This window comes from Pinus tabuliformis, chromosome 4_1 (genome assembly GCF_031772625.1).
Source record: "Pinus tabuliformis cultivar Carrire ecotype Pingquan chromosome 4_1, CPIR1, whole genome shotgun sequence".
In the NCBI taxonomy this organism is placed as follows: Eukaryota; Viridiplantae; Streptophyta; class Pinopsida; order Pinales; family Pinaceae; genus Pinus; species Pinus tabuliformis.
Genome location: NC_142303.1, coordinates 174,130,711 through 174,202,799, shown reverse-complemented (window position 1 = coordinate 174,202,799; position 72,089 = coordinate 174,130,711).

Below are 72,089 nucleotides of genomic sequence, written 5' to 3'. Positions count from 1 at the left end.
TCCATGCAATTCATCCAGTAATTCATCAATAACAGGAATGGGGAACTTATCTTTAATAGTGAGCTTGTTGAGCTCCCTATAATCCGGACACATGCGCCATGATCCATCCTTCTTGTGCACCAATACTACTGGAGCTGAGAAAGAACTTTGACTCGGTTGAATTATACCAGCCTCTAGCATTTCTGCAACCATACGTTCAATTTCACTTTTTTGGACATAGGGATATCTGTACGGCCTGATGTTTGGAGGAACACTTCCTGGAATCAGATGAATAGCATGATCATGATCACGCATAGGTGGGAGACCTTTGGGAGTCTCAAATACCTTGGAATGATTGTCCAGGACTTTTTGGAGATCTGGAGAAATAGATGATTCCAATGTGGAAACATCTAGCGAACATAATTGTGCAATTACACCTCTTTGCTCCTTTTTTAGAAGCTTTGTCATACCATTAGAGCTGATTATCTTTCCTGGTTTCCCTGCAATACCCCTTAATTCAACTTCCTTTCCTTCCATAGAAAATTTGATGAAAAGTTCTTGAAAATTAAAAGCTATTGTACCCAAGGATTGTAGCCATTGGACTCCTAGTACAACATCAGCACCTCCCATTGGAATGGAAAGCATTGGGCTAGTCAATACATATTCTCCCATGGATAGCTTGATATTATGGCACTTTCCAGAGCAATTTATTGTTCCTCCATTTGCAATCATCACTTGACACTCTGGTGCTGGATATAGGAAGCAATTCAATTCTTTTGCTACCCTACAATGAATAAAATTGTGGGTGCTTCCTGAATCAATCAACACTATTACCTTTTTCTTCTTGATTTGTCCTTCTATCTTGATGGTTTGAGGAGTGGTAATTCCCGCCAATGCATTACAAGATATGGTCGGATTTATTTGTTCTTCATCTAGGCTTTGTTCCTGGAGTATATCTTCTTCTTTTGACCTTTCTTGCTCCTTTTCTTCTTCCTCTTCACAATCTATGTAGAATAATTTCTTCTCAGCACACTTATGACCTTTAGTGTATTTGCTATCACAACTGTAACAAAGCCCTTTTGCTCTTTTTTCTTCCAATTGTTGTGGTGTCAACCTTATAGGTTGTGGAAGACTAGGGGCAACAACACTTCCGTCTTTATAGTTGTGAGTGGTATGCTTCCTGGTTGCCATAATTTTGCTTTCCATTTTTCTTGCTAACCTGAATGCCTTCTCTAATGAATCAGGTTCCCAAAGGCGAACATCATGTTGGATATTATCCTTTAAAGACCCTATGAACACATCAATCCTATGCTCCTCTGGAATATCTTTTACCCTTATGTTCAATTTTTGGAACTCCTCAATGTGCTCCATTACTGAACCCTTTTGTTTGAGACTTATCAATTGGCTAAAAAAAGTGTTGCTTTTTGTATCTTCATAATGTGCTATCAATTCTTCCGTAAAAATTGCCCAAGTGATAAATTGTTTACGAGAGCAAAGCCATTGATACCATACAAACTGATTTGGTTCCAAATATACAATTGCCATACGTACCTTTTGTGCGTTTTGCACATTATTGAGATCGAAGAATTGCTCCATCTGTAATATCCATGTGGCGGGATCCTTGCCATCAAACTTCCTCATATCGATTTTTGGAATATGGTGATTCTTCGATCCAACATTAGCATCTATGGAATCATGATTAACATTTCTTTTTTTCTCATCATGAGTTTCCTTTACTACCTTTTCACCATTAGTGACCCTTTCTTGTAGCAACTTCTTCAATTCTTCCATGTCTATCTTCAAATCTATCTTCAAATCTGCCATGTCTCTCTTCAAATCTATCTTCGAATCATCCATCTTAGCTTCCATGCCCTTTATCTTAGATTCCACGCCATTTATCTTAGATTCCACGCCACTTATCTTAGCTTCTGTTAGCTTTTGTGAGCGTGACAATTGTTGCACTTGTTCTTGTAATTTTGATATATCATGTAGCATTTCTTCCTCTTCTTCATGAGTCATGCTAGAGCTTTCAGGTTCCTTACTAGGTGTTTGCATTTTCTTTCCTCGGGGCATCAGTTACCGATAATAATGCTTTACTATGCCCTTTGAATTCCGTTAAACCAAGCTTACACAAAAATTAAAAAAAAAAACACACTTTTTTCACTTTATAGAAGCCTGATATTGAATCTGATGTATCTCTGTAATTTCGGATCATCCAGTTCTGAAATTGATACCTTTAGTAGCCTTCTATGTCCTCTTTCCAATGCCACAAGTCTGAGCCAAATTGGATTCTCCAAGGAAGAGTTATGTGAAATCTCCCACAGTGACTTGCTTTTAGACTGGTTCAGTAGAGCAAACTTGTACGACGTGCCACGAGTCACTGTTTCAACCTTTGAATCTGAAACACACACAAAAGAAACTAAAGTCCGTCCTCTTTCTGTACCTTCTTACGAAATTTCAATCTGATCCCCAGAGAGAAAGTTATGACGATTTTCCCCAGGTCACCTGTTTTGAATGTAATTCAGGAGTCTGCAAAAAGACCAACTTCCTCAGATCATATCTCCGCAAATATCATGCGAAAAGCTCTGAAATTCGGACCCAAGGTTCAGCGCAATTTCTTCTCAAATGGGTTTTTTTGTGACTTCTGAAACGTCACAGAAAAAAAGTTATAGCGAAAATGCCACGATGACCTATTTGGAGCAGCGAAACCCTAGAATCCAAAGCTCTGATACCAAATGTTATGAAACCAGCTCAAGAAAAGATAGAAAAGATAGATCAACGCCTTAGAATTCAGCCTCTTCGAGGGGGCAACCTCCTTTACATTACATAAATGAACAATTCTTGGATGATACAAATGACAAAACCTCCTTTCTATATATAGGAGTCTAAGGAGTCACAATATAATCCAGCCGACCTAACAATAATAATATAAAGCCACAAAAATAACAATAGAGGGATTCTATGGGGTACAGAAATAACAATATGGGGGTAATAGGGGCACAACAATATAAATAAGGGGTATAACTACAATAGTAATGGGGTAATCACTAGTATTATAGGGACCCAATAGGTACAGGTGCAGATTTTATGTAATGTCTTTTCAAGTTGAAGTTCAAGTGTCGATAGTTGAATGTAATAGTCATAGCGTAGTTGAAGAGTCATGAAGATAGATGAATGGTCACAAAGGGGAGTGTCAAGGATCACCCCACCCTTTGCTATAAATAGAACTTCATAACTCATTGTATAGGATTCTGGTCAACCAAGCTTCTAATAAGAGTATCTTATAGAGAGCTTGGATAGTATTGTAATGAGCCTTGTCTTCTCCACTGCGCAGAGCTAGTATATCTCTTTGGAGGAGCAGGCAATTGTGATTGTAATGTTTAGCTGTTGGAACTAGTGGTTGGACATGGATGTATTTTATGACTAGAACTTATAAGTTTCAATATAACAGAGTTAGTACGTTTCATGCATATGTCGTATTGTATTCTATCTATCTTGTTTACTCTAAATGATATATGTATCTGTTTTCTTACGCATGCATGTATGGACTATTATGTATAAGTATGTATGAATCTTACTGAAATGTGCTGATTGGTTTAACCATCACTTTGGATTGTTAGCTAACTTTCTTTCTAGTTTATGATGCATATTTTCTCGTGTGTTCCCTTCTAAGACACATACTATCATAGGTTTCCAAGGGGCTCACTCACCCCATTCTCCATGTGTTAGAACCATTCATGCATCTTCCTTGTCTTACTGCAGCTGTCACACCCTTGCTACCAATAGGGACATCTTACTTGCCTCTGTGCGACACCATGGTCAAGGTGATACCACTACTGGGAATCCTACACCAAATGGTTTGAGGTCTAATTGGGACTTCTTACCGAGGAGATCCCCTGACATGTTGGCGGGTCCAACACCGTCAACATTTCTAGTGCTAGAAGGAGGGCCAGATGACAAGCTGTGTCCTCTCATCCTATTTTGAACCTTTGCACATATGTCATGGAGTCTTGCACACTCAACCCTGTCCACATCACGAGGGAGTTTTTTGATCTCTTGTCTACATACATGTATTATGGTGAAGGCGAAGTGGCCAAGCCTGTGTTATTACATGACTTCCTTGCCATGCTTGACAAGGAAGATGGATGTTTTGACGAACAGGCCAGTTTGCTGCTTACATACACACTTCGTGAATCCCCAAATCGGTGGTTGTGCAGCCTACCAGCTGATAGTGTGCACTCACTTGAGCACTTTTGTGATCTTATTGAAGACACTTTCCATGATTTTGATCTAGAACATCTTGACCACAAACTATTACAACAAGGAAAGGCTCCACATGCATCACTTGATGATTTTTGGCAGCACTTCCTTGTTTTGTAGTTTCAAGCTCCGAGAAGCTAGATGAAGTTTCAATATCTGATTGAAAAATTCGAGTATTGCCTTATCAAATCTGTCAATCCCAAGAACAAATATGAACCTAAGCCTTGCTCAACATACTTCAATGATGGAGTTGCGCAATCACAGACAGATACGGTCACTGTCACAAGTGACTGTCCATCATTGTTATAGACATTTTTGGGCACTGCAACCCCAAGCATGAAATGTCCATAAACCAAGGGCTCCTAAGTCCCTAAAAGTGTTGTTCTAACCCCTAAAGGAACAAATTCAACTGATTACAGCTTCTCCCAGAAGTTCTCCATAAAAAACTGCTCAAAACTGGTCAAAACAGGATCATTTCAGCTGCTCCATAGGCAAAGTGCGTTGCATCTCACCTAAGTACACTCTGTGGGTGCATTGCATTTCAAAAAGCCCTTCTATGGGGTGCGATGGGCGAGAGGTGACAAATGGCAGTGTCATTCCGCGAGGTGGAGAGGCATGGAATCTTCCAGAAACTTCTCCTGTGACACTTGCCTCTCTGAATTCGACCAAGGATGAGTAAGAGATCATCAATCTCCAAGTGGAAGCAAGAACTATCAGAGGGAAGACAATAATCAAATCACAAGCTGACTCATCTCCCTTACAAATATCTATATATGGATCCCTCATCCCAGAGATCCAGAGGCTGGAATTTTGCATATTGTAAGGAATTGCTGTTGGTTTCTTGAGACAACATCATAGTGTTGGGTGATCTAAGCTTTGTATGAGGTGAAGAAGGGCTTACTTGCTGAGAGGATGATGCTGGGTCAGAACAACTGGTTGTAACTGCATTGGCTCTTTCTTGTTTATCAATAAAAGCTATTTAAGTTTTCCTCCATACTCTTGTGTCATTTATGTTTTATGCATTTGTATGGTCAATTTACATCTGATCCTAGATTGTTTATGATTATAGATCCATGTTCTTGTATAGTGTCATGCTACTGTGATCTTACAGGTACTTTGTGAAGCTGGGCGTACAAGGGAGCAAGTAGCGAAAGACTATCAAGAGAGAGAGGAATCGAATTAGGAGATTAGCGTAAGACAGAGGTTAGTCTTCTTTGTTCTTCTCTCATCTATATTTCATAAAGGAAAAACGAAAGTAGCTTTACTTTGTTTGTTTCTAAGGTAGCTACCACACCTTAGTGGGATAAGCAGTTCTGTGTAGACACTTTTCCCTGTAACAAAATGGCAACTACGCTAGGGACGAATTAGTTTGTTTGTTTATCTTCCTTGTTGCTTATTTTATAAACTTACAGACGGAGCCTGAAGTCGAGCCAGGTAGCTTTCGAACTGCATTTTCTATGCAAATTCAAAGTAGATAAATGCCGCTTCAGTCAATCTCCGGGATTTGTTTATAAATTAAACAACTGATTTACAAACTCTTTGATTGCCCCTTGTGGTAGCTCTAGTAACCTCCTTAGATCTACCCCTGATTGTTGCTTTACTGATTATCATTTGCTCGGCCAAAACCCATGAACTGAACTACAAACTATGACTCGGAACCCAATCAAAGTCTCGTCTCTGGCCCAACGCAAGTACTGTTCTGTGAATCTGAAACTCAGTGCACTTCCCGAGTGTAGTAGGTGGGCTACATTTTAAATTCCCTGTGTTACAGGTGCGCTGATCAGACTAGGCATTGTTCAGTTTTAGTTTATGTGATTCATTCTTTTCAGTTCTATTCATGAATTTTGCTGCCTGTAATCAGTATATCTCTGTTTGAAACCCCTTTTCCTTACTGTTATTCCGCCTCCATTGTGCAAAAGAACTGTAAATGTTATGTATTTGTTGAGTCATTTTCAGTTCTCCTTTGCAAAAAGTAACGTAATTGTACTGTCGTCCTTTGATTTGAAAGTGTCGTTTTCAGTCATAGGAAAGAGTTTGGTTGCTATTGATAGTCGATTACCCTGTTACTATTGTATTTGGTCTGAATTTGTAGTTTTTCTAGTGTCGAAAGCAGTTATCCATTTTTGATTTTGAAAAGAAACTTGTTAGTAATTGTCGCTTGAAAAGTAATTCAGATTTGTGCATTAGCTTTCTTTTTACCATTCATCTACTAAGAAAGCTGAAAACAAATACATGCATGTAGACTGTTTGATTGGTTTGATTTAGGACAGTGCATTTAGAGTGTGCTCTTTGCTCTTTGTGAAAGAATACTGTCTCTCTTTCCTTAGTAGCTAGGATTTTCATTGTACAAAGAAGATAAAAGACTGTTTATCATCTTAGATTGCATTTTAGGAATTGTATATCTACATCTCGCGGTGAACCTGAAAGGCAAATTTCTTAAGCAAGATCAACTATAAAATAAATTTAAGGAATCTAACAACGCTTTGGAACCTAACGCATAACATCTAAAAGTCTAGGCTAGAGACGTATTCCGGCGTCGTAAAGCCTGGTAACTGTTGTTCTCACTGATGGTTGGGTGATTCCTCCACTTTGAGACGATAAGTGCCAGTACGGACTTGTGCTCCCACGTACTGTAGAGTATATTTTGGGAGACCACAATAGGCTTAATCCTTTATCCATAGGAAGCCGTGTCTGCCGCCCTATCGATCGCAATGCACTGAACACAGCATTCGGGAAGATTGACTGCCGTACCATAAAAAGTATTTTGCAGTTTTGTGATTGGTTTGGTAATCCCTCTACCTAGATTTCCAGAGCAGACCCTTTCATTCCTTTTCAGACTCCTTAACGGAAAAGGTCCATCTGAGCACTTGTCACTTTAGGTTCATTAAAAATCGAAGTCGACTAGAGTCATCTTTTGTTTTTTCTCAACTCTTAAAAATTGAAAAACAAGTTGTGTCAAAGCATCTAAAATTCATCTAATTCCGAAACATACTTCCCCTTGATTTTTAGTTGATCGAGTAATCCGCAATCGTGGAAGAAAGTCAATTGAAACCCCATCGTTTGCGGAGGCTTACAAGTCAACCGTCTTTGTCTCCGGAATCGAAGCTATTACGGACAAAGCGAGCTCATTTAATCGGTTCCAAATCTCCTGGTAAAGTTAGAACAAGAGTTCCATCAACATCAGAGACTCCGGTTACTCCAAACATTTCTGGTATCCCTTCCTTTACAGAAGAAGTTCAGCAGCCACCGAAGGACGACAGTAGTACTGATCCTAGTCTGAGGGTAAACACTTGTATCACTGAACCAGTTCCATCTACAACCGGTTCGGAGAGTGTTGTTCCCCAAACATCTGTCGCTGTAGAATCTATACCTTCTTCGGCACTAGAAATATTCTACGGACCTGACGGTCTACCCCTTCCACCTGGTCTGATTGCTATAGAAGAGATTGTGGAAGATCCTCCATCTACTACTCCATTGCAATTTGGAGTCGGGATCACTCTGTATCCTTCTTCATCAGAAATTAGTCTACCGCCAGCGGAAGCTCCATTAGAATCGCTAGGTAATCTTTTGGATAGACTAGAAATGTCTGAACAACCGTCAACATCTAGGACTGTGTTGTCTGACACAGCGACGACAGAACTTCCTGCTATCACTCCAACAATGTTCGCCAGTATACCATCTGTCCCAACTAGTTCTCAATCGCTAGAAGGAGCCCACTCAGGGGCTATTTCGACGGTATGGTCTGTTCCTGTTTGTTCATCCGGAATAATATCCGGAAACTCTTATGTTGAGTCTCAACAAATTGATCCATTTGGAGGTCAATTTGGGCAGTCCGGCCCTCAAGGGCAAACCATTCCCTTAAGTACCGGATTACCGCCGTATGGGGGGCAGTATACCCTTTCATTGTCCCCTCCGGGAGGATAGCCATACGGGAGTTCACAAAAAAATTCGAGTTATGCTGGAATTACGTCAAGTGGTTGGGTACTGATACTACCTCAACAACCAAGAGTTGTATATTCGATGCAACAATGCTTACCTATGTCAAGTATACCAACTACGCCAACTATTGTGACGGTGTTGCAAGTTCAAGCGCTGCCTGTTGTATGCCAACCTCAGATTTCTCAGGTTGTAATGCAACAGCCCCTTGACCCTGAAACTCAACCACAATCACCGACTGGTGGAATGATACAGGTTCAAACGGGTACAATCACCCCTCATCTTGGTCAAACAGTTAGTATCGGGCAACAACACATGGCTTCACAACCATGGCTAGTGCAATACCAACAACCGCAGTTCCAACAAGTATACCAAGGTTCTGAGCAACAAATCTTTGCGAATAGTGGGCAACCGTATATTCAAAACGGTCAAAATCAACCATTCTACAATCGTCATGCCCACCAACCTTACCAGAGTTACCAGCATCAAATTAATTATGTTGGTATGCAAAGAACAACTGCTCAGGCAATCCCATCTTATCCTGGGTATGCTTCACCTAACCTGAATCAATAGTTACCCTGCGTGGCGACTTTAGAGTTACCTGATTTAAATCGGTTAACAAACGATCCAATCGCTTACGCCTCTTGGTGGCCAGCGAATCCGCATAAACTTCCATCAGATATTCCTAAATTTAATGGAAATCCGAGTGAAGATCCGTCGAATCATGTGATGACCTTTCATCTGTGGTGTTCATCAAACACCCTAAACGATGATTCGATTAGGCTTCGCCTTTTTCAGAGGACGTTAACTGGTCCGGCAGCAAAATGGTATATCGAATTGTCTAGAGCTTCATTTGACAACTTTAGTACCCTAGCCACAACCTTTTTAACCCATTTTTAGTTACCGACAAGGTACGAAATGGGAACGGAACTTCTTACCAATTTCAAACAATCAACGACCACTCACATATCTGATCATATACATGAGTGGCGATGTCGTCGTAGAATGGTAAAAACGTATGTTCCCGATCATCTTTTAGCTGAATGGTTTATTAAGTCATTATTGCCTTCCATCATGGAAGATGTGGCAAAAGGGGGAGTCATCACCAAAGAGCAGGTTATCGCTCGTGTGCAATATTTGGACTTGATTTACACTCAGTTTGGCACACTCTACGATAAAATACCGGACGCTCCTAGACCAGAATTCTCAGTCCCTCCTCCTCCTAAATCAAACAATGACTCTCATGCCGACGATGGTGTGATTGGTGCAACAGACACGAAATCGACAAAGGCTACATCTAAAAAGGCCCATAAGATTTCCGGTCAAAATGAAAAAGAGGAACTTCTTGCCTCGTAAGTAAATGCCGTATCGATAGATAAGGGCAAAGAAACCAAGCAACCAGGGGTCAAGAAGAAAGGCAAAGGGAAGAAGAAGAAACAGGAAGAATCATCACCTGAAAAATCTTCTGCGAACCCTTCTAGAAATAAGAAACAAAATCATCCATGCTTTATATGCGATGAGGATCATTGGACATCAGATTGTCTGTATAAAGCTGAGCTTAAAAAATTCTTCAAGAATACAAAGACCTCAGCAGTATTAACTGATCCATTTCCGAATCTAGGAACAAATCTGGTTGACAGTGGAAATGCTTCCTCGTCTCAAGTGCTAATGTTGTCGGTTTCAAAACAGCAAAATGATGCTTTGATATTGACAAGGAACAAAGATTATGGGAATCCACAGCTGTCGAACAACAAGGATAAAGATCAACCTAGTAGTTCGAAAACAACTTCGACAGAAGTTGGGCCGCCCATCATTTCTGAACTGACAATAAAGCTGCCGAAGGGAGTAGTACACAAGTCGACATTTAATCCTCGTGCTAGAGCGGCACAACATTATAATATAGTGGAAGATTTGGCCCAATTGCCATCCACTATGTCGACTCTTGAGGTACTACAAAATTGCCCATCCCAAAAGCAAGCTTTATTATCAGCCATCGGTGGGATAGACCCAAAGGATTCCAATCTTGTATCCTTCGATCATAAAGGATACGATACTCAGTTACCAGCTCAACTAGCTTTCCTTGTTCAAGTGAAAGCCCTCAACAAAACTGTTCATCGAACGATTATTGATGAGGGGGCATCTACATGTATTATGTCGATGAGTTGCTGGAAAACTTTAGGATCTCCAACCTTGTCGCGATCTTCAACGACATTAAAAGCATTTGACGGACGAACATATAACCCATATGGTATTCTAAGTAACTTGAAGGTTGAACTAGGAGGAAAAACAGTAGAAATAGATGTTGAGGTAATCGACGGAAATCTCGATTACAACATCCTACTGGGAAGACCATGGATATATGCTATGGCTGCTGTTGTGTCGACCTATTTTAGGATGATTGCATTTCCTTTTCAAGGAGGGATTACAATCGTTGATCAACAAAACTTCCTCCCCAATGGTTCTCAAGTTACAGGAAGCATTCCAATGATCCATGGGAGCCCCCATTCGCTTCAAAATATCGAAGTAGGCCTACTAAAAGATCCTATATTAATGGGAACTTTCGCCCTTCCACCTCCAATCAATTTGGCGGAAGTAGCGTCGGTAGGAACCTGCAATGTGATATCTTCAAAAAATATCTCAGAAAACGATATCGACATGGATCATGCGCAGGTTTTGCCTCCAAGCCCAATAGAAATATTGTAGCAATCAATGTTCCTAGCATGGGAGGCAAACCCAAATCAACGCTCATCAAGCGTTTGGATAGATAGGTCTAAGGAATATGGCACCCCTTCAGATCCTTGGTCGAGAGTGCATGTCACCAACGAAGGAATTGTTCAATCAATGGTAATTGAAGGGGCACCATGGGATGATTACCACCATCGTCCCCTTCTTCCCGATTATGAAGAAAATACTCTTGATGACCTTTATCATCCTTCAGTTTTTGATTTTCTATCAAATACTGTAAACACGGTGGATTCCGAGTGAAACTTGTCCAACATTGAAGAGACTATCTCCATAAATATCTCAACCAAAACAGATGTTGTATAGAATATTTATGTTGGCAAATGTTGTTCTCCTTCGGAACTGGAAATATATAACGCTCTTTTTCGCGAATTGAGAGATGTCTTTGCTTGGTCATATAATGAAATGCAAGGCATTGACTCGAGTATCGTTGAACACGAAATCAAGATGTATCCAGATGTCAAACTAGTACGACAATGGCTAAGGCAGGTGCACCCCAAGAAAGCCGCTGCCATTAAGGCAGAAGTTGAAAAACTTCTCCATGCTGGTTTCATTTACCTGGTTCCTCTAACTGATTGGGTATCGAATATTGTCCCTGTTATGAAAAAACAAGGAACAATTATTGTGTGCGTCGATTATAGGGATGTAAATCAAGCTTGTCCAAAAGACAACTACCCTACACCCTTCATCGACCAGATAATTGATGAATGCGCCGGATGTGAAATATTTTCATTTATGGATGGATTCTCTGGGCATAATCAAATAAATATCCGCCCACAGGACTAGTCAAAGACTACATTTATTTGTTCGTGGGGCACATTCTCATATCGAAAATTACCCTTTGGTTTAAAGAACGCAGGGGAAACATTTCAGAGGGCAATGAATTATGCCTTCCATGACATCAAAAACATCGTTCAACCATACCTCGATGACCTTCTGGCTCATTCGTGAAAGCGGACTGATCATCCGCAGCATTTAAGAGCGATATTTCTATGTTGCCGACACTACAAGATACGACTCAATCCACACAAATGTGTATTTTGTGTCAGTTCAGGTCATTTACTTGGCTTCGTAGTCTCGAAAGACGGGATTCGTCTCAACCCATGTAATGTTCAGGCAATCATAAATTTGCCTCCACCTTCAAATTTGCTTCAGATTCAGAAACTCCAAGGGAAAGAAAACTTTCTGAGGAGGTTCATTCCAAATTACGCCAAACTTGCTAAAGGTTATATGCGTCTTTTGAAAAAGGAAGTACCCTTTGTCTGGGATCAGGTTGCGCAAGCTTCCTTTGATGCTCTAAAAGAATCCCTAATGAAGCATCATTAATGTACGCTCCTGATTATCAAAAAGATTTTAACCTGTATCTGGCTGCAGCGGATACAACCATCGCAATGGTTTTAGTTCAAGAAGACAACGGAATTGAACATCCTATATATTATTTAAGTAAGAACTTAAATGATACAGAAAGCAAATATTCTTATGTTGAAAAGCTAGCGCTCGCAGCTATTCAAGCGATACAGAGATTTCGACACTATGTCCTTTTTCAAAAAACTACCATTCTGTCAGATTGCAACCCCATGACTTATATATTGTCGCGACAGTTGCCGGGGGGCAAATATTCAAAATGGATAGCAATTCTACAAGAATTTGATCTGGAATTTGTAAAATCCAAGTCAAAGAAAGCTCTGGTTTTCGCAAAATTATTATGCGATCTCCCATTGTCGTCCAACGATGAAACATCCGAAGAAACGATCGTGGACGAAAATATGTTTCTGATATCTTCAAGCAATCTGTGGTATGGGGATATCATAATTTATCTCCAAACCCAAAAATATAGGCCAAATACCTCTCACTCCGAACAAAAACATATTCGATACCAAGCAAAAGACTACATGATCGTCGGTGATACACTTTACTGTCGTGGTATCAATACAATTCTGAGAAGGTGCCTAACCCATGAGGAGGCCGAAAAGGTCTTGAATGATTGCCATTCAGGCGCGTGTGGAGGGCATCAATCCGGGTATGCTACAGTGCAAAAATTTTTACGAGCAGGATACTTCTGGCCAACAATGTTCAAAGATTGCATAACCGCAGTCAGAAGTTGCCATGCTTGTCAAATTTTCGATAGCAAAACCAGAAGACCACCCGCACCTCTGCAGCCAATAGTTGCTGTCGGGCCATTCACCAAATGGGGCATCGATTTCATGACATGTAACCCCACCTCGACCAAGGGGCATGGGTATATCATAGTCGCAGTTGACTATTTTACCAAATGGGCCGAGGCGATGCCTACATTAGATAATACTGGTGAAACAACTGCCCTCTTCTTTTTCAATCATGTAGTCGCCAGATTCGGTGTCCCACAGGCTATAGTCACAGATCATGGATCGCATTTTCGCAATCACATGATGGTCGAATTAGCTGCCAAATTAGGGTTGTCTCATGACAGCTCTACTCCATATTACCCGCAAGCCAATGGACAAGTCGAAGCGATCAACAAAGTCCTGAAGCGCATGCTACAAAGGATGATTGGAGTTCACAAAAGAAGTTGGCACCTAATCCTGTACTCAGCCTTGTGGGCTTACCGAACATCGGTAAGGAATGCAACCATGTTTACACCTTTCCAACTGGTATATGGCCTTGAAGCAGTCTTACCAATCCAGTGTGAAATCTCGTTCCTCAAACTCGCAATTGACCTTCTCCCGGGTACTTCAGAAGAGGAGGCTCGTTTCTTGGAACTAATCCAATTGGATGAAACCCGTCGTGATGCCACTTTGGCTAATGAAGCCCATAAGAAATGAGTCAAGGCACAGTTCGACAAGAATGTCAAACCCCGTGTCTTCTCAGAAGGTGACTTGGTCTTGCTTTACGACCAAGAATCCGATAAATTGGGGGCAGGTAAATTCAAGTCTTTATGGATGGGCCCCTATATTGTTAAGCGAGTCTTAGAAAAAGGAGCCTACGAGTTAATGGATTATGATGGGATTCCACTGGCACAACCTCGTAACGGGTTGTACCTCAAGTGTTACAATGCGTGATTCAGTATAGTAACCTATATGCATTTGTTATTTTTTTGTTTTCGCTAAAGTATTTGTTTGGTCAAGTAATCCAATTTTACATTTATTGCAGATGTCATACCTATTGGAGTCATGTGTTGGATATACCGACGGAGCGAGTCGTAGTTCGTGGAACCTATCTTCCGCGGCCTGGGCCATTTTTGATCCAAGCGGCGAGTTAGTAAGTTTCAGAGGGGTATGTATTGGTCGATCAACGAATAACATCACTGAATATAGCGCGTTGATAGAACTTCTCTCTGATGCCATCACACATGGTATACGCCCACTGATTGTTAGGCTAGACTCACAACTCGTCATACTACAACTCACTGGTATCTACTCTGTCCGAAATCCAGCTATTTATCGCATGTTCCTAAGGGTTAAGATTCTAGAAAGGCAATTTGATTTTATTCAATATCAGCATATTTCCAGAACCTTAAACACATTAACTGACTCATTGGCAAATTATGTGTTAGATAGACATTTGCAACATTTATAAAAAGAAGCATACCATCAATATTTTCATTTGGATCATGTAACTTAACCAAAATAAAACTTCGAAAATCAAAATATATATATATATCTGTTTATGGTTTACACATAATGTTCTGTAACCAGGACAAAATTGGTCAAATGACCCAAAAGTCAAAACGCTAGGGGGCACCCTAGTCTAATGATGCTCGTGATAGCAAGTCACAGCCTGTGCAATCATGCGTAAGAGGCGAGTCCATCGTCTTGGCACACCAGTAGTATGCCGCTACAACCTCAGGGGCAGCTCGTCAGTCCTCACATCTAGAATACCGAGAGTGAGACCCTCAACCTGGTCCTGCAATGCTGTGAGAGTCTCGGCCACATCGAGATAGCGAAGGATAGCCCTTCCAACAGCCTCTCCTGTTGGGACAGCAGTTGGCATTGTCAGGCGTACTACTGGGCAAACGGGACCGACATCTGCATGAACGGATGAGTTTGATTAAGTCTTGATAGAATAAAGCACAAGGACATTATAAAAGAAAAACGATAAACAAGAATATGATCAAAGAATTTACCAATGGCACCCCACTGTTCGCCAACTGGAAGTACTAAATCTGGGTCACCCCGGAAGTCCATACCAGCATATGGATACTCGGAATAAACCATCTCCTGTTGATCGAACCACCTGAAGAAGGTATCAGAGAAAGAAATATGAGACTAACCAGCATGCCTAGACATATGGTTGACCCATCTTTGCATACGTGGTTCAGTCGGTGAAGGTAAATTGAGTGCAATATACTGCGGCTGCATCAGTGGTATCTTTTCCAAGGCAAAGGCGGTCAAAATAGAACCATACCCAAAGTTCTTCAACCTCCCACTCTTCACCTTGGTCAACTGTTCTTTCATCACAAGAAGTACTGCGTCGCACCAGTCGAACGCCTTCGGTTGGAGACATTCCAAGGCATACTGCATATAAGATCAGTTGGCTACATGAAGAGTCGCACCACCAGCCATCCTACCAAAAGTGAAAAAAATAGTCCTGAGGGACCTGTCAGTGACATCACGGATGATGATCTTGCCATCTTTACTCGGCTGAGATCCCTCTCTGCAATACCGGCGAACATAATCTCTCACAGATTCACCTCCTTGGGCCGAACCTGATAAAGAGATGGGGGCACCTCGCCTCGACAAGCCAGTCAAGAAATAGATGTCCACTACAGTCAAGGGGATGGATTTGCCCCTAATCTAGAACACCTAGTTGGTAGGATCCCAAGCATCGAGCAAATACTGCAGCAAGTTGATTTGTTGTCTCATGCTAGAAATGCGGAAAAACTTCAGCAAGCCACAGTTCCGCAGTGCGTTTACTGTAACCGAATCATGTAAAGTAAGCATTTCCTCTTCTTCATGCTCACGTTCTCGCCATGTAATAGTCATCTTGCTCCAAAAATCTCTGAAAACAAACAAGAGAAGAGTTAGATCTTGATTTTGGTGAGAAACAGGCAAAATTTCCATCAAAAAATGTGCATAAAGTTCCTTCCTTGCACCCATCGCACCTACAGTAGTGCTCTGGGTGCATTGCATGTCAGATGGCTAGTGACAGGCCAACATCCAACGCACCTTTTGATACATAAGGGGTGCGCTGAAGCCAGGGTGAGTTTTTCAAACCCCAAAGGCTCAGAAAAACCAGGAATCAAGCTCAAAATGCAAAATGGAAAGCATGAAATGAAAGAGCTCAAGTTTAGCTCCTACCTGGTCCAAACGGCGCCGAGAATCGTCCACAGAATCTCCCGGAATTAGCTGATGAAAATCAAAGGGGAAAAGCACCTCCAAAGCTCCAACAAACTAAAGTTCAAATGAAATGGTAAAATGAGAGGTAAAAGCACTTTTACATTACTTTTTACGTAATTCGAGTAAAATATTAGTGTTCTAACTCATTTTTCAAAAATATATTGTTCATTTCTAACTAGTTTGATGAAGCAATTGAAAATGCAGTACAATCTCTAAAAGAAAAAAGTTATTTATGGTAAAGTCAAGAAATGATCGTTGTATCGAGCAGTTTTAGCGCATAGTTCAAGCTCGTTAAAAAATAAACATAAGCCATGAGTAAATGTTTCACCCCACGTTTAATCTCATTAAAAAATGAACTATTTTCCGGTAAATAACCATCGTGAATGTAGTACTTCAGCCTTTAAAGCCCTGGTCGTATTCTCATCATCACCTCCACTCTGTATTGGCCGATCATTCACCTCCATTTGATTGTTTACCCCTTTTGAGGAACAGCTGCGAAGAGTGATCTCACCAGCCATCCTTGTAACACTGCCGTGATTGGAAAATTCCAAACCTTACCTGGGATCAGCTACTACCCAATTTTATGACTCGTTCCTCAAAAGACGAGTCTCCTTTAAGCTCTTTTCAACTGAATCGTAAAATATAAAAATATTGCCGAGCTATTAGCCTCTCCAGCTCGTTAAAGGGACCGGAAGTGCTATCCCTCCTTTAGATTTTAATCTTTTTGGACCTGAGGGATTATTACACAAAAAGATCGAGCGCTTGTTTTGTTCGGCTCGTTAAAGTATCGAAAATTCATCCCTTCTGTATTGTTTTATACTTTTTCGGACTTAAGGGATTAGATGACGAAAAAGGAATTTTGGAGTTTCCTTTACGTTCCTTTTCAAACTCTCTAAAATTGAAAAGGACTGAGTTATCTTTGTCGTTAAACTCGTTAAAACTTAATAGCGACAAACTTGTCCATAGCAGACAAGAACGAGTTTCACTATCGCTAGGCTCGTTAAAACATAGCGATGGGTTTGCCCGAAGGGAAAATTATAGAACAAGCATATGTTATCCTCCTCAAGCTTGACAAAAATAAAGAGGTACTGGTCAGCAATGACTGGGGAAAAATTGGGAAGAATACTTGAAGAAACGTTTTTGGTAGCAAGTTGCTCTTGAACATGACACTTTCACTCCGCATCCAAGTCGGGTTGGGTTGTTTCATTCACCGATCACATCACCATGGTCCCATCACACCATACACATTTGGGGTTAATGCTACCAATCCATCATGTCAGTGTCGCCGATATGTTCAAGAGAAGTAATTCAGAGAATTCACCTGTGTCTCACCCACTACAATAAATTTACACTCCATTCTTTCATGAATTCCACCCTTAACCTTATGTCATCAGATCTTTTTCACCTCCATTAAAATCATTTGCTCCGTTTCGTGTTATTGATGTGGGATTCATTGAGGCCCTCCTGTGACGAATCGCTTCTTGTCGACATCAGCTCATTATCCAAGAAGTCGATCTAGGAACACCCCGTTTAGTACTTTGAAGCTTGCATGCCTCAATGGCAAGTTTCTCTCTTCCAGCGACGGGTTTACATCAATGACCTTCGACCGAAAGATTTTGCATGGTGTTCGACGCCAAGTCCTTTATTCACACCACGTGAATTGTACTGTAGTACCTTGAGGGTCATTATCATTATCGGTGATTCCTCTCGCGCCTGTTAACAACTTACATCATTGGCTGGTAATCAGGCGATGTCTTTCCATGTTCGACTCCAGAACATCTATCACATGGATAGATTTGTAATTCGAGTGAAGATCGGATGAGATTGAAGACCCCGGATCTAGTTTCATCCATCCGAGCTGTGATATATATTCAGGGAAATAAAGACATCAAATGTACATTATTGCTGCACAGATAATCATCCAATCAAAGGGATGATGACTCTACTAGAATCATCAGTCTACACTCAGACGATTGTCTATCCTATGTACATGAAAATGAATTTATAAAATTGAGCATGGGAATGCCCGCCTCAGCTAGATCATGAAAATATTATGAAGATAATGTGTTGTATTGTATCTTATTACAGGTCTCCTCCCAGCTTGAAAGAACTTCGGATCCTCATAATAAAGCATTTCACCCGACATCAAAAGATTAACGACCTCATGCTTTAGGGGGCAACTGTTATAGACATTTTTGGGCACTACAACCCCAAGCATGAAATGTACATAAACCAAGGGATCCTGAGTCCCTAAAAGTGTTGTTCTAACCCCTAAAGGAACAAAGTCAACTGATTACAGCTTCTCCCAAAAGTTCTCCATGAAAAACTGCTCAAAACTGGTCAAAACAGGATCATTTCAGCTGCTCCATAGGCAAAGTGCGTTGCATCTCACCTAAGTACACTCTGTGGGTGCGTTGCATTTCAAAACGCCCTTCTATGGGGTGCGATGGGCGAGAGATGACAAATGGTAGTGTCATTCCGTGAGGTGGAGAGGCATGGAATCTTCCAGAAACTTCTCCTGTGACACTTGCCTCTCTGAATTCGACCAAGGATGAGTAAGAGATCATCCATCTCCAAGTGGAAGCAAGAACTATCAGAGGGAAGACACTAATCAAATCAAAAGCTGACTCATCTCCCTTACAGATATCTATATATGGATCCCTCATCCCAGATATCCAGAGGCTGGAATTTTGCATATTGTAAGGAATTGCTATTGGTTTCTTGAGACAACATCATAGTGTTGGGTGATCTAAGCTTTGTATGAGGTGAAGAAGGGCTTACTTGCTAGAGGATGATGCTGGGTCAGAAAAATTGGTTGTAACTCCCTTGGCTCTTTCTTGTTTATCAATAAAAGCTATTCAAGTTTTCCTCCATACTCTTGTGTCATTTATGTTTTATGCATTTGCATGGTCAATTTACATCTGATCCTAGATTGTTTATGATTATAGATCCATGTTATTGTATAGTGTCATGCTACTGTGATCTTACAGGTACTCTGTGAAGCTGGGTGTACAAGGGAGCAAGTAGCGAAAGACTATCAAGAGAGAGAGGAATCAAATTAGGAGATTAGCGCAAGACAGAGGTTAGTCTTCTTTGTTCTTCTCTCATCTATATTTCATAAAGGAAAAACGAAAGTATCTTTACTTTGTTTGTTTCTAAGGTAGCTACCACACCTTAGTGGGATAAGCAGTTATGTGTAGACACTTTTCCCTGTAGCAATCATCCCCTCATCAAATGGCTCCACCACTATAGAGTGATGCGGGAGATTAGGCACACACATTAGTTCAACTGTCACATCTTCCTAGCATCACTTCGCTGAATTTTTGTGCAGATTTGGTTGTGATTCCGTCGAGTTGTTATATGCATTTTGTATTACAACCTCCATATTCGTACTTAGATGATCCTCTAGATGATACTGTCTTGTGTTCTTCCATTTCAGACTCTACAGTTGTTGTGAATGAGGATCAGGCCACTGATGGAGTCGGTGTTGCACACCAACATGTGTTTTCATTCATGAAGGGTATGACTAAGAGCTTGAGTATCAACACTTGGTGAAGGATTAATCCCTTCTGTCTAAGCCCCCTCCATTATTTCCTGACATCTTTGGTGAACCTGCCATCCATAATTTTGCATGTGTACCTTCATCTACAGATGCACCCATTGTTGATCACTCATAGGACACACTGGATGTGGTTCCATCATCTGACAATGGAGAGGATAAATTGTTCATTGAAAATCCACTTGACTTTTCAGCTGCCTTTTCCGGAAACATAGAGGATGAATTTTTCTGCTTCTCATCTACCCCTCTGTTCGATTTATCAGATCATGAGGATTTCGATGAAATCGTTGATTTTTCTGATCTTAGCTGTAATGATCCATTTACTCCCGTATTCGATCATGATGATAGTTCTATCACAATTGATTTTTCAAAGCCACCTGTTTATGATGATCTATCTGATGAAGAAGTAGAAACCCCACAGACTGTCGAGGCACTTTAGCCTGAGCTTATGGTTATGTTAGGACCTCACTGTCCTAAGGTTGGTTTCAATTCTGATCAGGAAATTTTTGAATCACACGAGACTCCCCATTACTCATTTGTATGCATTGAAGATCAATCTCACAGATAGATCATGCATCCTCCACTCGAACTGCATGATCTCATCGCTCATGCATTAGAGGAATCTTACATTGCAAGCACACGTGCATGACACAAGCTGTCTTTGTGTCTTTCATTTGCTTACGTGTCACAGTCAAGAGTATGCATATGATTCACAACTGGACACAGTGTCGCACATCATCGTGAAAAGTCCATGGACCACATGCCATGTACTTTCACTCACTTATGTCCTATGGACACTTTTAGACATGAAGTGTGTTTGTCTTCATTGTTATATCTTTCTTGTTTGCTAGTTCACATAACCAGTTTGCTCGCAGACCAAGCATTTACCAACATGGGTCAACCAATGCACCAGTGGCTGCATTGGAAATATCACTTCACATGATTAGGCCCATATACTGTTAGCTTAGGAGTAAGAGTAGTGCTTGCTTTCAGTTTGTTTTCTTCCATGCCTGTCTTTTTTCTTGCTTTGCATGTTTGTCTGTTTTCTTGCTTGTTTTCTTACTCACTTTGCTTTCACATTTACTTCTGCTTCTACTCTGATTTGTTGTTTATTTGCTTGTTTTTGTTCGTAGGTTAGTTTCGAATCAAACCGTGCGCAGCTCTTGAAACAAGTTGGGTAAAGTACAAGAGGCCTTGTGCAACTATCACGACTTGGTTATATGTCATCCTTCCTCTGTATGAAGAACCTTTTACTTTTGGTCCATTATACGTTGAAGGAAAATATGTACTATTTGAAGTGAACCTTGGTGAAAACACAACGCTTGCATGCTAACTAGTGTCACCTATTCTAGTTTGTTGTTTTTGGGTTAACCCTTGGTAGCCCAGTCTAGTAGAGTAAGGTGAGGGGGAAAACCTTAACAAGCATGTCATAGGTATATAATAAACTACTTCTCTAAAGGAACAACCTCTTCTACTCTCAATAAGTCAGGATCCCTCTTCCACCTCTGAAATGAAGAAGTGTTATGCACAATTATGAAAATGAAAATTAAAATGAAAAAATGAAAAATGAAAAAGGAAAAAGAAGAGAAGGGCTTCCTGTGCAGAGAGGTGATGCAAGTAACTCCGTCGGGGCACTGACTAGGTTCGCGGAGCAATTCTTGTGTTCTTGCATGACTCCACCAGGGTACTGTCTAGGCCTGCTAGCAATGGAGTAACACCATAGATGAAACTAAGACTCTGATGATGATACTGCTTGTGCACCAATATACCCCTCAACACCAATCGAAACAACTGTGTTGACTTGGCATGGAATGTGTGTCGATCAACCAAGAGATTGGCAGATGCTACATCTTACAATAAAGCAAGGGTGGAAACCAAGACAAACTGAGAACTAAACAATACTTTCGGAGGTGTTAGACTTGCTTTTCACAAAAAAGGTCCATTCAGAGAGCTGGATTTCTTCCAGTGTGTTGCCAAGTGTTCTAGCGGCTACAACCACCCTTCAAAATTTTTCCTTAGCTTCGTTTTGGAGCCTCCCTACCAACCATCCTCAACAACATGTCTTGCCTTGTCAAGTACAAAAGCTTCAGTGGTTTTCCAGTAGTTTGCTAGCCTGTGCATGATAGCTTGTTGCATTCCCCTCACAAGCTATTTCTCTGGACTTGGTCCAGCTACAAGTTGAGCAGCTCCCTCAAGAAATTGCGCAATTATGGAGGGGAACCAACCTTCCCTCCATAAATTGTGCAATCCTATATGGAAGCTTGCTGGGCTCCAGAATTACGCAAATCTACTTGTCACCCTTCACCGGAAAAACTACACAATCTCTTCGAGCAGGGCTGCTCAGCCCAAAAATTGCATAATTCTGGGGAGAAGTCAGCTACTCAGCCCAAAAATTGTGCAATCCTAATGGGTAGGTAGCCCATCTCCCTCCCAGAAATGCACAAACTTTCCCCTCAGCTGAGGAGGCTGTTGCATATGCCATTGGGTTGACCGATTCCACCCGGGACCGAGAAAAACTGATTAGCATGCAAAGGCATCCCTTGATTCATGGATCTATTTTTAGCATCTGGGGGTTACATTCAAGGATAATTTCAGAAACCTCCTGCTAAGTGTCGATTTTCCAAGATTTGTGGCATGCGCGTCACAACCACGATTTTATTAAAACTCATCAACGAGACGATGCAGAGATCATTCCTGACATTGGACTTGTAGCTCTGACATCCCACATTGCATCTAGGATTCATTGGCACATTCAGCTCAACTATTTTGGGGTAAGCCCGCCTTTCATGTCTTATGTTGTGTTTCTGTCACTTTTTGTGTTTCACTTCGTGTGAGTGCTTTCTGCCTGATTTCAATGAGCTTTTGCTGTCATTTTGATATATGTTAGCTTGTAGAAGCATTGTTTCAGTTTTCATTCACATCTCACTACTATCGCATGCATGCCACTGTTTTTCACGGACGGTCATCATTGCTGCAACTTGCTTCACACACATGCATGCTTTCCCATTTTCTGAATCCTGCACTTGTTGTTCGCATGTATGATCATTCACTCTTGTTTGCACTCATCTCACCATGCATTCAAACTTCTCATGTTGTTAGTGGCCCGTCGACTGGTTTGGGTTGCATTGGCCCGGACCGTGCCTTGCCTGGGTAGCACTGCACATTTCCGGAAGCGAAGGCTCTGCCTTCCCTCCTAAAATTGCGCAAGCCTAAATAAGCACTCACCTCTAGGCTTGGTTTGTGCAATTCTTGGAGGCAGTGTCCTTCTGGCCCCAGAAACTCTGTAATGTAGTTTGCTGGTTACATGTCCCTGTTGACTGAAATTGTGCATAACGTAGTTTCAGTCCTCAACATGCTAGGATAGATTGCGAATTTCATAGTTCCAACAATCAATCAACCTCTTGGAATCTCGGACTGTGCCTTGTGTAATTTTGGCAGTCAGTCTCCTAATCTCCCGGTGGAAATTGCTCAACCTTCACGATCAATCACACAGGTATGTTGCAAGTCACTCCTCAAGTTTGTTTTGGCTTTTTACTGAAAAATTGCTTGCCATGGGTGTTGCTATGTCTCCAGGCATCACAGGTGTTTGTCTGTCTCTCAGAAAGACAAGTAAAATGGGATTCAGGAGAGCAAAGTCAAAGGACACCATTGAGAGCACAATGGGGTTTGCAGCCGAGAGAATGTCTATGAGCTTTCCTACCTATGAAGACATCAAGTTGTTAGTAGACAAGGACATCAAGATGATATGACGAAAACATCACAACAAGAAGCACCATCAACAACAACAAAAGGCATCACACCCACACGAGCTGAATGGAAGAGGAAGGTTTTTGACAACATAGAGGTAGAGCAAAGCTTCAAGTTCAAACTAGATCCACTCATGATGAAAGGAGCTTTGGAGATTGACGCTGTGAGGTGATGGCATGACATGAAGATCACATGAAGGCAGAGAACGGAACAGAGAAGGAGTTGCATGTGCTAAAGCAACATCTCAAGGAAGAACATGAGTTGCATAGACTAGAGAATGAGTTGCAACAAGAACAGGTATAACAGGGGGAAAAACATGCATAGACAGATGAAACTGTGGCCGTACAAGTTATAGATCCATCGCAGCAGCTGACACGAAGTAGACAAGGTGAGAAATGTTGTTGATCACATGCAAGGGAATTCAACAACATGCATGTCATTGTGTACACGCATGCGATCCCACCCATTTGGCACACACACAGAGGTGAAGACAAGAAGCAAGTCTGACTGGAGCTAAACATGTACTTCGACAAGTTGATGTGCATGGTCACAAGCACACACTTGGAGATCATCATAGACACTATGCATGAGTATGTTGCTGGTTTAGCCATGTTTAAGACGATGATGCACATGCTATCAAATGAGTGGGATAGAGGGGCCATATCAGTGTACCCGGATGCAACAGAGGCAAGAGTTTTCTTTCAGCAGGTGTCACCATTGAGCACACGAACACCATATGGATGACCAAGTATGGCATCAGTTCACCACCATCGACCATCACAAGGATGTCAAAGAGTTGGTCTCATCACAACGGTTCGAGTGTTAGTGATGTCTTGCATGGCTTGCTCAAGCCATTTTGTCTGATATGGGTACATATGCAGATTGTATGTAATGTCTTGTCAAGTGGAAGTTCAAGTGTCGATAGTTGAATGTAACAGTCATATAGTAGTTGAAGACTCATGAAGATAGACGAACGGTGACAAAGGGGAATGTCAAGGGTCACCCCACCCTTTGCTATAAATAGAACCTTATAACTCATTGTATAGGCTTTTGGTCAACCAAGCTTCTGATAGGAGTATCTTAGATAGAGCTTGGAAAATATTGTAATGAGCCTTGGCTTCTCCACTACGTAGAGCTAGTATATCTCTTTAGAGGAGCAGGCATTTGTGACTGTAACGTTTCGCTATCGGAACTAGTGGTTGGACATGGATGTATTGTATACTTACAATTCTTAATATAACAGAGCCAAAACTTTTCATGCATATGTCATATTTTATTCCATCTATCTTGTTTACTCTAAATTATATATGTATTTGTTTGCTTACGCATGCATTTATGGACTATTCTATATAAGTATGTATGAATCTTACAAAAATGTGTTGATTATTTTAGCAATCAGTTTGGATTGTTAGCTAACTTTCTTTCTAGTTTGTGATGCATCTTTGCTGTGTGCTATCACAGGTTTCTAAGCCGTGTGCTATCACAGGTTTCCAAGTGGCGCAGTCACCCCATTCTCTGTGCGTTAGAATTGTTCATGCACCTTCCTTGTCTTGCCCTAGTGGTCACACCCTTGCTACCAACAGGGACATCTTACTTGCCTTTATGCGAAACCGCGATCAAGGCAATACCCTATGACCTACTGTTGGGACTCCTACACCAAATGGTCTGAGGTCTAATTTGGACTTCTTATTGGGGAGATCCGATGACATGTTGGCAGGTCTAGCACCATCAACAAGGACCTAATAGACAAGTGCTCCAATAAGGAAAAGACTATTTCAGAGCAGCGCATGATTAGAAAATCTGTAAGCATAAGGCGTGAACAGGACAAGAGATGTGGTTAACAGTGCAGATAGGTGAGTATGAAATGGACTAGGTTATTTTGGATTTTTGGTCCAATGCGAATGTCCTACTGAAATAGACATGGGAAAGGATGGGGAGACCTTCACTGCAGTGGTCTTCGATTTAGATCAGGATGGCGGATCAACAGAAAATCATTCCCATGGGATGCTCATATGGAGTAATGGCTGATATTGAAGGTGCGAGTGCAGTAGCGGACTTTGAAGTTATAGAAATTGTCGATGACAACAATCCCTACCCTGCGCTCCTGGGAATCGATTGGGCTATTGACATGAATGGGGTCATTAATTTGAAAAAGAGGACAATGTCATTTGAAAGAAAGTCGCTTAGGGTTATAGTGCCACTGGATCCTGCAGAAGGGGCACACTATACTGAACCAGTCCGCAATTATGTGGAAAGTGACGATGAGATGGACCAAATCTACAAGATAACAACACGAGATCAGGATTGGATCAATCCAACGACAGATGGATGGATTGCATGGGACTGGGAAAGTTCCTGCACTTTTGATTTAGACGAGGAATTAGAGCATTGGTAGAATCATTTACATGAAGTTTCTACATTGCGATGTAATATGATGACGAAGTCACTGCGCTGTGTTTCGTCAGAGGTGAGAAAGTTATCTTATTATGATGAGTTGACTAACGTAGATATATTTTTAGAAGAATTTGAGCATGAAGTCCCTGAGGACCACTACTTTCAAGCCTTGGAGTTGGCAATGCATGCTGCGCCCACAGGATGGTGGGGTACGCATAAGGATAGTTTTTCTGGATGGCGAGAGTACATGAGAATGATGAAGCTACGATTTGGGCATGCTAATACCAGAATGACTGAGAAGTACAATGGAAGGGATGATCCACATGGTCACCTGGCAAAGTGGACTCAGGCATGGGGACAAAACCACAGCTAGAATGAGTACATATATTTTGTCATACCTTGGATACGATCCCCATGAACTGGTACCTTGAAAAAAAGCTCCCCCACGGCATTGTGGAATAGGATGTATTGAAGGAAGGTTTCTTATTGACTTTTAGCTTCAAAGATGGCTTTGCAACCATCGGTGGAGCGCTTCAAGAAATTAAAGTGGTTATCTTTATAACACTGAAGGAACCAATGGAATGGACTCAACTGGATTGGAGCACCCAAGTGTGCTATGCCTTGTAATGTTATAATGCAACCACTGAAGAGGAGGAAGAAGACTTGAGGAATATGAATATTCTGGAGAAAGAAGGGCATCGTGAAGTTGCAGGCCCACAAGTAGAGAACCGAGACATCTCCACACCTATGAAAATGAAGCAAGTAAACATTGGCATTGAAGAAGAACCAAAGTTCGCGAAGATTGGAGACTATTGGGACGATGCTACAGTAGACAAAGTTGTTGAATTACTTCACGAATTCCAAGATCTCTTCCCCACTAATTTTTTCGACTTAAAGGGCATACTTGGTGATTTGGGAATTATGAAGATCACATTGAAGATGGACGCGAAGCCTATTAAACATAGGCCTTATCAGCTTAACCCTAAGTGTAAGAAAAAGTTTCGCCAAGAGATAGATAAAATGTTGGAGGCAGGCATTATAGAACCTATTGAAGAGTCTGATTGGGTGAGCCTGATGGTGGTCCAAGAGAAGAAAAAAAAGGGTGAAATAAGGATTTGCGTAGATCTGCGGAAGCTCAATGATGCATGTGTTCATGATCCATTTCCGACGCCATTTACAAATGAAGTGTTAGACAATGTCGGAGGGTAGGAGGCCTATTCCTTTACTGACAGGTTTTCTGGGTATCATCAAATTAAGATTGCCCTAGAGGATAGAAGCAAAACCACCTTCATGATAAAGTGGGGTTGCTTTCAGTATACTATTATGTCGTTTGGATTGAAGAACACACTTGCAATATTTTCCTGCATAGTCATAGCAGCATTCAAAGAATTCATTCATAAGTTCGTGGAAGTGTACTTTGATGACTGGGCAGTCTTTGTTTTGGTGAAGCGCCATGTGGCAAGCTTGCACCTTATGTTGGATACATGTCAAAGATACCAGATAGCACTGAATTTGAAAAAATGTATATTTTGTGTTCCTTTTGGGATCTTGTTGGGTCATGTTGTGTGCAAGCAAGGATTGATGGTGGACCCTGCAAAGATTGTTGTGATTGTGAACTTGGAGGCCCCTAGGAACATCAAGCAGCTATGTCTGATGCTGGGACACATGTGATACTATAGAAAATTCATCAAATCTTATGCTCAAATTACTGCGCCCATGGAAAAACTGCTAAAGAAGGATGTGACATACTGTTGGAGTGAAGAATGTCAACACAGTTTAGATGTGTTGAAATAAAATATGGTAACTGCGCCAATCTTGGTATTTCCCGTTTGGAAAAAGAAGTTTCATGTACAATTTGATGCTTCTTGCATTGCACTGGGTGCAGTACTCACACAGGCAGGCAAAGGAAAACTAGACCATCCCATAGCCTTCGCAAGTAAGAAGTTATCCGAGGCTGAGAAAAATTATTCAACAACAGAGCATGATGGGTTTTCCATGGTCTACGCACTGCAAAAATTCAAGCATTATCTATTAGGGGGACATTTCAAGATGTATACAAACCATTTTGCCTTAAAATACTTGGTCAACAAAACTGTGTTGGGGGAAATATTTGCAAATGGTTGTTATTATTTTAGGACTATGATTTTGAAGTAATTGTGAAGCCAGGCAAGTTGAATGTGAGACCTGACCATCTGTCGAGAATTGAAACAGGCAAAGAATCCAGTAATTTGGAGGAAGGGTGTCCATATGTGTAGCTCTTTGTGGTACACTTAGCTGATGACCATTTTGCAGACATTATTCACTTCTTAATTACAGGGATGGCGCCTGAAGGATATACAAATCAACAAAAGAAAGAATTAGTAGCGTGTGCAGCCAATTTTTCAGTCATTGTAGGATATTTGTACAAAATGGGGGCAGATGAAATATTACGAAGATATGTGCCAGACTTTGAGCGTGATACTATTCTCGCTGAAGCTCATGGGGGAGCTGTAGGAGGCCATTATGTAGGAACAGAAACCATGTAGAAGATTTTACGTGCAGGAAAGATCATGTGAAAGTGCCGCGCAGATGATGTTTCGATGCTGGTTGTATCACTTGCTGCATAGTGCACGAAGAGCGTGCAATATAATTGGTCAAGATATCTCTGCGAGGAGTTCCTCGCGTACTATTGAGAAGCTCAAGAAGAAAGAAAGCCATTTCATTACGCTTGGCTTCTACTGCCAATTGTATTAGTTGCATGGAGGTTACCAGAGGATAGCCAATTTCCTCCGCACATAGACCACAAAGGATGTGACACGCATTAATGAAACAAATATTTTCTGGGTCCTAATGGAGATGGACCTTCAGATGTTAATAAATCAACAATAAAGCTTGTCCCCAACCTTGTTTGGGAAATTAACAGCCTATGCAGAGTTCAAGGGTAACTTTCACAACGTCTCAATCCGTGCGCGGAAGGACCTAGAAGGAATGTGGCATGTACTGCCTTATAGCAGGAAGTTGTAGGGTATTAGCTGCCAAAGTGGCGTAAACCTACAATGCTGAAGGTGGGAACTAGTAAAGGCGTAGAGATCTCTACTGCACAGAAGCGGAAGGAAGCTGCTCAAAAAGTTATGCACACATTGGCTGAGCAAAAGAAGAATCAGGCTGCTAAGGAAGTTGCCGAGAAGGCACGAATAGAGGAAGAGCGCGCTGCTAAAGAGCAGGCAGAGAAAGAATAGAATGATGCTAAGGAGAGTGAGAAGTCTTCTACACACTACATTGATGAACAAGAACTTTCAGAGCAGGGAGGAGGGGGCGGTGAGAAGGAGAGCACTCCGTTCATTATGAAGAAACATGAACATGAAAAGATGGGTGGCCAATGGAAGAAGAATAATTCTGACAAGTAGACATAGCTGGATCCCATGGTGCTGAATGAAGGTGACCTTGATGAGATCACTAACAAGATATGGGACACAACAAAAGAGGTGTTGCAACAATTTGAGCAGCAATACATGAGAGACTAGGGAGCGTCCAAAAGGATATGTGCGAGCTGCAGATCCAGATGAATAGGATTTAAGTGGATGTTAGCAACGCAGTAGGCATGCAAGCAAGCCTAACGCAAGGAAGTAGTGCCATCATAGAGATTGAACGAACTCTAGATCTCAGAGTCTTTCCTTTGCTAGAGGGGTCGGTCCGTTTGGAATTGGACGAGGATCGCGCGGTGCTCAACACAATGAAATACATGGGATTGAACCTTACCATGCTCCCGCTCTAGACCCTTCATGTGCTACATCAGGGGGTCTCCGATGAGTTGACGATTAGAGAAAAATGCGTGCTCACTGTCGTTAGTGATTTTAAAGTCAACAACGAGCAACTTTTTGCAGAAAAAATTTAGGCACTGAAGGAACAAGAGGAGTTGTGGACACAGTGCCAGGAACCTAGTAACGTCAATTGAGTAGGCTTGCAAGTCTGTGCCTGAGGTGAATATACCCAAAGATGCAGAGGCTCAGCTAAAGTGAGGAAATTGGCTACTGCAGTGTGCGCTTCAAAGGAAAAAGTTGATAAGGTGACTTTCGATCTTCAGGAGCAAATAATTGAGCTGCAGTTTAAGTTGCAACTGACCACACCACCAGAAGTTTGGGAACAAAGAGGTGTGACGATAAAAGAATCCATGGATCAACTAAATGTCGCAGTTCAAGTTTGTGACCGACTCTTCACTCAGGCAATGGGCCTATGGGATACACTGCAGGAGGATCCTATTAGGTCATCAATTTATTAATTAATTCATATTTATCAATTAATTTATCAATTAATTAATTAATTAATTAAGTTATTAATTGATTAAATAACAATTAATTAATCAATAAAATAAATTAATCAAATAAATTAGCTAATTAATCAAACAAAGCATTGAAACTTTTAAGCAAATTAATTTTACATAAAATTATTAATAAAAAAATTAATTAAATCAATAAATAATAAAAAAAATTCAATTAATTTATCCCTTTACCTCATTAATTAATTAATTAATCAAACTAATAAATTAATAATTAATAAACAGATTAATAAATAATAAATAATAAAAGTAATTAATTAATCTATTCTTTTATCTAGTTAATGAGATAAATTAATTAATCATCTAAACAAATTAATGAATTAACTAAACAAATTATTTAAATAATTAATTTTATATAAAATTAATAAACATAATAATTAATCCAATAGAGAATAAAATTAATTAATTAATTTATCCCTTTAATCTTATTAATTAACTAATTAATTAAACAAATTAATAAATTAATTAAATAATAATAATAATAATAAATGAAAAATTAATAAGATAATGGCCGACTAAATTTCATATATCTTTCCTTTAAAAACCTATATATACCCTAAATTGAGCTCTTGGATAAATCATTAAAATCTAGTGAATATCTATTGACGCATCCCCTGATGATGGACTCACTTGGTAGTCCGAAACGTTGGGTTCAAAAAACTCTATAATAGGTCATTCCTCATTCCTCATCTATAAAAGGAGGATCCTATGCTGCAATAGTTGAACACATAAATTAGGGAAGCGCGGCAACAGTATGATGAGATAAGTACAAAGGTGCAGATTTTGGTGCCAGTCTAGCGCTTCACATGCTTGCAGGAAGGAAAGGCCAAGCTAATAAAAATTCATGAATTGCAAAAAATTCAGGCTTTTCTAAGAGACCGGCTTCAGCCTTGGACAGAAGAAGCCAACCAACTTTCATAGAACATCCATGAGAAGCTGAAGGCCATGCAACAGACACAGAGGACTATGTAACTAGTAGTAGAGGGGCCAACCACAGAGAAACTGGTCCAGGAGGTATAACAAGTAGTGAAATAGAGTACTGTGGAGCTCTAGGCCTTGACCAAGGCATTCAACAAACTCTACCAGAAAGTGGAACAACCAACTCAGTGACTCGAGGGCGAGTCATGATATTTGTGTTGGGGACCTATTGGGATGGGGTCCCCAGGGGTAGAATTGAATTAAACTTAGTAATTTTTGTAAAGAATTTTGTAAAAGATGTAAAGTCTCTGCAAAATGTGGACGCGGAGTGCACAAATAGATAGAGTCAAAGGGGTCTTAGCCCCTTGTTTTTGGTCGATTTTGAAGACTTCCCCATGAGTCGGGGGCCATGGTATTGTATTAGGAAAGCTATAAATAGTTGAGTCTTAGCGAGTCTTAGAGGTAAGTTTGGATATAAAACTAGGTGCATTGAAGAGTTTCGTCGTCTTGGGAAAGAGGTAGGGCAGGAAGGCTTTGCTTCCTTTGCTTAGGTAGAGAAGGGAAGGCTCCTACAGTTGAGTGCGTAGGAGGCCTGGGTAGAGTCCGCAGCTAAGTGTGTGAACCACTGCAGCTATGTGCGCAGGGTAGGAGAGTCTCTAATTAGTGACATGAAGATCAATAAAGCTAGTCTTTCGAGGAATTACTAAGTATTTCCGTTATATCTGTTTACGTATATACTTCTGATTAATTATATGCTTTGTGAATTAATGATGGAATGCTACGTGAATTTACTGTATTTGTCTTAATAATGTATGAAATGAATGCTTAGCCACTTTTGTGAAGTTACAGGCCATTTATCTTATGTTTTCTAATGAATTAAGTAGATATATGTGAACTCCGATCTAGGTTTTCTTGTTGATGTGCGAAAGTAGGTAAATCATCTGTTTAAGGTCTGCAAGAACTAATCGTGGACCTTCGCAAAGGTCCGAGGGCCTCTTTAACTTAGTTACAATAATGATCCCTAGAAGTCTATCGATCTGCGTGGAGGAATCTCTAAGGTGCTGAAAGACATCACACTAGTCTCTGGATGCGGAAACTTGGTGGGTTGTTGTTGAAAGGGCCAGTAGTGTAGGGTTTTGTTGGTTGGCATAACTAACTATGAACTTGGATCAGGACCCCTGAAGCCAACACAATTCAAGCATACTTGGAATTAAGACAATGAACTCTATGAATTGACACTTGTTTAGGGAGATTCCAAGAACTTTCATTTTTTATCCTATTTTTTCTCATCTCTAGGTCACCTGTCAGCCTAAACCTCCTAGCTCATTTAATGCTCAGGTTCTCCTATCTTTTTTCTATCCACCAGATACATTGAAAACCCATTAGGATGTGTAAGAATTATGATATCTCTGTGTAATTGACCTTCCAGTGTCATGGTGGAGAAACTTGACCATCAATCGCTCCTTTGTTCTTAGCCTTCAATTATGTAGGGAAGAGAATCATGATAAAAGAAGAAATAATTTTGGTAATAGTTAGTACGGAGCTCAACAATCAAGTGTTTGTGGCAAGAGAGCTAGGGCTAGGGGTGCCTAGATTCATGGCCACATTGTTGGACATTATAGAGCTCATAGTTGTGGTGCATAGGATCGTGTACCTCACCGCCAAAGCTATGACCGTGGTAGGGACATTTGTGGATGATGTTTCTCATGGATGATGCTTTGCACGTCATTGGGAGGCTTGTGAATCATGGCTAAGGGAAATCTCAACCCTTAGTTTAGTTCATCTCTTGCTCCTCTTGCACATTACTATTTGTCTTGTTCAATTGATTGTAACCTTGGGATATCTATTTATGTTTTAAAGCATATGAATTTTTTAAACCCTAGTAGTTTTACTTTTGTAATTTTTCATGTCAATCACTAGTCATAAAAGCTAATGTACTGTAGAATCTCCTTCATTTTTTCTGATAGTATAGTCAAGCGAGGTTTCTATAACCTCAAGATCATCTACTTGGCCTACTTGTCTGGTCTCTCTATGGGCAGACCAAAAGGGTAACAAATTCTCTCATGTAATATCTCTTTGAATTAATGATAAGTCGAGCCTTCAAATAAAAAAAATTACATTAATAAATTATTCTTAAAAAATAAGAATTAGAGTTGAAAGATTGGAGCTCAAGTAGTAGGGGCACATATTTTGTTTCTGGACATGGGGGGTTCAAATCTCTAGAGACATGCTCTACTTGGTAAAAATTGTGAAAAAAGTCATATAAACTAGTTCTATTGGGACTCCCATAACGATTTTGTTGAAAAAAAATAAGAATTTAAAGAAAAAAAAAACTATATTAATTATAATAATGGAATGTTGTAAAGAAGATATAAAATAGGCTTCTTTCCCATGAGAATTATTTTTAATGTTCCTAATAGGGACTAGTGCTTAAAAGCCTAAATACATGTATTTGAGAAAAATCTCTTAGAAAATAACAAACTTTCTAATACATTAAGAAATCAAAGGGAAGAGGTTGGGTTACTTATGCAAGGGTGTTTTCCTTTTGGAGTCAACTAACAACTCATCTTTAGAGTAGGTTTGTGGTGTCAAGATTCCATTGCTATGTTGGGTCTTGTTCTCCCCTAACATTGGTTTGAAGTTTACCTTGAGAAGGACATACAAAATAGATATGGAGGTTGGGGAGGTCAGAGGATAGAAATCCAAGAGTCATCATTATGTTGGGCCTTGTTCTCCCCTAACACTAGTTCCAAATTTACCTTGAGAAGGATGCACATAGTGGAAATGGGGATTGGGGACATCAGAGGGTAGAAATTCAAGAGGAGATACTAGCCTTATAAAGTTGGATGACATGAACCTTCTTCTCCAACATTGAAATCTTATGTGTCAAAAATATTAAGTAACTCATGACAACTTCATTTGTTATGAGTATCATCTTCTAAGAATTAATTTGATTGTCTTGTACATAAATATTTTCATCACAACTCCTTAAGTATTGCTTCAAATCATTTATTTTTGCCTCATGGCTCTCCAACTCCCTCGTTCTTTAGAGCTATGCATAGTCCATTGCTGAGCACTAGTAGAATTACTTGTCTCTCTTAGGCACTGCTACAAGAATCTAAAGGTACATGGAGTTTAAGTGTGAAGATAGAAAACATGTGGAGAGGGGAGAAGATAGTGAACTTGTTAAGAGGGAAATTTGGATCAGGAACACATGGAAATGACTGAATAATTCATAGGGGTGGTGAAATGGAAAAATTACAAAAATTGAAAAGTAGAAGGGTCTTTGAAGGTGGCTAGCCAAGATTACTAGAGAAATTCAACATGGAGAATTGAGCATTCAACATCGTTAGAGAATTTAATGCACCAAGAAAGGAGACTTTGAATTGAAATGGGGCTGCATCAAGGTGGGTTTCACTAGAAGCAAGACGGTATTGCAGATAATGAACCGAGGTATGAGCCATACAAATTATCCCAAATTCATCGCACGAAGGCACAAACTAGGTATGACAATAGAAGGTGGTTAGAGTATTCAGCATGTGAAGGAGGTGAGGGAGCTTGTCAGTTGTCTCCCTTCAATGAATCAATATAATGTCACCACATGGGCATTAATTTTTGTTATGGTGTATTCATAAGTAAGGTCGTGGATGGACTAAGGGCGGGTTGAACATAAACTTTAACATTGATGATAAACGCCCACATTTTCATTTTTTTTTGCGAAATTGACTAAATGATTTGTTCTTATTTCCAAATTAGTTAAGTTATTTTGTTCCTAATTTTTATACTAAGGGATGTGAAAGAAAAATATATTTTCCAATTTTTCTTTTTCAAGTCTAATCCAATCAATGATAAATGCTAGTTAGTGTTTTTATGGAGCTTTATTTTTTAGGATAAGGTTCATGATGATATATGAATCTCCAAACATTATAAATTTGGGAGCATTAATGTTATTGACTAACTTAAGTCTTTGAAGCAATGTATAAAATTTTGTTGCATTATTTGAAGCTACTTCAAATCTCCATATGTATGAGTATACTATTGTCCTAAAATTAATGAAAACTCCTCCAACATATACCACCCCTAACTATTTATAAGTTAATCATATACCAACCCTAATTATAATAACAATTCTTTATACTCATCTTTTTACACACAAATGTTAAATTAAAATAAAAGATAAAGGATAAAATAAATAAAATAATATTACATCTATATCGATTCATTTAAATAAATAAAAATTACAACATCCAAAAACTATAATCCTATGAAGATTCAATATCTTATTAAAAAAATTCCACTCCATGAGCTTAAGTCAAATGTTGTCGACTTATGTCTAATAATACGAATTTAAACTTGTATAATGTCATAAAGCGATTTATGTATGTGTGCTTATCTAGATATTTAATCCCTATAGTATGTTGGGTTTATTAATTCCTTTTGTTTATAATATTAATCTCTTAGGTTTATAATACTAATCCCTAGAGTTTATAATATTCATCCCTTTGGTTTATTGATCTCTTGGGTTTATAATATTAATCAACCAGGTTTATAATATTGATCCCTTTATGAATAATGAAATCTATTTGATTTATAACTTGGGTTTATAATTCCCTTCGGTTTACAATATTAATATCATGGGTTTATAATGTTACTCGGGTTTATAATATTAATGTCTTGGGCTTATTAATTGGTTGGGTTTAAAATATCTGGTTTAACATTTGGTTTTAAAGCTGTGAAGTTTGAATGATGTACAAATCTATCCAATATTGCATTGTGACAAACATTATCACAATGTGACGAGCAATATGACAAACAATGTTGGAACCTTACACTGCATTGAATTTTTTTTGAATGACACATTCTAACAATACAACAACGCTTTTTATAGTGATGTTTGAATGTTACAAAAGATCAATTCAATGTTGTATTTTGACAAACATTGTCGTAAGATGATAATTGATCTGATAATGATTGTTGCAATGTTACATTACATTGCAATTTATTCAATGTTACCTCTCATCATTACAAAAGTAGGGTTTATTAATCCCTTCAATTTATAGTATTAGTCCCTTGGGTTTAATACTTCCTACTGTTTATAATATTAATCCCTTAGGCGTAGATATCTATCCAACGTCACATTGTCATGAACATTGTCGTAATGTGACAAGCCATATGATAATCAATGTTGGGACCTTACCTGCATTGGAACTTTTTTCAACATCACATTGTGACAATACAATAATGCTTCGTATTCTCACATTTGCATGGTACAAGAAATTAATCCAATCTCATATTGTGACAAATATTGTCCTAAAATGACAATTGATTTGATATTGATTGTCACTATGTTACATTACATTGCAATTTATTCAATGTTATCTCTCATTATTACAAAAGTATGGTTTATTAATCCGTTGGTTTTATAGTATTAATGCCTTAGGTTTATTGTTTCTTTGTGTTTATAATATTAATCCCTTATGTTTATAATATTAGTCCCTACGGTTTATAATATTAATCCATTGGGTTTATTAATTCCTAGTGTTTATAATATTAATTCCTTAGGTTTATAATATTAATCCCTTAGATTTATAATATTAATCTCTATGATTCATAATATTAATATGCATGGTTTATTAATACCTTGGGTTTATAATATTAATTCCTTGGGTTTCTTAATCACTTGGGTTTAAAATGTTAATCCCTTGGGTTTACAATATTACCTTCACTTTATAATATTAATGCCTTGGTTTAATTAATCCCTTTGGTTTATAATATTAATCCCTTCGGTTTATAATTTTAATGGCTTGGGTTTATTAATCACTTGAGTTTAAAATATTAATCCCTTGGGTTTTTAATACGCAGGGTCCGTAATATTGATGCTTTGGGTTTATTAATCCCTTGGGTTTATAATGTTAATCTAATGGGTTTATGAATCCCTTGGGTTTATAATGTTAATCCCTTAGGTTTATAATCCCTATGGTTTATAATATGAATTCCTTTGGTTTATTAATTCCTTGGATTTATAATATAAATTCCTAAGGTTTATAATCCTTGGGATTTATTACATTGTTTCCTTATATTTATAATATTAATTTTAATCTGTTGGGTTTATAATATTAATCCATTGGGTATATCAATTCCCTCGGTTTATAATATTAATAGTTTGTTTGGTTCATTTATGCCTCGGGTTTATAATATTAATGGCTTTGGTTTCTTAATTTCTTGGGTTTATAATATTAATCCCTCGAGTTTTTAATCTCTAGGCTTTATAATATTAAGCACTTGGGCTTATTGATCTCTTGTGTTTATAACTCGTAGGGTTTTTAATAATAATCATGCTTAAAAATTAATATTGGGTTTATGAAATCTAATCTGAAATCCATTAGCTAGTTGCATTGTCACGTTAGAAAATTAGGGTGAAATACTAGGGTCTAAAATGTTGGATTAAATATTAGGGTTTATAATATTGGATTTTATATTATGGTTGTAATATTGGGTTTAATGTTAGGGTTTATAATATTGGTTTATATTTCTAGGGTTTAAAATATTTGGTATAACATTTGGGTTTGAAATCGTGAAGTTTGGTGCAAAAATATATCCAATGTCATATTATGATAAATATTTTTGTAACGTGACAAGCAATATGATAATCATTGTTATGGTGCGAAAATCTATCCAATGTCACATTATGCCATATATTTTTGTAATGCGATAAGAAATACGACAATAATTGTTGGAACATAGCATTGCATTGCGATTTTTTTCAACGTCACATTGCAACATTACAATAGAACTTCATGTTGTTACATTTGCATGGTACAAAAATAAATCCAACATCATATTGTGACAAACATTGTCATCATATGATAGTTTATGTGATACTAATTGTTAGAATGTTACATTACATTGCAATTTATTCAATGTTTCCTCTCAGCATTGCTAAAATAGGGTTTATAAATCACTTGGGTTTTTAGTATTAATATTTTGTGTTTATTAATTCCTTGTGTTTATAATATTAATCTCTTAGTTTTATAATATAAATCCCTGGGGTTTATAGTATTAATCCCTTGGGTTTTTAATCCCTAGGGTTTATAATATTAATCCCTTGGCTCCATAATATAAGTCCCTTGGATTTATGATATTCATCCCTTTAGCTTATTGATCTCTTGGGTTTATAATGTTAATCCATCGAGTTTATAATATTGATCCCTTTATGAACAATATAATCACTTGGATTTATAAAGCCTCAGTTTTATATATCCATTGGGTTTATAATACTGATCCCTTTTATGAACAATATAATTGCTTCGGTTTAAAATTGCTTGGTTTTATAAACCCCTTCAGTTTACAATATTAATCTCATGGGTTTATAATGTTGCTCCCCTAGGTTTATATATCTCTTGGGTTTATAATATTGCCCTATTGGGTTTAATTATCCATTGGATCTATAATATTCATAATCCATTAGGTTTATTAATCCCTTGATTTTATAAATTGTTGGGTTTAATTAGTTGGATTTAAAAATTCTTTTTATTGTTAATTAAAAATTATTATTACTATTATTTATTATTTATTAATTAATATTATTATTATTGCTCCTCTTTATTATTATTAGATATTATTAGTAATATGATTTTATTATTAATTTTAATAAATAATTGTTATTTCATGTGATTTTTGCCAAAAAAATCTTTTGTAAAATATAATTGTTATTTATTAATTAATTATTTAAAAATAATTAATTATACTTAACAATAATTATAATATAATTATAATTATTATAATTATCATACTAATCTTCTTAATAATAATAATAATATTTCATATAATAATAATTTTTAATTAATTTCTTTTTGTTATTGTTATACATTTATCAATATGAATTTTAATGTAAACATTAATTAATATTAATATTTTTATTATTGTAGCTATTATCATTATTATTTTTATTATTAATTTTTACTGATTGTTATTTATTAATTAACTATTTAAAATTATTTAATTATAGTTAATATCTATTATAATATAATATTAATTATTATAATTTTCATATTAATCTTAATAATAATAATAATAAATATTTTTATGCTTATTATAATTAAAATATAATAATAATAATATTTTTTATATATTAGTTATATACTATTATTGTTATATATTTATCAATATGGGCTTTAATGCAAATAAAATTTATACCATTAACGACTATTGACGTATTTCAACCACATTTACTAATATGGTTGTGCATGTGATTCATATACATCTATTGACGTATATTAATTATGTTTATTAATGTGGTAGTGCTAGTGTCTAATAATAAAAATTTAAGCTTGTCTAATGTCATAATGTTATCTATATTTGTGTGCTTAGCTAGATATTTTTATGTTACATGGTTTAACACTTATATTTTTAGTATTATAGAAGGTTGAATATGTTATTGGAATTGAATTTGGTAAAATTGATAGTGGAATTGAATTGGTATGGTCGAGATGTTTCAATTCTTATTAAGTAATAAATTATTGGTATATTTGGTGAGTTGTTGGATATACTCTTGGTGTTATGATGGTAGTTGGATGATTTGATCCTGATTTTTTTCTTATTAATTTAATAATTTATTGATTCACCATATTCCAAAAATTAAAAAAGAAAAAATATATGGATTTGAAAATTTTATTTAATTGAAATCATCTTTATTTTCAATCATTTGTGTTATATTGTAGCAAGAAAAGGCTTCATTTGACTTGTGCCTTACTCAAATGGAGAAATTTAAATTTCCACATCAGTAGGATGACTTGAGTTGCAGTTAGCAGGAGTGACATGGGAAAGTAACTTAGTTAAGTCAGTCAATTCGAGTTTGTGGGCAAGAAGTAGGGTTTGCAACGATTGATTGATAAGATTTAGCAATCTAGTGGAGTTATAGTTAGTTAAACTCAGTTATCTAAGCTTTATCCATCAATAAAGTCAATATGAGTTCAGTTGAGTAGTTGTAACTATTGTTAACTCATTGATCTCTTAGTTAACTAGTCAATTTACTAAAAATATCCCTAGTCATCCATGCAATTCAAATTACCTAGTTGAGTGGAGGACAAATGTATCAATGTAATTATTAGTGTATATTAGTGAGTGTATATAGTTTTTGTAATGTAGGTGAGCTAATTTCCCCAAGAATTACACAAGGAAATACGTGCTTCATATTTTTTAGGAGCAAGAATTGTGCAAGGAAATAGGAGGAAGTTGGAGGCCTATTTTGGCTAAGTGTTGGTCAGAGCAGGCACAATAGGAGATCAGTATTGTAGTGCAATTTTAGCTTCAAATATTGAAGCTATCATTGTAATTGATCATTGTCTGATGTGATATAATACAAACAAATGAGGGGTTTTACCCAGTGGAGTTCCTTAGTAAAAATATTGTGTTCATTATGATTGAATGATTTCATGCGTTTCTATTGTATGTTTTCCCTTCCGCAAATTGAGTAGAAGTATTTTCAGTTTGAATTCATTAACAACTGCGAATTTCAAGTTATTTCTACATGGTATCAAAGCTATTGAAAACTACATAGAAACCATGTTCTTAATCTTCTCTAAAGAGAAAATTGAATAATAGAGTTTTATGGTGCATATTTTCTTCAGTGCAACAACAATGTCTTTCAATGGATTGAGGCTGGAGTATGCATTGGAGGACACTTCAAATTTCTGTGTTGGAAAGAATGGATGGAATTTTTGTTGGATGAAAACGGAGTATTGGAGTACATACAAACTGATATTCCAAATATAGTAGCATTAGATGCACAACAATTGGCTTAGTGGAAGAAATACACCGCAAAAGATAGGAGGATTGTCCTAGAGAGAGTCAAAGAATATGTGGTTTTGAATTTGCATGGAAATGAGACTCTATTTTCAATGTGGAAAACTCTCATAGATCTATTCCAAAGCAATAGTGATGCCAAGAAGGTGACATTGAGAGATAAGCTCAGAAACATTCAAATGGGAAAAAATGAAACCGGTGTTCAATAACTATCCAGATTCACTTAGGTCATAGATGAACTTGGAGGACTTGGATAGGATGTGCCATCATCTGAACTTGTGAGCTTAAGACTTCTTGGTCTTCCAAAATCCTGGCACAACTATGAGGGTTTAGTTAATGGAAGAGACAAGATCCCAAATTAGGAGACACTTTGGTCGACTTGGTGTAGGATCATATTAGAAGAAACACTGGAGATGGTTTCACATGTAGAACTGATGAGGGAGATGATTTTTCTTTTCCAGGCAAACGAAAGAAATCAAAGGGAAAGAAGGCCTAAGGAAAGGTGGAATCTAGCCAGAACCATGGAAAGAAGAAAGACCTCAATGAAATTAAAATATTTTAGTGTCATGAGTATGGAAACTATGCAACCAAGTGTCCACACAATAAATCTAGTAAGAAGCCCACAAGAGCAACATGAGGAGATGCTATCACATCACTGTTCGAGTTGGATTTCACCCTCATTACATGCATGGAAAGTACTGTATGAGGTAATGTATAATACTTAGACTCTGGTGCTTCATTTCATATGATAGGAAATAAGGATTTCTTCAGTAGCTTAGAGGAGGGAACTACTATTACACATAGATATTGGAGATGATGGGAGGTATAGTACCAAATGCATTGGCATTGTCACCTTTAAGAGGGAGTCAAGCTCCCATATTCACTTAAATAATGTAATATATGTGTTTGGTTTGAAGAAAAAAACTAATTTTTGTAATTGTACTTGAAGATAAAGGATATGATGTGGCGTTCAATAAAGGTAAAACTTATTTGAAGCATGTTGCTATTGTATAAGTAAAACAAATTGTTGTTTAGGATAAAAATCTCTACAAGTTAGAGGTGGATGCATGTGTGACATTGATTAACAAGGAAGAACATGTTCAAGGCCGAGATGTTGGAGAGATTTGGCATAGGCACATTGAACTTTGAAAATAATGTAGTAGATCACCACTAGACTTCCAAGTTGTACCCTTGATCAAATGATGTTTGAAAGGGATGAATTGTTGTAAAATATGTTAAATCCTCCTTCCAAGGCTGAGATAGTATAGATGAATCCATGTTGGATAAATTTCACTAAGATGTGTGTGGGCGATTTTCTACAGTATCAATTGCAAAGCACATGTATTGTGTGATCTTCATAGATGATTTTTCCCACAAATGTTGGATCTATTCTATGAAGAAGAAAGATGAGGTTTATTCAAAGTATGTTGAATTTAAAGCCTTAGTTGAAAATGAGACTGGAAAGAAAATTAAATCCCTAAGAAGTGGTAATGCAGGAGAGTATGCGTATAATGCCTCCAAAGAATTATGTGCCAAGGAGTGTATTAGAAGGGAATTTATTACACATCACAACCCATAGAAAAATGGGGTTGTATAAAGAAAAAATAGGAGCTGCTCGAGAAATGTTGCATGACCAGGGATTGCCACTATCCTTTTTTGCAGAAGCTTGTAATATAACTATTTATTTTCAGAATAGAAGCCCCGACAAAATTCTTGGAATGATTACACCTGGAGAGGCTTTCACTTGGAGGAAGAAAGATGTCTCCCACTTTACAATTTTAAGATCCATGGTCTATTTTTGTGTCTCCAAAGATAGCAAGAAAATATTGGATCCCACTACAGAGAGGGGGATCTTTATAGGAAACACAGGGACACCTCATATTTATCGACTGTACATGCCCTCACTCAGAATGACTGTTATGTGGAGGGATGTGAGATTTGATGAGGAGAAATCCATGAGGAGAAAGATGTCTCCCACTTTACAATTTTAAAATCCATGGTCTATTTTTGTGTCTCCAAAGATAGCAAGAAAATATTGGATCCCACTACAGAGAGGGGGATCTTTATAGGAAACACAGGGACACCTCATATTTATCGACTGTACATGCCCTCACTCAGAATGACTATTATGTGGAGGGATGTGAGATTTGATGAGGAGAAATCCATGAGGAGTTCTCTAGAGAGAGAACTAACCATTCCACGAGATGAGGAGCCTCAATAAAATCCATAAGATGTTGTGAAGTAGCCACATGTGGAGGAGCATAAAGCAGGATGAGTGGAGGCACCCAATCACACATAGCCTTCCAGAGAAGGGTGGAAGAGAACCAGGGAGATAGATAGGTTGGTACAAGAAGCTCAAGAGTAGGTTGGAGATCCTAGCTCCTTGCACAGACAGAGGAGAGCACTAGATAGATATACAAAATATATGGCACTCATGTCAAAGTTGATTGATTCTGAGCCATATTATTTTGAAGAGGCAGTTTCCTAGCAGGAGAGGGTAGATGCCATGGTGGAGGAGTATGACTCCATCATGAAGGATGCTTCTTGGGAGGTTTTTCCCATACCTAAGAAAAAATATGTTATTGATTCTAGGTGGGGGTATCAGGTGAAACATGTAGCCAATGGAAATTTTGAGAAGTACAAGTGTTGGGGCCTTTGTTTTGATTTTGAAAGATTTTGGAGATACAAAGAAGAGGAAATGGATGATGACAACAATAGTCCGGTTGCGAAGAAGACAACTTGGGAGGAAAACAAGAATGGGAAGTTGCGAGATGGTCATGGCAAGGCGTTAGTAGAAAGCAGGGGCATCTGAGAGGACAAGGCCGACGAGAGGCAGTTAAGGAATGAAATAGCCAAGCAAGAACTAGTAGTGCAAGCGGTAGAAGGAATACAAAAGGAGAAGGTTATAAGGAGAAGGGGGTTGGTTTTCGGTTTGATTGGTTAGTTGATGAGTTCTGGTCATGGATGTGCAGCAAGGGGGATGCGAGCTCTTAGAGCATCATTCCTGAAGACTATAGTAGTAGCTGAGAAGCGAGCAAAGTTTGTTGCAGTCATTCAGGTCATGTAACTAGGTATTTAATGTAGTTATTTGTGGCTGAGGCCAATGTATAATGTAATGTTAGCCTATTGAATTAATATGAATGAAGAGTGAGACTGGTTTCTTGATATGATGTGTGTATTTTATTATGTTATATGGACCCACTAAAAATTTGAATGCGTTGCAATTCTATGCTTATGGTAGATTGATCTTCATCTTGATGGTAGTCTTGAGTATATGCACAGGGCCACTTATAGAGTACTAGTTCATATATCCCTGACCCTATACTAAACCCTTCTTACTTCTGGTCATGGCATGCCTCGGGTGAGATGCCTTATCCCTTCGGGTAAGGTGAAAATTTCGGCATTGTCCTAGACTACAATGAACCATTGTTAGCCCTTTGCGCCTGAACCCAGGGTCTTTCCCCAATGTCACTTTTGTGCCAACAAATGGTTCTGTTGCCAGGACCTGAAGCTACAAGAACCGATTTGGAATATGGTGTCGAGGATATTTAAGAATGATATTAGGGATTGGTGGGATAAAATAGTAGATTAGTTTATAGCAGAACAAGCTCTTCAAAGGGGTCAACCAATTACCAAAGTGAGTAGAGAGACTTTGTACACTAAGGTTGCAAGTGACGAATACGAGATCTTTTGGTGTAAGTTTCTAGAAGACTTGTATAATTGGTTAAGGAGGCTAAAAGTGTAGAATCGATCAGAAGGAATGATGTCAGCTCATCGCAACTGGGATCCTTCAGACCTTATATCACTTCGACAATTGGATAGTGACCTGACAAGGGCGGTTGACTTTTGGGTACAAACCACAGTGGAGGGGTACATAGTTGATTTTTCTGCAAAGAATTATCAATCCTTTTCAAGGTTGGAAGTGGCGTTCAAGTCAGGATTGAGAGGGAAGTTGGTGAGGGAAGTCTCATTGTGGATTGAGATGTTCATGGTAGAAGAAGGGATTCTACCCTTATCTACAGCAACGATGGTAGAAAAAATCCCAGTACTGGGGGAAGGACCTAAGGGGAGGATGCTACCTGTTGGGGAATATAGATGCTACTGAAGGAATGGATGTAGAAGGATTGCAGAAAGCTAGAGACATTAGGGCGTAGAGGAGAGCATTGTTAGCTGACGAGTGGCAGGCAAGAGCAGTTCAGACTCTAAAGAAGAGATGAATGGGACCCCACCAAGTAGGAGCGATGTCGGGGAGATCAGAAGAGGGAAAGGGAATGGAAGAAGATGTAGGACAAGATAAGAATTCCAATAGGAAACATAGAAGCTAATATAATGACAAGGGCTTTTCCTTATAGGTTGTGGGAAAGATGGCTGAGGGATAGATGTGGACTAGTTGTGAAGAGGAAATGGAAGAGGAAATGAGTAATATCATGAGAAGGTTATTTTTCGAAGGTGAAACATCTGCAAGAGATCAAAAACAAAATCCCTGAAGTATAGGTAGTATCCCTCCCGACCTTCCCCTAGTGCCTTACAATAATCCTAAGAAACTTGTTGCTAAGTTAGCTAAAGTGATATGAGTACACAACGTACATGAGAAATATAAGGCCAGTTTCAATACAGTAAATAACAGGGGAATTATCGGTATTAGTAATCTAGGACTGCAAGGATATTAATGGCTTGGAACCAAAGGATTTTTGTTATTGGTGCATACTCGAGTAAACATGGTGGGATCTTTCACTAGATACCCTGAATTTGCGGGTAGAGGAAATGAAGACGTAGAACAACACTGGTATCTCTGTGAAGCTATATGGAGAGCACGTCAGACACCAGAAAATGTTAAATCAGTTGAATTCCATACCACGTTGAGAGAGAGAGCTCTGCGTTGGTTTATAAAATGGGTAGAACAAAACCAAAATCCCACGGTAGATGATATCAAGAGAGGATTCATACAAGAATTCAAAGTACCTTAGACTGAACAACAGGGGTTATCGGAGCTATGGGAAATCAAGCATAAGGAAGGTGAAACTGCTTGGGAACTAATGCAAAGATTTAAGGATGATATAACTAAGTTGAGTTACACCTTAGATCCTAATCATTAGAGAGACTGGTTCATCAAGGCGCTCTTACCCCTTACAATAACGCTGTTGATGCAACAAAAGATTGGGACTCTCCAGGATGCTTTAGAACAAGTGTTTCATATAGAGGCCATGGATGGATACCCACATCAATATCGGCGGGTGGGATTGCAGGATCCATCAATCACGGGCCTCCAAAATCAGATTGCCAACTTAATGGAGAAATTGAAGGAGCTACAACTAGTTTGGCTAGCTAGACCCAACGTATGGTGCACACACTGCATGGAGGAGGGACATGTTGCAACTAAACGCCCAAGGTTGTGGGGAATCAACCATTCAGGGGGGGTTGTAGGACCATCAGGAACCCTGAAAAAAATAGGAGTTGCAGCAGTAGGGGCACAAGGAGCTTTCCTAGGACAAAATAACCAAGAATACTACGAAATTTGTAGGATGTACTGATCCAGGGATCTTTTGCTTAGAGATTTATTATGGAATCACATGTATAAATTGCAGCTTAACCATAGAAATATAATGTGCACATGAGAGAAGAAGAAGAAACACATAAAGCATGAGAAGAAGAAAACAAGACTTGATAATGGAGTTCATCCAACTTGGACTACGTCTTTGGGCCCTGCTCGATTAGTGGGAGGCCTTCATTCATTAAATGGCATGAAAAAAAAAGGATCTAATCATCAGTTACAACAAATGAGTCTTATATCTCCATTATGGAAAATGGCTGAGAAATGGAGAACTCAGATGGAGAAATGGATAGCACCACTACGTCTGTGGCATCGAGAGGGGCTGAAAACATATAAGATTTGTCCAATTCATACAAAATCCACTTTCGCCCCTCCTGCACTGCTTTTGCCTCGAACTGCGTGCAAAAAATCCTCCCCCGTACATTTCCATGCTCATCGGGTTTTATAATCATCTCTTTTGTTACAAGCACGCTTAGATTAGAGGTCGGTGTGTTTATTATGGAAGCTATTCGAACAAAACCTTGAAATGGCTCTTTTTCTGTTCAAAGCAATAATACACAGAAAACACTAGAAAACTCGAAAAACTGGACTTCAAAATATATCAAATTAGGTCTATAACCCATCGGCTCTGACCCTTTATCGCTGTCGACATATCGCCTTGTCCATGGCCATTATAGCAGGGAATCTCCAATCTCTGATTGCTGTCGGCAGATCGCATCAGCATATCGCACCTATAACGGCCTGGTGGTTCTTTCCTTTGGATCTGCTAATCATTGATATGCCGATCCGCCGATCGCCGATATGTCGATTCGCCGATCCCTGATGTGCTGATTCATCGATCGCCGATATGCTGATCCGCCGACTGTCGATGTGCCGACCCGCCGATCACCGATATCACACCTCGTGTATCGGATCGACGGGGTCTATGCCTTCTATTTCTCCGATATCTCCCGTCGCTTTCCCCGATTGTGATTAGTTAGAGATCACTGATCAGGGGTTCCTCCATCCTTGCCTTAAGCCTGAATTTTGACTCCTCTGATTGCAATTTACCTTTTAAAGGCTTTAAACCCATTTTTTAGAGAAAATGCCTCATTTTCCAAAGGAACAAAAGCAGAGTCTTTTGGTGATAACTTCATCATCTGATTAGCCTATTCAAGTTACAGTAGATTCATGATGAAAAGATCTACGCAATGGGACTATTTCCAGGAGAATCCTTGGAATTTCATTTTCCCCTGTTTCTTACAAGTCAACCAGAACTTTGATTGCTTCTATCTCCTTCATTCGGACTCGGATTGGAGTGCTATTCACACTGTTGGAATCAGGGCGACAAGCACTTTGATCTAATGTCAAGATACTTGCCTTTCTACAGCTTTGAATTTTGAGCTTTTCTCATGCCATTGTGTTTGAAGATCCACCTGGATCAATCCTCCCCATTGAGGAGATTTTGGATGGCCAAAAGCTTTTACACTTAGCACACAGTCTCAATCCACACTTTCAATCTCCTGCACGCGAAACTAGTACATATTTTGCAATCATGCACACCACACATGACTCAACAACCCCTCTTTTCCAAGAGTTCATAGCACACACTCATTGGCCAAGGATTACATAAAAAGTAATTAATGCCTCAAATACTAATAAGGAAAGGCCAAAATATCATCGTTGCATATTTGAAGTGATGGGACACACACGATCATTTTTACATTTACTTGCAACATATGATTTACAATGGTGGCCATAACAAGCTACTACCCCTAAAAAACCAACTTAATAAAGCAGACCACCATGAATGGGGTGGATTTATCTATTGAAAATGTTCACCTTTTGGCTCCTCTAGCGATGTTTCCAGAGCATGGAGTATCGGACACGAGGTTTTTTGGTGCCCCTCTTGATTGTGATGACTACAATGATTCTTCCTCCTCCTGACTTTCGGGGCTACCTTGGGGCGCTTTCCCCTGGTGTTCCTTCGATAAGTGTTCATGGAGCCTTTGATATTGCTGGACTGTGAGGAAGGAATTTCGTCATCCGTCATTGGTTGGTTACTGGCTATATTGGAGCTTTACCCCAGCTCATTTCTGGTGTATTCGAGTCATGCATGGTGTGGCAATTCCTAGACTTTGATGGGGTTTATGATGCCTTGGCCTTTGATGCTGAGGCCGTTTCCTTGATATCCCATTTCCTTCATTAGTTTGGATCCAATACTTGTAGTATGTTTTTCAAAGGAAGCAAAATCATCATCATGAAAATCATATGAAATTGGAGAAGCACTTTTTACCTCCAGATGGCTATGTTGCAGCTTTTCCAAGGCCGCATCCTTGGCTTGCAACTGGCGTAATAATCTTTGGTTTTCTTCCCTTGCGTCCTGTAGAAACCTCCTTAGATCCACATTCTCCGCTTGGGCGTGGTGGTTGATCTCCTCAAGTTCTTTGCGACCTACTGTGGGGAGTGTTATGTCAGTGGAAATTGTTGATTCATTGCTGGAATCAGACCCCAACTCTATGGGTCCTCCTGCCACGATCCCAAAGGCTACAAACTTCGTCTCGTCACCGAAGTCAAACCCCAAGTCAATGGACCTACCCTGTGCAAATCCCGTAGCTGTGACCTTCTCATCTTCCTCTGACTCAGAATCTGGGCTTTACTGCACAGTGGCGACGACCTTCTGCTTCCCCTTTCTATCATTCCTCTCAGGTCTCATCTCAGGGTGCAGCTTCCAACAATTCTCTTCGTGATGCCCTTCTTTCTCACAATGTGTGCAAGAGGGCTTTGCTCCCCTTCTCTTGGTTACCGCAGTTCTCTTTGAGTGGTCATCTTGTCCATGTGTTCCCTTGTTTTCAAGATGGATGGCCTTTACAATGGCCGAGTCAATGGTAGTAGGTTCAAACAACAATAAGGAATGTCTAATGTAGCTATGTAATGACCCAATATACTTGTTCACTACTTCATGTGAGTCAAGTGCAATGCCTAAATTAAGTGCTTGCTTTCTAAACTCCTCTGTAAAACCTTGAACATCCTGACCTTTTCCTTGCCTTGAATACTGCCAATTCATTAATGATTTATGCTTCTAACCCAATGGATAAAATTGTTCATTTAATGCAGAAATGAGATCAGGTCATGAGGAAAGAAGGTTGCCCACATTCTTACTACTTCGAAATCTGCTCTCCCATCAGATGAGAGCGGTGCTGGTCAGCCGTAGAGAGGCCAGCTGAATCTTTGCCTCATCCTCCGTGATCTGCTGAATCCTGCAGTAGATCTCAATTTGCCTAATCCAATATTAATCTTCTCTGCATTACTTTCACCATTAAACATGGGAAGATCAAATTTGACATCTAATTTAAAGAAAGGTTTCTTGTGTGCATCGCTTGAATTCCTATGATGATGGTGATGGGAGGAAGAAGAACTTTCAATCGTGGAAGGAGAAGGAGGTGGATCTCCTCCATCATCTCCGTGTACTGAAGCTTGTACTTCTGGAGTTATTTTCTCTACACTTTCAAGTTTTTCAAGTCTTGAGAACAATTTATCAACATGATCTGCCATTGTATAGAAGGTCTTGCAGAAGTTTACTTCCTCTTCAAGATGAGCCTCGTCTTCTACCATGTCTCTCCTTCGATGTGCACGCCCTACTTCGGGATTGAAAGGCTCTAGTTCCCCTTCACCTCTTCGGAGCCTGTTTCTTGTTAGCATACAAACATGCAATTCACATCTAAAAAGACCTGCTCTCGTACCACTTGATCCAGGGATCTTTTGCTTATATATGTATTAAAGAATCACATGTAGAAATTGTAGCTTAACCATAGAAATCTAATGTGCACATGAAAGAAGAAGAAGAAACACATAAAGCATGAGAAGAAGGCAACAAGACTTGATGACGGAGTTCATCCAACTTGGACTACATCTCCGGGCCTTGCTTGATTAGTGGGGAGGCCTTCATTCATTAAATGGCACGAAAAAAAAGGATCCAATCATCAGTTACAACAAAGGAGTCTTATACCTACATTCTGGAAAATGTCTGAGAAATGGAGAACTTAGATGGAGAAATGGATAGTACCACTGTGTCCATGGCATTGAGAGGGGCTGAAAACATACAAGATTTTTCCAATTCAGACAAAATGCACTTTCACCCCTCCTGCACTGCTTCTGCCTCGAACTGCGTGCCAAAAATCCTCCCCCCCATACTTTTCCATGCTCATTGGGTTTTATAATCATCTCTTTTGTTACAAGCATGCTTATATCGGAGGTCGGTGTGTTTATTATGGAAGCTGTTCGAACAACACCTCGAAATGGCTCTTTTTCCATTCAAAGCGATAATACACAAAAAACACTAGAAAACCCGAAAAATGGACTTCAAAATATATCAAATTAGGTCTATAATCCATCGGGTCTGGCCTTTTATCGCTTTCTTCATATCGCGTTGTCCATGGCCATTGTAGTGGGGAATCTTCGATCGCCGATCGCTGTCAGCAGATCGCATCGGCATATCGCACCTATAATGACTCGGGGGTTCTTTCCTTTGGATCCGCTGATCGCTGATATGCCGATTTGCCGATGACCGATATGCCGATTTTCCGATCGCCAATGTGCCAATTTGCCAATCACCGATATGTCGATCTGTCGATCGCCGATGTGCTGACCCACCGATCGCCGATATCACACCTCGTGTATTGGATCAGCGGGGTCTATGCCTTCTGTTTCTCCGATATCGCCCATTGCTTGCCCCCAATTGCGATTAGTCGGAGATCACTAATCGGGGGTTCCTCCATCCTTGCCTTAAGCCCGCCTTTTGACTCCTCCGATTGCGATTTACCTTTTAAAGGCTTTAAACCCATTTTTTAGAGAAAATGCCTCATTTTCCAAAGGAACAAAGGCAGAGTCTTTTGGTGATAACTTCATCATCCGAAGTCCATTTCAGCCCATTCAAGTTGCAGTAGATTTAGAATGAAAAGATCTACGCAACGGGACTATTTCTAGGAGCATCCTTGGACTTTCATTTTCCCCTGTTTCCTGCAAGTCAACCAGAACTTTGACTGCTTCTATCTCCTTCATTCGGACTCAGATTGGAGTTCCATTCACATCGTTGGAATCATAGAGATGAGCATTTCGATCTGATGTCAAGATACTTGCCTTTCTACCACTTTGAATTTTGAGCTTTTCCCATGCCATTGTGTTTGAAGATCCACCTGGATCATGTATGGACATCTACCATAGGTGTGCCCAATACTACAAAAGGTAATCCAATGTCCCAAATAAAAGCTATTATGAGTTTTGTGCATCTACAATGCATCACACTAACTATTGCAGGGCATTGGATGCTTTAGAAGAATGGCTAGACAAGTCGACGTTCATGATCAATGAGGCCAACAGGGGAGGACGAGGAGGAAATACGAGAGGAGGAAGAGAGTTAGGAAGAGGTCCCATAGGGTGCTATAACTGTGATCAAGAGGGGCATATTTCCAGGTAAGGTCCACTTCCCACGAGACCATGGTGTTCTTAATGCAGAATCAATACGCATGCCACGAAGGATTGCCTTGAGCTCATTGCAAAATGGGAGGAAAGGACTAGAAAGAGAGGGCATAACTTGATTAACACTGAGCCTCATGCATATGATTCTCTTCCTGTAACTAATATAAATATAGTTACAAGAGGAGGAAAGAAGACTGGGAAGATTGGGTACAGTGGACCCGCCCTCGATTGTTAAGGCAAGATCCCCGAAGAAATCATACAAGCAAAAACAATATTATCAGGGGGCAGCTAAATTGTTTGAAGAGATGATTGAGACAAAGGAGAAATAGAAACAAGACAACCACACGCTCAATAATGCTCAACCGATACAAGAATGGTTTAAATTATTTTTACAGATCGTTGACGTTGAGCGGATGTTGAAATAGTTGCACAAAATTTTAAAAGCGACATTGCCAGAAGATGAAGAGGAAGGAGAACTACCATCTGCCAACTTACCAGAAAGGTATACAAGAAGAGTGCGATAGAATAAAAAGAGAAGCGGAAGGGAATTCTGAATCATTTCTCAGATTGCAAGATTCCATATCAAAGACATGATGCTAGACTTGGGGTCAGATGTAAACATTCTTCCTAAGAGAAAATGCGAGGAAATGGAGAAGCCGAAACTTAAGTATTCATCAATACAATTGAGGATGGTGAATTAGTATTATATCTTACCTATTGGAAGGTTAGAAAATGTAGAGGTGGATGTGGCGGGAGTAAAGACATACACTGAATTTGAAGTAATTGATATAATGGGTGATAAGGACCCATATCCAGCATTCCTTAGGATCGACTGGGCCTATGAAAACTATGTTGTCATTGACATGAAGAAAGAACTAATGATCTTTGAAGCAGAAGGGATGCAAGTGATACAACCCTTGGAACCATATCAAGGACCCAGGTTCACAGAACCTGTGGATGACAGGGATGAGCCAGGAATGCTAGAACAACTATATACACTAATGACATGTAAGAGAGAGGATTATATGAATCCTATGGAAAGAGGATCTATCAGTTGGAGGAGTACCCAAAGATTAGAAGTTGGTTCAGAAGCCACGTGGGATGCATGGAAACAAGGGGGATACAAACTTGATACCAGACGTTGTGTGAAGATATGCAGGATAAACTGGACAAGGGTAGAGGTAAGCGACTATCTCAAATTCCACAGTATTGAATCAATATACATTTTCTTAAAAAAAGTAGATAGAGAAATAAGAGAAGATAACAAGGTTCCATTGCTAGATATCACGTTACTCGCCACCCCAGCAAGGTGGTGGAGAACGCAGTGCAACACATTGCGAGAATGGGGAACTATAAAGTGAGCCATAAGAGAGAGGTTCAGTCAAGAACAAGACAGACCATAGAATAGAGTGAAATATAGAGGAAATTCAGATCCTAAGAAGCATTTAGAAGATTACATAGAAAATTGGAAAAAGGAAAGGCTTCTAAAATAAATTTGGGTGCATGTAGTTATACATACCCTATGTACCATCCCGCAATCTTGGTACGTACAAGAGGAGCTCCATAAACAAACAATGGATTGGGATGCCATGGCTACCAATTTCATTAGTAGTTTCTCATTCAGAGATGTTGTTTAATGCATGATTGAAACATTATATGCTATTAAAAAAATCTTGTTCACCCCAGGACAATTATGGGAATGTTGCGTTGATGAGAAGTTCTTACAACATCTTTATGACACAGGTTATCCAGAATATATGGCCTGTGACAAAGTAGACGCAGAACCAGATGAAGATGGTTTAGAAGGATTGAGACATCTTACCTTTGAGGAAACAGAAGGGGAAAGGGATATTCAAGAAAGTCCCGCAGGAGAAGCCACACACCTACTCCCAATGAAATTGAGAAAGCAAAATATTGGAACAGATGATAAACCCAAAATGGCATTTGTTGGGGATTATTAGGATGAATAGACAACAAAGGAGATCTTTGACCTATTGCAAGAATATCAAGGCTTGTTCCCAACGTCGGTAGCTGAGCTAAAAGGGATAAAGGGGGACATAGGGGAGATGAATATCGTTCTGAAACCGGATGCCCATCTAGTAAAGCACAGGCCATATAGGTTAAACCCCAGAGTGAAAGAAAAGGTTAAGAGGGAGATCGACAAAATGATAGAAGTTGGGATTATATTTCCGGTAGATGAAGCAGAATGGATTAGTCCAATAGTCATACAGAACAAGAAAGACGCAACAGAGATTAGAGTCTATGTTGATTATCGAAGTCTGAACAATGCATGTGTGCATGATCCCTTCCCAACACCCTTTAGCGATGGAGTCCTAGAAAATGTTGTGGGAAATGAGGAATATTCATTCACTAATGGATTCTCGGGCTATCATCAAGTTTGAATAGCAGAAGATGACAAAAGGAAGACAATGTTCACCACCAGATGGGGGTCATATGCTTACCATGTATTGTCGTTCGGGTTGAAGAACGCACTTGTTGTCTTCTCAAGGATTGTTATAGCTGCATTTAGAGACTATATTCATAGGTTCCTGGAAGTGTACATGGGTGACTGGACAATATATAGTTTATTGAAGAAACACACATGCTTACTAAGGGTCATGTTTGAAAGATGTCGACAGTTACAAATCTCCTTAAATATAAAGAAATGAATTTTTGCAGTTCCATTTGCAACACTTCTAGGCCATATTGTTTGTAAAGGTGGAGTGTGTGTAGACCCTGAAAAGGTTGCGACAATCGTTAACATGGAACCACCACACAATGTAAAGCAACTGCGGTCCACTCTGGGCCACACAGGGTATTACAGGAGGTTCATCAAAAACTACACATCAATTACAACCTTGATGGAGAAGTTACTGAAAAGGACTGAAGCATTCACTTGGTTGGAGGATTGTCAAGCAACATTGAATAAGTTGAAAGAAAAACTGGTAAATGCTCATATCCTTGTGTACTTAGATTGGAACAAGACATTCCATGTACATATTGATGCATCACGTATCGCACTAGGAGCAATATTGGCACAACCAGGCAAGAGAAATATGGATCACCCAGTGTACTATGCCAACAAGAAACTATCAACTGCAGAAAGGAACTATGCAAAAATAGATAGGGAGGCACTGGTCATGGTTTACTCTCTGCAAAAATTTAGGCATTACTTGTTGGGAGTGCAATTTAATTTTTTCAGAGATCATTCAACACTAAAGTATTTAGTGAAAAAACCTATGTTAGAAGGCAGAATATGGAATTCGTTATTACTCTTCCAAGAATTTACTTTTGAGGTAGTCATCAAACCCAAAAGGCTAAATGTGGGGCCAGATCATCTGTCACGATTGGAGACTAGAGAGAATGAAGGGTCATTAGATGATCAGCTACCTGATTCTGACTTGTTCAGAATAGAGGCAGTTTTGGACTACTTAGAAGAAATTGCTGGGCTATTAACAATAGGACACTACCTGGAGGGGTGTACACCAATGCAGAAGCGACATCTAATAGTGAGGGCATCAGACTATCAACTAATCATAGGAAATCTCTATAAGATGGGCCTGGATCAAGTCCTGAGACACTACATACTTCAACATGAAAGAGAAGATGTGCTCTGGGAATGTCACGCTGGAGTCGAGGGAGGCCATGTAGGAGGAAAAGCCCCCACAAGGAAGATACTACATGCAGGATTATGGTGGCCAACCATCCACAAAGATTCTAAGGAATACACTAAGAATTGTGATGTCTGTCAGAGGGTTGGAAAGCCTTCACGTCAAGATGAACTCCCTTTAAACCTAGTTCATATAGTGCAGATCTTTGAGAAGTGGGCAATAGATTTCATTGGACCCATAACACCACCAGCGCGACATTCACACACAAGATACATAATAACAACTACAAAATATCTCACACAATGGGAAAAAGAAACACCAGTCAAGGACTGTACAACTGACACTGCCACAAGATTCATTTTTTAAAATATAATTTCAAGATTTGGATGCCCAAGAAACCTGACAAGCGATCAAGAAACACATTTCATTAATGAAATTGTTGAGTCTCTTCTCAAGAACTTTATGATTCAGCATCATAAAAGTAGCCCATATCACCCACAGGCCAACGAGACTATTGAGGCATTCGTTAAAATAATGGAGAAAGGTCTCACGAAAATTGTATCAGCCAACATGGACGACTGGGATGAATGCGTACCAGCAACTTTATGGGAATACAAAACAACAGTGAAAAGACTTCATAAACAAACACCATTCCAGCTGGTATATGGAAAAGAAGCAGTAGTCCCAGCAGAGTTAGTTCCCAACATGTTTAATTATCAAGCAACAAAAATTATAGATGAGGTAGCATTAAAAGAAAGATTGAATCAACTGATGGAACATGATAAATCCAGATTCTTAGCCGAATTTCACTACTCGGTAGAGAAAAGAAGGCAAAATTCTTGGCATGAAAGGCATATCAGAAAGAAAACATTCCAAGTTAGAGATCATGCATTGTTATATGATAGCAAGTTCCAAAAGTTCCCGGGTAAGTTGTAGATGCACTAGCTGGGCCTGTTTATAGTTGCGGAAATCAATGATTCTGGAGTGGTAAGATTAGCGCAACTGGACGGAGAGATGCTACACGGATGGGTAAATGACGCACACCTAAAACCCTTCCACATGCCAAAAGCCACTCGATCAAGTTAATGGGGTCTCAAAAACGAGCCTGCAAGTAGGTAGTAGTCAATAAAAGTTAGTCAAGTCATTACAATGTTCATTTGAAGTTTATGTCTTTTGTAGTATTTTATAAATAATAAGAAAAAGCATCAATAAAGTTGCGGAAGAAATGTAATGATACCACAACCCATTTGTGGTCGTGGGGAATAGGTAGACTTAATAGTTACATGTAGGCAAACGCTTTTTCAATCTTAATAGTCACACATTTTGTCATTCATTTTTGCTGTACGAGTAGTCATTTCCATAATAAGTAACTAATAATGAAATTGTCAAATGGAATCCGTAAAGTATTTTCCCATTAGGAACAAATTTAGCTAATAAATACCCTCCATTACGGAAAATTTATTAACCATGCGGCCCACTCTGTCCTTCCCCGATCTACGTCATAGATATAAGGTCCAAGTCAGCCAACAGTGACAAAGCACGTTAGGATACATGGGGAAAGTTCCCGTAGTAATTAGTTGCAAAGTTCAATCAGAAAACATCGTGTCAAGTCTGGCTACTTAATTTGCATGACAATGCAAGAAGCTACATAATTTCGAGTGCAGGTAGCAGAAAATATCAAAACTTGCTCTGAAGAACAACAATAGTAGAAGTGCAGAAGTTTGAAGCCTCCAGTAACGATTGTCTATTTGAGACAAAGAGCAATGACAAAGGGAATTCTTTCAGTCCCAGAGGACAAACTCGATGAACAAATTGTCATGCTAGAAAATCCATATGGAAAATATGACAAATCTATCTTGGTTGACAATGATCTTATAGATTATTTCCAGTTTCCAACGTTGCAGAGGGAGGTCTATACAGAGGAAATTCAGAAGGAAGATGGCACAAGAACAACCAAAGTCAAAGAAGATTTCAGAGGTTTACATAGGTCTACGCTGATCAATTTTAGAAGTTTACCAATCTTCGGCACTCAACTGGCTGGAATCTAGTGCACAAAGCTACTAACTAGCAAAATGCATGGGGGATGCTTGTGGCTCAACAAGGAGTATCCAATTAAGGAAAATGATATCCATCGTCTGACAGTGCTATCAGCAGGAGGAAATGTGGTGAACATAGCATTCCGTGGAGGAATGAAAAGAGTAAAGAAGTAGGGAGAAGATGATTATTATGGAAAATATGGAATGAAGCATAGGGGAAGGGGAGCCAAGATTAACCTGATTAGAAAAATTGAGATAAGAATCACCTGATACATCATAGCAGGCAAAATAATGAGACACTTCGCAAGAAATGATTGCACTCTAGAAACAATTTTGGTTACGGAGCACTGTTGTAATGGAGAAGTGCTCAACTGCTTTTCTTTCATACTAAATGAGTTCTTCGAGGCTTGTGAAGATATATACAAGTGGAGTACCAATTTATTGTTTGGATACATAGTGATGACTTTGGCAATGTGGAAGTGGAAGCCACCAAAGGGGAGGGAGATGATGGAGATTACTGAAGGACAACCATTAGTGCTTCGGTATGAGCCATGGAGAGTTTTGGGAGACCCAAGCAGAAAAGGAATTAATGAGGTAGGTTTCACTGAATGGTATGAGCTAATGCTGGATACAATCAAGTCGACAAAGAGAATACCCAAACCACTTCTGGATGAGTTTTCTGAGGAAATCTGGTTTGGAGCCTCACATGGGCACACATATCTTAGACCCAGATGTGTCCACCCTAACACCTTCAAGATGAGGCCACAAATATTTGTTTTAACTAAAGAAACACTCCATAACGAGATTGGGTCATTGTTGTGGGTCGCATGTGAGATTATTGGAGGAAAGTATCGATATCTGTTTGGAGGATTAAAGCCACAGTCATAAGAAAGAGAAGCGGGAGAAAGCAGTAGAAAGAGACTGACTGAGGAAGATATACACCTAATGGTGCTGCAAATGGAACAACAAATGTTTGCAATAAGGAAAATGATCACAAGATTTGATGAATATTCAGGTGAGGCTAATAAGTCCATGCATTTTCAATGTTCTAATATGTTTATGTCTATAATTACAACTCTGCTGGCCATGGAAATTCCTACTGGTGGCACTGAAACCCAATCTCAGCCAACAGTCCCGAAACCTAGAAAGAAAAGATTAGTTAAGAACCTGACAACTAAGAAGCCTAGGACTACACTCGTGATTCACATTATCAACCTTACTAATGAGGTCAGACAATTAGTATCCACATCCCCAATTGTTGAAGAAATTCCCCAAAATCACTCTACCACTCCACCTCAGTCGTAAGAACCTTCTCCCCACATGGCCTCCACCTCCGCAACCCTGTCGTAAACCATCCCCTTCGACACACAACTAGCGAATGAAGACATGGAGGTTGATTTGATAGAGCAGCCTAGAGGGAGCACCTATGGTAGTGGTGGCCAACCTGCCTCGCTAGTATCATTAATTTTTGGGCCAGACCCACTCTAGGGGAAAGAACCAATCACAACCCTTCCATAGTTAGGGGGGAATGAATAGTACCATCCATTATTTCCCATAAGTTTCGCGGTGGTCTCTAACCCTAATGTCATTCCCTCTACTTCCTAGTTCACCCCATAATCACAACCAAGTCATTCTCCCACCTCCTATTCTGAGAAATCCATTGCCAATGACCTGCCAATTCAGCAAAAATTTCTAGATCCAAGCACAATGCAGATCAACACCCTGCAACATTGGTCATCGACACAGTTGTTTGCATTCATCCAGCAAGCTAAACAAAGAGCTGAAAGAATACACGATGAGCTAGTCCGGGGGCACGAAAAACAAAAGCAGTAGCTATAGGAAGTTACAAAGGAAAGAGATAATTTACAACAGGAAAACACTAATTTACAGGCGTAGGTCGACTAAGTGATAAAGAAATTTTAGTCACTATGGCCGACGATCACAGATGCCAACACATAAGCTCCAAAGGGAATTGTAGCCTACACACTAGCAAGTTGTTGCGATCACATTCAAGCAGCATGTTTAAATCTTGTGGCAACAAACGCTAATATGAAGAAGAAGCTGGAAATAAGAAGATCAACATTACCAGACCCAGTTGAAATATATGCTAGAATGATAGATGGAAAGATCAACAAAGTGGTAGCCAAGAAACAAGCATTCACTGAAGCACTAAGAAACGGGTACGCCCTAATGGATGGAGTTCACAACTGGCTAGGAAGCCTCACGCTAAAGAATAAATCAATGTATCCTATGAGAGAGAAGATGAAAATACTATTTTCCAACAGTAGAGATTGCATGGACTCCAACCAACTCCAGAAGATTGACGAGCAGATCGCCGCCATTCAAGCATAGGCTGATCAGATCGAAGAAGAATTAGGGAAAACCAAAAAGCTAATAAGAGACCTGCGTCCACCGGTCCGACTACAGGTTCTAGATCTGTTTGAAATCTGCAATAACAATGAAGAATAATGGGACCGTCTGCAGAGTCAAATGCCAAGCAAATTAATGACCAACATAACCGAAGACTTTACCAACAGGATGACTCGATCATTTTCGCATGGGAAGATTCCCTCCAAAAATACAATGAATTCAGGCATAGAACGACCGCTATTGTTTCTAAGTTGGGGAATTCATTTGGAAAAGAAGAACAATAGGGGGAAGAAGGAGCAGTGGGAATAGAAACCACCAAGAAAATGACAGAGGATACAATGGGAGAATTATCTCATCAACTGGCAGAACCAGCGCAGCCACCAATAGGAGTATGTACAGAGACACGAATAGGACTTGCAAAGCTTGAAATAAATTGACTCAGGGACGAGTCAAAGAACTATGGTCCGGGCCTGTTGGGGCCTTTGTTTAGATTTTGAAATATTTTGGAGATATAAAGAAGAGGAAACTAATGGTGACATCAATGGTCAAGTTGTGGAGAATACAACTAGGGAGGAAAACAAAAACATGTAGTTGTGGGATGGTCGCGGCAAGGTGTCAGCAGAAAGCAGGGGTAGCCAAGTAGACAAGGCAGATGAGAGGCAATCAAGGAAAGAAACAGCCGAGCGAGAACTGGCAGTGAAAGGGGAAGAAGGAATACAAAAGAAGAAGGATGCAAGGAGAAAGGGGTTGGGTTTTGGTTTGATTGGTTAGTTGAAGAGTTCTAGTCATGGACAAGTAGCGAGGAGGATTCAAGCTCTTAGAGCATCCGACCTGAAGGCCAGAGCAGTAGCTAAGAAGCGGGCGAAGTCTGTTGCAGTTAGTCGGGTCATGTAACCAGGTATTTCATGCAGTTATCTGTGGCTGAGGCCAATGTATAACGTAATGTTAGGATGTTGAATTAATATGAATGAAGAGTCAGATTGGTTTCTTGATATGATGTGTGTATTCGATTATGTTATATGGACCCACTAAAAATTTTAATGCGTTGCAAGTCTATGCTCATGGTAGGTTTATCTTCATGTTTATATACTATTAGTCTTAGTATATGCACATGGCCACTTATAGAGTAATGGTTAATATCCCTGACCCTATATTGAACCCTTCTTACTTTTGGTCGCAGCACGCCTCAGGTGAGACGCCTTGTCCCTTGGGGTAAGTTGAAAATGTCGGCATTGTCCTAGACTACAACGAACCATTGTTGGCCCTTTGTGCTTGAACTAAAGGTATTTCCCCGATGTCACTTTTGTGCCAACAACAAGGCCATATTTGTGGCCAAAGGATTCTCACAGGTGGAGGGTATTTATTATTAGGCGACATTTTCCCCTATGGAAAGATACTCATCAATCATGACCATACTTGTATTGGCAACACATATGTGGTGGAAGATCCCAAATGGATTTCAAGACTGCCTTCCTCAATGGAGTGGTCAAGGAAGAGATATACATTGAGTAGTTTGAGGGATTTGAGACATTTGATAGGGATACACATGTGTGTAGACTCAAGAGAGCCATCTATGGTCTCAGGCAGGCACCAAATGCTTGGTACACTAACATAGATTCTTATCTTAGTGGATTGGGCTTCACTAAGAGTGAAGTAGATGGCAATCTATACTACACTATGTTAGATGGTTCTTTACTCATCTTAGTCTTGTATGTAGATGATTTGATACTGACAAGAGATGCGAGCTTGATTAAATCTTGCAAGGAGGATCTTGCAAGAGACTTTGAGATGAAGGATATGGGTTTAATGCACTACTTCCTTAGCTTGGAGGTGTGGCAAGGAGATGGAGAGTTATTTTTTTGGTTAGGGGAAATACACCTCTGAAATCATTTAGAGATTCCATATGCAAGATTGCAAGCCTACGGACACTCCTATAGCTACTAACTAGAGGGAATACGATGCTTATACAGGAGAGGAAATAGATGGCACTATCTATAGACAGTTGGTAGGGCCCTTGATTTACTTGGTGAACACAAGGCCAAACATTTGTTTTGCAGTTAATCAATTTAGTCAGTTTATGGTAGATCCTACCAAGCTTCAATGGAAAGAAACAAAACATGTTCTTAGATACCTCAAAGGCACAACAAATTTTGGTCTATGGTACAAACATATTGATGGAGTGAATCTCCAAGGATTCACAAATGTAGATTGGGCAAGGAGTCTCTCATATAGGAAGAGCATACCGGGAGAAATCTTTAGTGTTGGGTCAACAACAATTTCTTGGTACAACAGGAAACAAACGTTTGTAGCACTCATCTCAGTAGAGGTCGAGTATATGGTTGTTAGTAAAGAAACATGCGAGGATATTTTGATGAGGAAGATCCTAGTTGGTCTCATCAGTCAGGGGATGGAGCCTACTGTTATCCCCCACAATGTCCTAGGCTGAGAGGAATTGACAGAGGTAACCACAGACCAAGATTTTAGTTTGGTAGCTAGCCCTACCAAACCAGAGAGGGCTCTCTCTATGAAATTATAGTCAAAAGATGACTGAGATATAAATGATTTTAGGCTAGATATTTTTAGATGAGGGTTTGATTTAATTTTGATTGTTTGCTGGATGATGGCTTAGGTCTAGGGATCTAGGTCTAGGCTTTGAGAATCAGATTTGTAGAGATGTAATGGGGCAAGGTAGGCACACACTTTAGCACTTTAGGGTTGTCATTGTGTATATAGGAGATAGGTATGGTTTCTAAATGAGCATGAGTCTCACGAATTCGTTTATATCAAAAGAAAAATGAACAATAATGTGAAATCTTCTCCAAAACAGAGCATTAAATGAAAATGTTATCCCCACAATGTCCCAGGCTGAGAGGAATCGACAGAGGTAACTATAGACCAAGCTTTTAGTTTGGTAGCTAGCCTTACCAAACCAGAGAGGGATCACTCTATGAAATTACAGTCAAAAGATGACTGAGATATAAAGGATTTTAGGCTAGATATGTTTAGATCAGGGTTTGAATTGATTTTGATTGTTTGCTAGATGATGGCTTAGGTCTAGGGAGCTAGGTGTAGGCTTTGAGAATCAGATTTGCAAAGATGTAATTGGGCAAGGTAGGCACACACTTTAGCACTTTAGGATTTCCATTGTGTATATGGGAGATAGGTAGGGTTTCTAAATGAGCATGAGTCTCATTAATTCGTTTATATCAGAAGAAAAATGAACAATAATGTGAAAGCTTCTCCAAAACAGAGCATTACATGAATGAATTTTGTTTATTATCTTAGGAAACAAGAACATGTAACATGGAAATGGAAATGAAAGATAAAATACATTCAAAATTATGATCATAGAAGGAAAAACACTGCTAAAACACATACCACAGGAATCCCACTATAATAGCTGCAAACTCTGTCTATTAGTTCTTTCCAAATTTTCAATTACACTAGCATTTAAGGCTTAATTCCACTGCATCCAACCCTTGAAAATGATTACAAAAGGCCTCATATAGGCTCTGAAGTCGAAATCCTCCCTAGGAGGTCAAATTGCCAACAAACAAAAAGTCAAATACATGCATCTATTTGATCACTGCTACATACTAGGGAGGTTACTCAACCATTTAACAATGTAAACTTTGAAACAAGAACTGATAAGATTACCCGTTTCGTAGAGGTAGCAAAAAAGTGAACCAATTTTGAAAAGGGGCGATGCATAATACACATATTTTTTTTTAGCAGAGTTATTGGCACTTTAAATTTTTTTATGTACATTACTTTTTAGAATGTTAGTGATTTGCATGTTGATTTTAAAAAAATGGTGATTCTGCGTCAGGCCCTTTTTTTAAAAGACCTATTTTTTGACTTTAAATTTTCTAATGTATGAAATGTAAATAATTATTTTCTAAATTTAACAATTTTTGAAGTGGTATTCTTCTTCATATTTTCTTGTTTTTATTTTAACTTTTTTTTTTTTGTAGTGAGGTTTTTATTGTTTTGCATATTTAAAGAAGAAGGTCAATATTTTAAAGTTTTGATATTCTACATATTTATACATCATTAATTAATTTTTCAATGCACATCAAATAATTGTCTCTAAAAAACAATAATTTTTAACAATTGACATAAAAATAACCATTTTGAACATAAATATAACTAAAAAATTACACATTTTGATAATTGTTTGCTAGAAATGACATGTCAAAACCCCATTTTTAATAGGAAAAATTTAATGAAAAATGGTTAAATAATAGTTTTTTTTTTTTTTATATATATATTTTTATATGAATTTCATGTCAAAAAATCATAATAATCATTGTTTTTTTCAAAAAATAATGATTAACATAAAAATTAATGCGAAAATCACATAATACAAATTTTGAACACATAACAACATTAATTGAATTCTTATTCTTCTCATAAAATTTCAAAGTGAAAACATTGCAAATATAAGTAATTAATAGTTATAAAAAATGAGCTTGATTTCCAAGCATAACTTAAATTTAATCAACAATATCACGTAATCCAAACTCTTCATCCTCTAGAGTTTCATCATTGTCTTCTTCCACAATATTTTCTGCTTCATTTTGATCAGTTTCTTCTTCTAATGGATATTTGACGTTTGTGAATCTCCCAATGTATGCCTTTCCAATCATTCTATGTAATGGTGATTGAGGTTCCTTTGCCTTTTTGCCACACGTGATTCACTAAAATCCCCTTTCTTCAACCCAATTTTTTGCATTGCATCTGGAAGGAATTGAAGAGCATTAATTCTTTGCTGAATAAAAGTACACTGTACTGGATTTTTTTCAATGACAATGCAATTTCTTCCTTTTTGAAGGCAACATGCCAGTGTTATACCTAATTATCAATCACAAAAGAAATAATGAAGTAAATTAGTATAATGACATATAAATTAAGAAAGAAGATATTGAAATTCAATTCCATATAATAAAGCTTACCTGAGCCAGAAAATAAATCCAGAACCCAATCTCCTTCATTTGAACATATGTCTATAAGATAGTTAGTCAATAACTGTGGTTTTTGATAAATGTTAACTATCTCTCCTTTTCTTCTTTCTCTTCATATGTTAGTTTTCTCACAACATCATCATAAGCCAGAACTTGGCTATGAATCTTTCAACATACCCGATTAAAAATCATAGACATATAGCTCTCATCTTTTGCCCAACTATCAATATGGGTGAACTTACAATCATTTATAAATGGTTGATATTCACGGTTAATAAGATTTGACTTTTTCCTATAACATGAAATAGTACTTCCAGATGCGGCTATATGTAGGGGTTGATCTGATGGCAGGGGAACGAAACGGCAAGTGGCATAGCCACATGGCCACCCATAAACCCACACACAAAGCCATAAAACCGTCTCACAGTAGCAATAAATTCCATTCTATTCAGCACTCAAATCAACTCGCCAGCGCCAACCTGCCTTGGCTCTGCATCATGGAGCCCTCAGGTAATATACAACCCACCTCCTTTGTTTCTACCCATATGTGTCTGAGTTGCAATTTCCCCTTGGTTGCAGTGGAGCCAAGTTCACGAACAACAACGGGCAGACAATGCAACATTCTCTGTTGCATCGATTTTGGACAGGGTAGCCATTACACTCAAAGCCTTATCTGCAACTTGAATTTCAATTCTGCACCTTCTAAGCCTTTTGAGCCTTCTGAGCCTTCCGAGCCCCACTCAGTGCCGATCTCACACAATCATTCTCTTCATCCCCATTCCATCATGCCCCGGGTACGCCATCTAATGCGCAACAAAAGGGGTAGTAGCAGAGGCAGACTGCCCCGTTCTCCGCCTTCAACAATTTCAGACTCCTCTTACCCTACGGAAAATTATGTCTCAGGCCATTATCCAAAAACTTGTAGTGGTAGAGGCCGCTTAAGTGCTACCCACTCCCTCCCTTCATAAACTACCATTTTAGCTACTGACATCCCCTCCAGCTCTCGGAATCCTAACCATTCGACCCAATTCATCTACCATTGCTCTCTGAACCGACCACTCATCAAGGCGACCATCACAATCAACTTCCAAGAGGAGCCATCCAGTGATGAAGGACACCCCACTAGTGCGATGGAGAAGTGGGATAATGCTCAGGGCAAGACCATTGTAGCAGAGCAAAATCAAGAACCTCAGGTGAAGGATGACATCGGTGCGCTACAGAATGAAGAGGACGACCTTGACGCCTATAGGTGTTTCATCATCAAAGAACACCAGTCAACACCGCATGACACATAATTGTCCACGCTTCTTTGGTTTTCAGGTTCACGTAAATCACTTTTATCGTTTATTTTTTGAATTTTTGAGCAAAATAGTTAGCCTTGAAAGTGAAGTCAATAGAATTTTGCTACATGATTCAACTGCTGGTTTCCCCTGCACAGGCAGCAATCTTACTTTGGATTGGACTGGTTTCCCACTTCTAGGTAGTCTGAATCTTACTTCTGATGTATTATGCCATGAAACTTGGCACTAAACTACAAAGGCCAAAGCCTCCTTGTATTATTTTGTTACAGTAATAGATATCAGACTTATTTAGAAAAAAAAAACATGAAATAGAACAAGTTCAATTAACTTGTACATAAATGATTTTTTTAACATTAATCAAATATACATTTTCAACGTCTTACCATTTAAGTTGCATCCTTGAGTTTGTTTTCCCCTTGAAGCTCGACAATAACATTGCCAATTGTGTGTCTAAATGAAATGTCACAAATCTCCATAATGGTGATGACGTGACTTCTAGAAATCCTGCAACCACTTTACTAAGAGCTTGATAAGTATAAGGGTCACTATCATAGTCAATGTTTGGGATATTGAAACCATGGGGAATATCTGCAATAACTAGGGCATAATCTCTTTTAGGTATGAGTTTAACAATATCTTCACGGTTGCCTTGTATTACTTGATATTGAATAGTGTCAAGCCCATCCCAAATGAAATGAGTAAGAGTTGGATCAAGTTCAATGTTCCCAAGACATTGCTTCTTCAACGTTTCGATCTTAATTTTTTCAATAAAGGTTCTGAAAATATTTGGTGCTCCATTTGCATCCTTCATCATCTTTAATGAAATAAACAAATATATGTATAAGTTATAAAATAAAAATAGTATACAGATGAATAAAAATGAATGTATAAATTAACATACTTTTTAAATGCAAGATAAAAAAAAAATTAGTGTTGATGTAGAACTTGAATCTGGATAGTTGCGTACAACATCATCCCAACTATCTTCATTCAACAATTTAACCATTTTTTCTTGTATTTTCATGTAAACTTTGTGACTGCATAGATAAATTAAAAAAAGTTAATATAATGATATGTATAACAAATACTACCAAGAACAATATGTTATATTTAAAAGAAAATTATAATCTAGAAATAAGTAAAAATAATTCAACAAATGTAATTTTAAAATTCTTTAGACATTTCCTCCAATGATAATTCCCCTGACCTCACACAAGATAAGGGTTCTTTGAAAATTTTTTGATCCTTCACTCCTTGCAATGCTCTCCAAGGTGTGATAGTCATATCTTCTAGAAGTTGCTTCATTTCAAGACTTGATTTACTGTTGCTACATATCAATGGTTAAGACCTTTTGGCCTTTTGGTTTTTAATGCAAATGTTCTCCCACATGCTAAAAATCTCATTAATCAATTCCTATATCTCTCCAGTTCTAAATGCCAACTGGAAAATGTTATCAATACCTCTAAATAAATCAGTATTTACTCTTCCGCCTTTTGAATTGATTTTCTACTCAATTTGATAGCCTATTTCCATACAACATTCCTTTCAAAAATTTACAATAACATTTATCTTATCCCCACCACATTTTTCTTCAAATTCACTATGAATAAATCTAACCCTTGGGATGAAAGTCATATAAATCCTATATTCATTATCTAAATTATGATCTCGTGCCACTAACTTTTCTTTTGTATCTGATAAACCAACATAAATGATATATTTCATTGTTTCAGAACATGGGTTATTGGGATATTCCTCCATCAATTGTCTTTGAGCTTCTACAGAATGGTTCCCCCCAAGCACATAATAATTGTATTCAAAACATTTTGACTTATCAAATGCTTCTTTGTTGGGAACTTGAACTAGATCAACAAGAAGAACATAATTAACCACATGAGCATTTGGATTGTACCTCATCAATGTCTTCAAGTTGTGAACATGCAGGTGGTGTGGCTTTTTGATTTGATATTTATATTGTCCTTCACTCGCCTTATAGATTCATCTCACATTAAGCTGAAATGTACGACCACCCTCAATTAAGTTTCTCTTTTTCAAGTTATGTTGAATGGCATTTTGTTTCTTTTTAATAACTCCATCCTCTAAATCAGCTCCTGGTGTAATGATTTCTCTACTTTCTTTTGAAGTTTCACTAGGATTTTCACTATTGGTAATGACTACTTGAGAATGTTCAACTTTGCTTTTCTTCCTCATAACATTCTCATCATTAACTAGAACATATTTATTCTTAGGCATTATTACTTTTTATCTTTTACAACTCTTCTCCTTTCTAACATCAGTTCCAATGTCATCCTCAGTAACGACAACAAATTCTTCAGTGTCAGTTTCAACTTTCTCATCTTCAAAAGTAACCTATCTACCTTTTCTAGATTTATCCACTGGAGACATTTTTTTCTGATCCCTTGGATGTAGTTTTGTAGCATCATGAATTACTACCTTTTGCTTGTTTGCCATATCTTCTTCTGACACTGAGTAGAAACTGCTGACAACATTCATAATATCATGTTGTATGAAATGAATGCCTCCCAACATAATTGAAACACTTTCAACAAAATTTTGTCAAACAAAATATCATATGTCAATAAAAACTAAGTTATAAAAATATAATGAGACAGTTACAATAATGTAAAACACAAATATAAATAACAATACTTACGATATTTTCTGTAATCTCATTTACGATTTGTTTACACAATTTTGTAGATACCTCCCTCGTGTCATACAATGAATATAATAACTGATATTTAATCCTTTCATGTGACTTGGGCAGTTTTGTAAGTATATAAACTTCACTATCCGATAACGAACACATGTCTATGCCCTTTCCGACCACCTCATAGATTCCACTATCATTAGGTATATCAACATATAGATATATATGCACATCTCTACTTTCTCTTTCTTTCAAATACCATACGTTTTCTGGAAGTTTCACTTCTTTTGATTTCTTCTAGTATGAAATCATCTTCTTATCAATTGAGGCACTTGAAAGATTTGTAGCTATCAGGTCAGGTTTGGTTCGTTCAACAGTGCTTTTGAGGATCCACCTTTAACAACCTTTGGTCTAGAAAGATTCACAGAAACCTTCTTTGATGCCATTTTCCTGCCAAAAAAGACACATATATAATTCAGTAAATTACAAAAAAAATAGCTTAAATTAACAAACAAAATGACCAATGATAATTAATTTTATAAAACATAACACTTAAAAAAAAATGAATATATTTAAAAAATACAGCCCCCTGCCGCCCCACCCCAGAAATCAGCCCGCTACTCGAGCTGCCGGAGTGGGGCAAGGAGCCAGGCGTCAACCCCCCCTACCCCACCTTGGGGGCCCAATCGCCACCCCACCACCCCACCCTCAACCTCCCCACCCCACCCCGATGGCCCAACAACCCGCCGGGGTGGGGCGGGGGGCTGGGAAGCTAGCCCCCTCACCCTTCCCACATGGGCCCATTGGGATACTAGGAGTATAATCGGGCCCACCACGCCCACTGTGGATGTAGTGGGTAAATTTGTATCATTGAAATTTTTAATTTCTAAAAAAATATTAAATTTCATTAAACTTATTTAATTTTAAAATTTGCACACAACAAAAAAAGAAACTAACCTTTCAAATGCGATAATCCTCCGTTGAATATGTTGTTGATAGAAATGTAGCTGCTCCACAAATTCGCTCCAAGTCTTTTAATGAACCTCAAAAAACCTTGATGTGATGTGAGGAATAGCGATAATGAAATTTATTATGTAGCAGAAATTACAAAATTGTTTTACCGTACGTTTAATGTGGGACTAATTTGTTTTTATAAAAACTTTAACATGTAAATTTTGTTATGGCGATATAGGGAACTATGATAAAGCGAACATTACATAACTGTTTTATAGCATAGTGAATGTGGGATTAATTTGTTTTAGAAGGTATAATAAAGATTAAGAAAAACATTCAATTGTCTAGTAAATATTATATAGTTTAAGTAATATATTAATTTCAGTAAAAGATTTAGTTTACAATTTTAATTTAAAGATTTATTTCATAAGAAAATTTTAGGTAAAATTTTTCAATAATTGTAGAAGAAAATTATGGAGGGAAATACATGAAACGAAATTTTTGGAGGGAAATTTTCATTCTTTAAGCTAAATATTATCATTAGGAGAATTTGTATTTGTATCATTCAACCTCTTCTGTTTGAAAGGCACAAATTCTTTTGATAGTGAAGTTTCGCTTTATGAAGCATCAACATCTTCGTCATGTAACAACTCTATTCATATTGATGAATATAACGGAAATTTTTCCACTATGAATAGAGAGTCAAATCTTCCACTTAGTCCTAATCCTAAGGACTATGAGATAAACATTGATGAAAGACGGGATGAAGAATTTCAAATAAATAAAGAGTCATGGTTTCCACTTAGTCCTAATCCTATTGATTATAAGAGCAGTTGTGATGAAGAGCATATGAAGAATTTCAAAAGAATGGAGTGTCACGTGTCCACTTATGCCTAATCATATGGACTATGAGAGCATTAGCGATGAAGAATTTCAAAAGAATGGAGTGTCATGGTGTCCACTTAGTCCTAATCCTATGAACTATAAGAGCAGCAGTGATGAAGAGCATGATGAATAATTTCAAAAGAATGGAGTGTCACTGTGTCCACTTAGTACTAATCCTATGGACTATGACAGCAGCAGTGATGAAGAGTGTGATGAAGAATTTCAAAAGAATGGAGTGTCACAGTGTCCACTTAGTCCTAATCCTATGGACTATAAGAACAAAATTGATGCAGAGCATGATGAAGAATTTCAAATGAATAGTCTGTCACGGTGTCCACTTAGTCCTAATCCTATGGACTATGGAAGCAACAATGATGAAGAGCATGATGAAGAATTCAAAAGAATGAAGTGTCATGGTGTCCACTTAGTCCTAATCCAATGGAATATGAGAGCAATAGTGATGAAGAGCATGATGAATAATTTCAAATGAATAGAGTGTCATAGTGTCCACCTAGTCTTAATCCGATGGACTATGAAAGCAACAATGATGAAGAATTTCAAATGAATAGAGTGTCACAGTTTCCACTTAGCCCTAATCCTATGGACTATAAGAGCAGCAGTGATGAAGACCATGATGAATATTTTCAAATAAATAAAGAGTCATAGTTTCCACTTAGTCCTAATCCTAAGGACTATGAAAGCAGTAGTGACGAAGGACATGATGAAGCACTTAGTCCTAATCCTAAGAACTACGAGAGTAGTAGTGACAAAGGGAAGGATGTATAATTTTCAGTAAGTAAACAGTCACATTTTTGACGTAGTCCCAATCCTATGGACTATGAGAGTAGTACTAAAAATGCACATGATGAATAATATCCAATAAACATTGAGTCAAATTTTCCATTTAGTCTTAATTCTAAGGACTATGATAGTAGCACTGAAGAAGGGGAGGATGAAGAATATCCTCCAAGTCAGTATTTCAAAAGCATAGATGATCATAGTGAGGATAAAATTCCTAATAATGATGATGAAAATGCTTATACAAATGATGATCCAATGATGGAGATGTCGCCATGAAATATTGTATCGAGGAGTTGGAGCAGACCTTTTCGTATCAATCCAAGATGTTCTAGTTGTACAAGAGGTAGAGCACAATATATCACGAGAAGAAGATCTATCAACACTCTCATTTCAAGTGAATGTTGTCAAAAATACTGCTTGAAACATATGGATTTCAAGTTTGCATTAGAGAAAAGGAAGAGATATTTTTCAATGAATAAAAGCATGCAAAACTCATATTTAGTGGGGTGCATGCAATCT